At 45.5% G+C, this 72,089-nt stretch overlaps 2 protein-coding genes across 3 annotated transcripts; one reads left to right on the top strand and one right to left on the bottom strand.

Annotated features, from left to right (window-relative positions):
• Positions 1 to 13,501: 13,501 nt before the first annotated feature.
• Positions 13,502 to 51,413, top strand: akap12b (A kinase (PRKA) anchor protein 12b). Of its 2 annotated transcripts, none has more exons than XM_084313816.1 (3): positions 13,502 to 13,573; positions 44,011 to 48,162; positions 50,407 to 51,413. In XM_084313816.1, exon 2 carries the CDS (start codon positions 44,064 to 44,066, stop codon positions 48,156 to 48,158), a length of 4,095 nt encoding a protein of 1,364 aa, XP_084169942.1. In that variant the 5' UTR covers positions 13,502 to 13,573; positions 44,011 to 44,063; the 3' UTR covers positions 48,159 to 48,162; positions 50,407 to 51,413. The 2 variants fall into 2 exon arrangements, with proteins under 2 accessions (XP_084169942.1, XP_084169941.1); XM_084313815.1 differs by lacking the exon at positions 13,502 to 13,573 and adding an exon at positions 37,958 to 38,239.
• A 5,837-nt stretch (positions 51,414 to 57,250) lies between these two features.
• Positions 57,251 to 66,990, bottom strand: zbtb2b (zinc finger and BTB domain containing 2b). The gene is made up of 3 exons (XM_084313967.1): positions 66,861 to 66,990; positions 64,048 to 64,228; positions 57,251 to 61,679 (listed from the first exon to the last, which is right to left on the bottom strand). The coding sequence occupies exons 2-3, from the start codon at positions 64,218 to 64,220 to the stop codon at positions 60,239 to 60,241; spliced, it is 1,614 nt and encodes a 537-aa protein (XP_084170093.1). The 5' UTR covers positions 64,221 to 64,228; positions 66,861 to 66,990; the 3' UTR covers positions 57,251 to 60,238.
• Positions 66,991 to 72,089: the final 5,099 nt, after the last annotated feature.

The raw sequence follows: 72,089 nt of genomic DNA, 5'->3' as shown, positions 1-72,089 counted from the left end.
GACATTTTAGGGTTTAGAGTAGTTTTTGTTTCAGCTCATTAATAATCAAAAAGATTTAACGTGTACTTTTTGGTTTCTAGCTAACCTTAACAACATTGTCACATTCCCCATCTCTTGTTCCATCTTCCTCCTCCTCGTTCTCTCTCTCTCGCCCCCTCTATCTCCCCATCTCTGCTTTCACATCTTCTCCATCCCCCTCCCCTCTCCTATCTCGCCATCTTCTCTCCCTCCATCATTCCTAATCTGTCCCCCTCCTCCTCCTCTCCTCCACTGAGGGACTCTATCCACACGTTGGAGGTCAAAGGGCACGGGGTTAACTGTCACCAACAAGCTACGACCCCACAGGGAGCTTTTAGACCCGTTATCTGTGTGTGTGTGTGTGTGTGTGCGCCAGATTCTCATCTACCATATTTTATGGTCAGGGTTTTCAAACTATAACATTTTAGCAGCATCACTGGACCGTCGTCAATAAATCCGTGATTTAAATGACAGACTTGGCCAGATGAGGCGTCGTCTCCCCTGACTGACGGTTGACTTTTATTGCTTATTTCCTAATGAGTTTGAATATCGAACTCTGACCCAATATCGGACAATCCTTGCCACAGTAGATTAACCCATTTTATTAACTTACAAGTTAACCATACCCATTAATTAAAGGGCAAGTTCCCCCCATTTCCTACTCATCGCTGATGTCAAAGGGTATCTTTTATGTCTACATCTATATATACTTGATAGTATCTACAGATATCTAAAAACAAAAAGGATTATGCAGGTATATGACAGACAGATGTGGATACAAATATATATATATACACATCTGTCTGTCATATACCTGCATAATCCTTTTTGTTTTTAGATATCTGTAGATACTATCTGAACGTATGACTTAAATACCATAGTGTCTTTTTACCTGTATCACTGTACATAATAGGCAAATACTATAACACTTGATTAGCTGATTAGTACTAATTAAATTAGTACTAATTTATATATCTTATATATATTTCTATATACATTAATCACCTGTACATTGTATATTACTGTCGCACTTCACTGTTACATTTGCACTCTGGTTGGATGCCAAACTTATTTTCATTGTACTGTACTAGTGCTGTATAATGACGATACATTTGAATCTAATCTAGAGTCCTCTCTCGGCACAATCCATGCTGTGGATACACAACTCCTCCTTGGTTAGCCACAGAACTAATGTAAAGTTAATGTGACCACTGTAAAAAGCACTTAAACGCACTCGAACACAAAGCTCTTTGCTTTGGGCGCACTGTGGGGTAGGTTTCCACATCGACAACATCATTGGTAAGTAGAAAATAGGGCTAAAATTCTGAACTTATCCTTTTAAGAGCTTGTTTTCCGTGCGCGACCCACTTCGTTAGTGAGTGCTGTTGACGGGCGTGCTGGAATACCCAGGGCTTTCTCACACATTTGCGTTCACTTGTGAGAGACTGACAGTTGAATCGATATCTCTCCCATTCGATTGACGATCACTGGCAACCACTCACGACTCTGTGCCGTCGGCGAGACTAATGCACAGTTTCTTTAGATCCTCCAGAAGGTTCTCGTAGCCAGGTTGGAGTCTCTGCAATCTGCAGATATCCTCGCTCCCACGCAACGCTGCTTTTACATGCAAGTCACACGGGCATAAATCAGCCGCAAGGCATCGCGGCATCGTGATCAATCGGATCATAGACGTTCTGCATGTCTAGATTATCAGTGATTAATAGATTATTAGTGATTATGGTGAGAAAGGTTACCATGGTAACGATGATCAATCTTCTGATATAGATAATTCACTTGTGCCCGTTTTCCTTTGCCGAAACCCAAGCGATAAGGACGGGGCTTCGCAGTGTTATTTTATAAAAAAAATGTCCTCCTGTAGTACAAGATGCTCTGTAAATACTTTATTTAATTTATATAAAACATCATTTCAAACCACAGCGAACCCCATGGTTGACTGCAGGCTTCAGTCAAAAATATATATATTTAGTATAGATTTAAACGTTAATTAATTTGTATCGTTTACTATTATCGAGCAAGATGGAAAAGTGTATTGTGACTACTATTGTGTCCACATCGCCCACCCCTATTCTAGACTGCTGTATCGCAGGAGGAGAGGGGTGTTAAAGGTATTATGGGACAGCTGGTGTTACCCTCCCTCCCTTTTCTCTGGGCGGTTCAGGGCCATAAATCTCCATTGCTGTGCTCCTAGTATATAGGAGACCGAAAACTCCTTGTGTTGAAGCCAGTAACTTCCTCTGGGATCTGAATCGATCCGTACACGTTTTAGTCATTCACTGACACTCTGATGAAGAGCCACTTACAACAAAGTGAGTGATCAGGGAAAAGAAGACTCCAAGAGACTGAAGGGAGGAGGGGGAGAAGATGAGAGGAGCGAATAAAACGAGAGATGAATAGAGGATCAAAGAAACTGGAGACGGGCGAGAGTGAGAATGAGAGAGGAGGTTTTCCCTGTCGGTATAACAAAGCTCTCTCTCCAACGTCTACCTTTTCCACTTCTTTTTTCTTCTTTTTTTTTTTATCTTTTCCCCCCTCCTTTTCCCTCCGTTTTTCTCCCATCCCAATGTTAGTCGTTATGCCAATTCCCAATCCTCTTCCTGGTCGCTGCGCACTTACCCCCCACAGTCGGTCTGGGAGAGTGGAGGCTATCGCAATATCGCATGCTTCCTCCGACACATGTGTAGCCAATCAACCGCTTCTTTTCACCTGGCAAACCAACCCGTTTGTAAATCCGTCAATATTTCAGCGAGTTATGAGTATTTTTGTCTGTGCAGCTCACTCACTCTCACTCGAGGCTAACTGGAGCAAGATGGCGGCGGTTCAGTGACGCTGGTGACTCCGCCTTAAGCTATCTAGTGTTCTATAGATATCTATGCACACTACCCCCCTTAGATCCTTTTCTTGCGGAGCAGGCACCTCCGACCGAACTGTAGGAGTCGCTGTTTACAACGACCAGGGGACCCACCCACCAGCTTTCCCACCCCTAACACTGCCAATGTGTTGGTATGAACGACCAGCCAAGCTGCGGTAGCAACGCCGAGAGCTGGGCTCGAACCCAGCGTCTCCTGTGTTGGTGGCGAGCGCCTTGCCCACTACACCACCTAGCCGCCCTACCTTTTCCACTTCTACACACAAGCTTCCTGCCATGATTCATCAGAATCAAATAATTTCTTTCTTTCCAAAATATCTTTATTGGATTTTTTTCTTTTTTTTTTTGGACACAATTCAATAAAATTTGTTCTGGGTTGTAATCTTGTACAGTGAGTCCGAACCATCTACCAAGTGCATTTATCGAGGAGGGAAAGAAAGACACTGTACAAGTCCGAACAATTGAGTAACTCGGGCGAAGAACCACGTAACTCCGCCCCAAGCTTTCACAGTAACTATTCTCTCCAACTCTGCCGTCCCAAAGATGGTAAGTTAGAGTGCCATGTTCACCCACAGTAAGAGACGATTTAGGCTAAACGGTCTCTTGTTGTCAGTCCCAACAAATTTCAAAACTGACTTATATGGTTCCACAGTGCAAGGGTTCAAGTACATTCATCAAAATAACAAACTGTTCATCAGAATCCTCTTTCTCTTGATATAATTTGTATTAGATTTTAACACGTATACAAACGGAACAGACAAAATCAAGACATCAGATATGCACGACGACAAAAAAAAAATATATATATATATATATATATATATATATATCGGAGTTTACGAGTTGAAGTGTTGGTTGTTCATAGCATAAAACAGCATAGATTGTTAATAGTTAATCGGAATCCTAATCACTTTATTCTGCGACGTAGTTGGGATAGACTGAAATCTACTTTGTGCTCACTGTGTGTGGAGTAGATTCAATTTGACCCTCAGTCAGCTTATTATACAGACGGCTTTGACCCCGTTCACTGCATTCCCTTGTAGCTAAACTAGCCGGAGCTCTTACCAGTAAACGGCATGGATTGTGCAGAGAAAGGACTCCACTGATCAACAACATCATTGGTAATTAAGAAATGGGGCTAGGATTCTAAACACTAGAACTATCCCTTTAAAAGACCCTGACCATATACTCCCTAGAGGTGGGTGTTAGGCGGTGGGGCGGGGGGGGGGTGATCTAAAGTCTCCGGCATCTGTCAGATTTATAGGGTCTTAAACTCCCTACACATGTATTCTCCTATGGCAGGGGTCAACGCCGAAGACTATTCTATTTAATTAACCAGCGTGACCGTGTGTCATCCTCCGATTGGACCAGTCCTGTGGTGAGTCAGCGGTCTGGAGGGCCTTGGTGGTTCACTGTGCAAGCGGAGAAAGATGCCCAGACTCGAATAGAAGTGTCAACACCGAGAGAGAGAGAGAGGGAGACGTTCCAAATGACTTTATTGGTGTGACGTAACGTGTACATGTTGCCAAAGCAAGCAATTAAACATTGAAAAGCTGAACATCAATTAATCGCTTTTCTCTAGCTATTACTGCTCGGAGCCGGAATGAAGAGAAGTATAGAAGGAGAGAGAGAGGGGGGGGGGGGGGGAGAGAGAGAGAGAGAGAGGAGGTTATGTCCATGGAGGTGGGGGGGGGGGGGGGGTTTAAACGTGTAGAAACAGGGCTCTTTATTACAGGTGCTTGTGTCTTGTGCCTCTCTGTGGGCATGGTAAACATAGTCCCCAAGTGTACTCAAGCGCACAATTACACACACGTACGTGTCTGCGCACACACTCCCTGAGATGAACAGTTGCACACACCGCAAGCGAGCCTCATGTCACACTTAGCTGTCAACCTTCTGATCAGACCTCGGAATGCTCCCTCTATCCCCCCCCCCCCCCCCCCCCCCCCCCCCTAGTTTACCCTGTGGTTGGGTGCAGGACACCATAGCCTACTTTCTCATAACTTGGTGCCTGTGTGTGTGGGGAGCGGCGAGGCCAGTTAAATATAGTATAGAGGAATGTTGGAGGGAGGACAATAATTGGCGCACTCCAAATGAAATCATTGTACAACTGCTCTCCAATTAGCCCGCGGTTTAATTGGATCGGATGACAACAACAAGACAAGAAAAGAAAACCCGATGTTTTGTTGCGACTTTTCTTTTGTTTTCGGCTATAGGGGGAAACCGTGGGTTGTTGTAGTTTTGTTTGTGCGTCTGTCTCGGTCTGTCCGTGTGGCTACTAGGTCCGCTCGGACGGTATAATTTTAAGCCGTTTGTTGCAACCGGAGCAGAGTTCAAAAATGCACATTGGCAGGGGAACATGGACGTCCTTTGTCTGGTAGTTTTGCGATGAGGAATTCAAGACACTGCAGACTGGGCTATACCTCTCAGAAATCGTACCAAAACTGAAATGTCCTGTTTTTTTGGTATAAGACAACTTATGAGACATATCTAATGGATGAAACATGTACATCCGTGTTGGGCAATCTAGAGCCTGAGAGTGTCCTTTTGGACCTGTGTGTGTGTGTGTGGTTTCTCTGAAAAATCTGTGCGGGTGTATCGGTGTTGCTGTGCATGCTGGGAGATTTTATGCTGTGAGACGAGACGGCACAACGCTGACCTTTGACCCCTAATCTCATCCAGTAGTGCTCAACCTTTTTAACGCTGCAGGAACACTTGTATGAGACGCAACATTCCAAGGTCCTTCACTTCATAAATTATAATTCGGCTATCGTGCAGAAAGACGAAGACCTCTGGGAGGACCTCTTGACCAGCCGTGGCCATTTTTATTTGAGTAGTCCACCTGTGGGAGGAAGAGGCCTTAGTGTCTCTACTGTAGATGTACTACTAGGGGCGCACGACACACCGATACTAGAAGGGTACCGATACCCGGCTGTTAAAAACGGTCCAATACACTCATTTTATTAGTATCGATTATATATATATTTTTTTTCTATTTTTCTCCCCGTCCCAATTTGGTCGCCGTGCCAATTCCCCCCCTCCCCTACCTGGCTGCTGTATGCATGTTCTCCTACGAGTCGGTACAAGGGCGTCCCGAAGCCGACCGCACGCTTCCTCCGATACGTGCGGCGACTGCCAGTGACGTCTTTTCACTTGGCAGCGAGGACTCTCATTGGTGAAGTGTAACGCGCGGGAGGCCACGCTGCCTTCACCAAGTCCTGCCCCCGCTGAGCAAGCGCCGAGACCTGACCTGTAGGCGTCGCTGTCCACAACGCCAGATTCCCACCCGCCAGCTTCCCACCCCCTAATACTGCCAATTGTATTAGTATGAACGACCAGCCAAGCTGGTAGCAACGCCGAGAGCTGGGCTCGAACCCAGCATCTCCTGCGTTGGTGACGAGCGCAATCTCCGCTACGCCACCTGACCGCCTGGTATCGATACTTTTAGAATAATAGCCTGATGCTGTATTTTCTATGAGTTGAGTGGATGCGTGATTGGAGCAGTGTGTGTGAGGGAGAGCGAGAGTGCACACTTCAAGTGACTGTTGGCAGTGGCACCGTTTATAAACACTTTTCCATTACTTTTCCTGATTTCTTAGGTTTTTGCCATGTTATCATTTTAGAACCGGTATCGTGATACTTAGGCTGGTATCGGTATCAAAGAAAAAAAAATTGTATCGTGACAACACTATGTACTATATATCAGAACTTCTTGGTGTGTGTTGTTACCTTCGTTTGCGACTGGCATAAACCACAGAGTGTTATTCCCCAGGGGCTCTGTAGAAAACGCCTGGGCAGCAACCATTACGGAGGTCTCTGACTTCAGGCCGGCAAAGGATTCCTGACCAAAATATCCGATAAGCTTTTCTGAAATCCTCGAGCCCTTTTTCTGTGGAAAGGAAACATTTTTGTAAATATTTGTAAAGGATCAAATTGTTTGTCCAAGTCGAGAAGAGCTGAGTAGCCGTCGTTTGCTGCCGGCATTGATATGTCTGGGAGAGAGAGGCCACACAAAGGTGAGATTTTATACAGAAAAGGGTTCAAGGATTTCGGAACGAGTATCAGAATCACACGTTCTGGTTGGGAAACCTTGCCCACCTGAGGTCAAAGTGCCATAATAGTCGCTACCACAACATTTTCTACAGAGTATCCACATAGTGGTTTGTGCAAAGCCCTGAATAGTGTGCGTGTGCGTACAAACGTATGGTGGACCGCCTCAGGCCCACTCCTATCCCAGCTCCTGAGGGGTCATCAAAGCGTAGCAGGCTATTCTTGGTCCTCGCTCCACAATGGTGGAACGAACTTCCCACCACAGTCACGCCAGCCGAAAACCCACCCAATTTTCCACCTTCGAACTAAAAACACAATTCTTCAATTGATGTCTTTCACTGTTCTCTACTCTGCTACTAGGGAATCGTCCTTGCCTATATTACTACCTACTATGCTAATATGTCTCTCCTACTAGGCACTCAAGACTAGCAGAGTTGTACCCTTCCTGCTTACTTGTCGTAGAGAACTTGTAAGTCGCTTTGGATAAACGCCGTCGGCTAAATGACTGAATGTAAATGTAATGTATGTGCGAGCTTGCTGGGGGTGGGAGTAATCATGGCCTTGTCTCACTAAAACACACACCCTAGAACAAGGTACACATACAGTGTTGACTGACATGCACTGATCTAACATGGGGAGTCACCCCCAGGACCCCATCACATGTTTTGAGACTAGTGGAATAGTGTTTCCCCATGTATAGATGTATTTCTGATGGGCCACCACAATATCATGTCAATTCAAAAAGACTCGACACTGAATTGCATGGGTAAACCTTTTCGACTCGACACCCAGAAAGGAGATGTGCCCTCATGACTCATGACCACCACAATATCAAAAAGGCCCACCACAATAAAGAAACTCCAAACTAATAACACATTAATAATCCATTCTGCATGCACACACCCTTGGCCACTGTTTGAACTGCATGTATTAATGCCCCGTGCCAGCTTGCCACCCCGTTTGGATACGCAGTTCATGTGCTAATCTCAGGGAGTAAAGTTCTCCCAACGCTAAGACGGATTTCCGTCATTTGGTCTGAGGAGAAGGGGGAAAAGGAGAGTTGTGGGTGTCGAGAGAGGGAGAGAGAACTTCCCATTCATTCTATATCTCGTTTGTAGACTTGGATGACGGTGAGAGCTGCATCCAACCAGATGTTCTTGGCAGATTGTCGCTCTCACTAGCCCAGCGTGCGCATGCTTCACACAGTCCAGCACGGAATACTAACGCAGAGCACCGTTCGGCTTTAACGCAGCGAATAGTTCAGAGAGTGACTGATCAAACATCGGGTTCGACATGACGGTAAGATTCATGTTGTTGTTGTTGTTGTATCGGTTACCGTAAACAATGGATGGAGAGAATTGTTTTCTGGTTAGCTACGGGACGACAGGTGGTGCTCTTGGCAAGTTCACGTTTACCTACCAAATGGAAGTAAATACAGAACCAAATGCAAATAATCATTCAGGGTAATTAGTTAAGTTACAACCACTGACCTGCGAAACCCTAACGCCCCCTCCCTCTCCTCTCCCTTCCGAGCGAACTACCCAAATTGATCTCTGGTCGCACGTTCCGAGTCTGTATCTGTGCGCATTCATCGTGTCGGAAGGATAACATGAAGCTAAAATGGCAAAAATATTTCTCCCTTCCCTCTCTCTGTTTCCCTCCCTATGTTTGTATCTCTCCCTTCCCCCTCCCATTTCTCTGTATCTCCATGTGTTTGTATCTCTCCCTTCCCCCTTCCCTCTCTCTCTGTATCTCCATGTGTGTACCTCTCCCTTCCCCCCTCTCTGTACCTCTCCCTTCCCCCCCCTCTCTGTACCTCTCCCTTCCCCCTCCCCCCTCTCTCTGTACCTCTCCCTTCCCCCTCCCCCCTCTCTCTGTATCTCTCCCTTCCCCCTCCCCCCTCTCTCTGTACCTCTCCCTTCCCCCTCCCCCTCTCTCTGTATCTCTCCCTTCCCCCTTCCCTCTCTCTCTGTATCTCCATGTGTGTATCTCTCCCTTCCCCCTCCCCCCTCTCTGTATCTCTCCCTGTGTGTGTATCTCTCCCTTCCCCCTCCCCTCTCTCTGTATCTCTCCCTTCCCCCTTCCCTCTCTCTCTGTATCTCCATGTGTGTATCTCTCCCTTCCCCCTCCCCCTCTCTGTATCTCTCCCTGTGTGTGTATCTCTCCCTTCCCCCTCCCCTCTCTCTGTATCTCTCCCTTCCCCCTTCCCTCCCCCCTGTCACTCTCGTGGTCTAACACCTGAAGAACTCCCTCTCTTTCTGTGAATGTATGTGTGTCCTCTGCCCTCTCTCTCTCCTCTCTATCCTGCTATCTCTGTTTGTGTGGGTGTGTTGCCTCCCTTCTCGGTCTCCCACCTGGGGGAGAGAGAATCTAAAGCTGTGGACTTGGTGGTAATCAGGCTGTCTGTAGTCTACTACATTATTCTATTTGGTTATGGATGTTACTACATTATTCTATTTGGTTATGGACTTTACTACATTATTCTATTTGGTTATGGATGTTACTACATTATTCTATTTGGTTATGGACTTTACTACATTATTCTATTTGGTTATGGACCTTACTACATTATTCTATTTGGTTATGGATCTTACTACATTATTCTATTTGGTTATGGACTTTACTACATTATTCTATTTGGTTATGGACTTTACTACATTATTCTATTTGGTTATGGATGTTACTACATTATTCTATTTGTTATGGACTTTACTACATTATTCTATTTGGTTATGGATGTTACTACATTATTCCATTTGGTTATGGACTTTACTACATTATTCTATTTGGTTATGGACTTTACCACGTTGTTATATGTGGTTATGGACTTTACTACATTATTTGGTTATGGACTTTACTACATTATTCTATTTGGTTATGGATGTTACTACATTATTCTATTTGGTTATGGACTTTACTACATTATTCTATTTGGTTATGGACTTTACTACATTATTCTATTTGGTTATGGACTTTACTACATTATTCTATTTGGTTATGGACTTTACCACGTTGTTATATTTGGTTATGGACTTTACTACATTATTCTATTTGGTTATGGACTTTATCACGTTGTTCTATTTGGTTATGGACTTTACTACATTATTCTATTTGGTTATGGACTTTACTACATTATTCTATTTGGTTATGGACTTTACTACATTATTCTATTTGGTTATGGACTTTACTACATTATTCTATTTGGTTATGGATGTTACTACATTATTCTATTTGGTTATGGACTTTACTACATTATTCTATTTGGTTATGGACTTTACTACATTATTCTATTTGGTTATGGATGTTACTACATTATTCTATTTGGTTATGGACTTTACTACATTATTCTATTTGGTTATGGACTTTACCACGTTATTATATTTGGTTATGGACTTTACCACGTTATTATATTTGGTTATGGACCGCCTGTGGCCTAGGGTGGCCAACGGAGGGATTGCCAGGGGAAACCATTAATGACTTAAGTATACACTTCTTGTGATTTTGCCATATGGATCAACGAGGTTGCCATGGTAACTAATACATTTCAGTATAGCCTACTTGCAGCACGTAGTACACGATCGCGCTTTTTCACAGCTTGTAAATTGCCTATTAGTATAGTTTTTTGTAATGCGACTCTTTGTCAATGTGGCTCCTGGCTCGAGTCTGAGCCCCACTGGTCTTTAGAGTATTTAAACTTGACGGCTGCATTAGAGAACGGCAGTAATGGTCGTGTGTGGAGTGGTGCTGAAATTTTACATATTAAAAGTATTTTCATGAAATGGACATTTTACTTGGAAACAACCAACCAAAAATGGTCAGACCCTAACCGAAACATTTCAGCCAAAATATGTTTTTTGTTGGTGCTTTAATCCCTGTACTCTTCTTCACGTCTCCCAATGTGTATTCCGGTCCACATGTCTCATTCATGAGCAATCCCCAAGGTCTCTCTGGAATTCCACGCCCCCCTGCCATCTCCATGATGGACTGCATGTCTTTAGACACGTGGTGCCGCTCTCTGTGGGGGGGGGAAATCTGCTGCCGCGGGCCTTGTATCTCACTGGAGTGACAATGGAGCGCCGGCATTCCTCACACCTTTTGGGAAGGTGTGGCATTTTGATGGGGGCAAAGGGGTCGCGAGGGGTAAGGTCGCTTTGGGACGCAGGTGGTTGAGGGGTGAGGAGAGGGCAGGGTGCTGGGGGGGGGCAGTTCGGAGACGGGAGGGTGTCGAGTGTCGGGTGTTGGTGTGGGATACCCCTGATCTGTGGAATTTGGTGCAGAGAGCAGGGAATGTCGGGAATGCCAGTCATGAGGTAGGCCAGAGGGGGGTGGGGTCACTGGGGGTCGAAAGGTCAGCTGCTGGCTCACACCCTGCGCTGATCGCAGTCCCCGAGGGCCTTGGAAGGGACGCAAATGACACTACCATCCCTGTGTGTGTTAAGGGTAGGAATCACCAGACGCCCCACGATACTAGTCAGCATATTGTAATATCACAATATATTATGAGATATGTTATCTATACATGTATACCTTTTTTCACCGGCAAATTATGTCCCCAACGGACACCATTTTCTGCAATAAAAGAATACATAAATCATCCGTTTTTTAAGATGTTTTCAGTCTGTTCACCTCATTCCAATATTTTTTATTGCAGTAAAGTGGGATTGTCGAGCAAAAAGGGAAAAAAAACATATACTTGGCGTCACTGTATATATAATATCGGCACGCAAAATATTGATATATTGCTGTGTTGATCCCCCCACCCCGTTTGTGTGTTTGGAATGGATCCATTCAAACATTCTTATTTCTTATTTCCAGTGCAGCCAGTGCTTTATTGCTTCCCGTGAGTCATTCATCCTTTTAAAACAGGCCTGTCAAGAAGAGAGTTGGCTCGTTTCTTCCTCTCACAGCCTGAAAGAATCTCCCTATTCTGACACTTGACTTTCATCACGGCTGCTGTGAAGTAACGCAATACTTCTGAAATGACTAGTCAGCAAAATGGCTATAATGACCAGACACTGACATGTGAAGAAGACCGTATACCTGCTATATGGACTGTTTATACGTTGGGGAGTTTCTCTCGTTGCCGAATCTCAACTGAAAGCATTTTAAACTGCAAAAGTAAGACGTGTTTCTGAATCGCGTATCATTTTAGGATTAAACTTTGGTCAGGAATTTTGATACCGTGTAGATTTGAGTTTTTTACGCTCCGGTTCCGATGAGGTTCTACAAAAAAAAAAGAGGGCATTATGTTCACAGCTCTCTCTCTCTCTTTCTCACACTATCTCTTTCTTCATCTTCTCATTTGTTCCTCTTCGTTTCGCTCCGACCGGAGTGTCCCATCGGCTCGTAAGAAAGCGTTGATTGTGTTGATCAGTAGCGACCCGGGGGCCCCTCCTCTCCTCTCCCCCTCTTGGCTCTCCACCTCTCCTCTCCCTCCTCCCTCTTTCTCCCCTGTCGTATCGTCTTTCAGGGCTTTCCTGGAGAAGCCTCGGCCGCTGGGAACGGTGCCTCGGTCCGCCCATTAGCTAGATTAGAAGCTCCGTGTGTGGGGGGGTCATGTTTCCCTCTCCTCTATAGCCCAGACGCACAAAGCCTCTGCCTGGCCTGCATTGTCCGGCTGTCAGTGGTTAGCTCGTCGTCTGTGCCCAAGAGCCTCTGTCGGGACTCAGAGAGATCCTGGTGGATAAGGATGCGGGGAGTTGCTTCGTGTCTGCTGAGGCTTGTCGGCAGGCTGTTGGTGTGCTGCTGCTGTAGTGTAAAACGTGACATGATGATGTGAATCTGATGTGTTGTGGGTTTGGCGCGTGGGAGGGTTGGGTCTATATTGATTATGTTTTTTTGTCAATTCTCTGTGAATTTGAAAAGTCGAGGAAAGAGCGACTTGTATTTAGTGGCGGCAGATTTGATGTAATGGTGCTCTTTTTTTTTTTATCGCAAAGGATTATGAGTTAGACGGTGGTGGCAGAAGTACACGGTTCCTTTACTTAAGTAAAAGTAGAAATACCCAGATAAATGAGCACTCTGGTAATAGTGAAAGTCCTCACATTTTAAGTAAAAGTAGAGAATTATTTGCTATTGAATGTACTTGAGTATCTAAAGTAAAGGTATGCATTCCAAGTGTCGTTTGTGTATTCCAGTGCTTGGGAGCATTCAGTCCCCCATCCATTGACCTCTATAGGTTATGTTAAAGTGGTATGTGGTCCAGTTATGCTGCTCTGATTATTACGCCGTCTTGAAGTTGACGGGCTTCAAATGTGAAAGTACATAATCTTGATACATTTTTGCCCCGTTTTTTTCTATGCAAAATCTTTTTCTTCAAAGTAACTTAACTGATCGGTTCAGGTAAATGAGTAAAAAGTACAATATTTCCTTTGAAATGTAGTGGAGTAAAAAAAAAAGTATAAAGTTTCCCTAAAATGAAAACGCTCACAAAAGTACATTTACAGCAATTATACACTATAGGTGGTAAATAAAATAAATATATTATAAAGTAGCCAGAACCACTTGATTAAGAGTGTTCCGTTTCTCTTTTTCTTCCTCAGCTCCCGCAGAAGAACGGACAGATCTCCGGCCTGGGCAGCCTCAATGGTCACTCGGAGGACAACGCACTAGCAGAAGGTGTGTGTGTGTGCACGCCTACGTGTGTGTGTGTGTTCCTCTGTCCATCCATTTGTCTGTCTTTGTGGTTCATTAGCGGTGTGTAACAGTGTTTTCCTGTGTGAGGCAAGTAGTAGGGAGTCTGTGTTTGTATGTGTTCGAGTCTCTCAGTTTGTTTCTACAACGTGTGTTTGTTTGTATGGGTCTCTCTCTCTCTCCCCTCTCTGTGTGTGTGTGTGTGTGTGTGTGTGTGTGTGCACGCTTGCATGTGTGGTTGAATGTGTGTGTATTTGCAATGGTTAGTGCACACACACATACACGTGTTTGTGCGAGCGTACGTACGTGCATGTGTGTGTGTGTGTGTGTTCCTTAAGTCCCTGGTCTGCAGCTCAGGCCCTGTGAGGTCTCTGCTTGATCCTAAACTAATCCCTCTATCAACACATGGAGGACACCTACATGGACCTCTATTGAGACTTGTCAGAAAGGAGCCACACACACACCCAACATACTCTCACTCTCTCTCTCTTACTCACTCACTCACCCACTATCTGTCTTCCTCTCTCTTTGTCTCACTCACTCTGTCTGTCATTCTTTCTAGGCAAAAAAAAAAATAGTGTTATGGTCCTCGATGTCCGATTGATAAGTAAGTGGTAATAGTGTTCTTTTAGGGTGCTCCAGTAGCACACCATGTTACCGCGCTCGCGCGGGACTCCGTGCTGCGTCACGGATCTGGTTGACTCCGAGTTCGATTCCCGCACCCGCCGTCATTTGCCGAATGTCTCCCCCTGCTCTCTCTCCCGTTTCACCCTGCAACTGTCGGTCATGCTTGACCAGGAAAGCGATAAACGCTAAAAAATAAAGTTTAAAAAAAAATAGTGTTCTTTTAGATTAGGTTTTCAAAATGAAATCCAAATGATATTAGCAAATGCCACTGTTGATGGTTAAAGAAGGACACCTTCCACACTGGCTGGTGTTTCCTGGTGTGTCCGGCTGTGAGCCGTAGGGAGATACGATGCTACTTATTAAGAGTTTCTACTTCGAGAGTCGGTCACATGTACTAAAAATATACACATCATCAGTGAGTCACGTTAATGTACAGGTCAGCGTTGAACTTTGGCACAGCGGCCGATGCGGAATACATTCACGAGCGGATGCTAACTTGGGTTTGCATGCTTTCCCACTGACGTGAGTTCAAGGTGAAGAAATCTTCACACTGGTGTGACCGCCTTAAGGAGAAACATGTATGTGTCTAAGGCGAACATGTATAGGTCAACATGTATAACTATATGTATAAGGTGAACATGTATGTGTCTAAGGTCAACATGTATGTGTCTGAGGTCAACGTGTAGGTGTCTATATACTATGCCAATATCAACGCTGTGCTGACATATTTCCAGTTTTCAGGATTCACTACGTCAAAATGTTCATTAATCAGTTAAAACAGCTGGGTGACTTAACTGTTTTCAGTTTTCCCAAAACAATCACAGTAGGTTTTGATGTCTATTCTGACGCTTCAGACTTAAATCCACACAAAGGTTTCCATTTCCAAAATCGAACCCTTAAATCATTAACAAAATCTTAAATCTAGTCGTGAAAATTATGAAGGAGGCGTTGTCTGTGTAGACGGAAGACTATTCTGAATAAAATGTCTTAGATAATCAGTAACCAACCCACTATTTCATTTTTATTTTCACAAACTGGAATCCTGTCACTCGCCCCCGGCATCATGGTGTCACGGTGGTGTAGTGGTTAACACCGTCGCCTCGCAGCTAGAAGGTCCTGGGTTCGATTCCCGCTTGGGTTGCCAGGTTGCCAGTTACCCACGTGGGGTATCTTCCAGGCCTTTCTGTGTGGAGTTTGCATGTTCTCCCTGCGCTCTCAAGGGTTTCCCCTCCCAATAAGATAAACCCAATGGGAAAAACATGCAGATCGCTAACGCTGTCGCGTCCCTGACGAACACTGACGGGAGCACTTGGATTGGTCCCCGGGCGTGGCGCACGCTGAAGCCCTCGTCTTCTCCCGGCTGCCCTTGGGAGGGGTAGGACGACGACGGGAGGACGACGGGATGGGAAGTGCAGAGAACATTTAATCAGTGCGTGTGTGTGTTCTTGTGGGTCACCCATCGCATGTGTGCGTGTTAAAATCTGCATGGCAAATAAAGACTTCTTCTTCTTCTTCTTAATCAACCTGCACCTGTGTCTGGGACGGCCGGCGACCCCCCTCTCTCCCCGCCTGCGTTTTGTTTGTTTTCCTATCGGGGGTTTCTGTGGGGGTCTCTCTCGAACTGGGAGGGCTGCAGGGGCGTGGTCCTCCTCCCTAAATATTTAGCAGGCCGTGACCCGGGCCCCGACACAAAGCGACCCGCGCCGCTTCATGAGACGCCGCGGCCCAGGGGGAAGGAGTAACTCTATACTACTTAAAACACTGCGATATGTCGCATACCGCGCCGTCAAACGGCCCGTTTAATAAGCTATTTAATGAAGCGATTCTGTGCGTTTGTATAGAGTAACCTTATCCCCCTCTTTAGAAGGGTCTCGAGATATGAGCGTGCGTATGAACCGATAGGGTATGTGGACCGACCGGCGGGGAATAATTCGGTTGTTGAAACAGTTGATGCTAAAAGAGATGTACCGGAGGTTAATTAGTTCTGTGTGTGGAGAGATGGGAGAGAGGAAGAGGAGGGAAGCCATGCTTTTACAGCAGTCAGTCGGCCAAGTCAAAGTCTTAACATTATTTGTCACAATACGCGTTATACATCCACGCGGTACAAGTTATACATCCACACAATGCATGTTATACATCAACGCGATACATGTTATACATCCACACAATACATGTTATACATCCACACGATGCATGTTATACATCAACGCGATACATGTTATACATCCACACGGTATGCGGTATACATCCACACGATATGCGTTATACATCCACACGATACGCGTTATACATCCACACAATACATGTTATACATCCACACGATATGCGGTATACATCCACACGATATGCGTTATACATCCACACGATACGCGTTATACATCCACACAATACATGTTATACATCCACACGATACATGTTATACATCCACACAATACATGTTATACATCCACACAATACATGTTATTCATCCACGCGATACACGTTATATATCCACACAATACATGTTATATATCCACACAATACGCGTTATACATCCACACAATACATGTTATACATCCACACGATACATGTTATACATCCACACGATACATGTTATACATCCACACAATACATGTTATTCATCAACGCGATACATGTTATACATCCACGCGATACATGTTATACATCCACGCGATACATGTTATACATCCACACAATACATGTTATACATCCATGCAATACATGTTATACATCCACGCGATACATGTTATACATCCACACAATACATGTTATACATCCACGCAATACGCGTTATACATCCACACATTATACATGTTATACAACCATATGATACAGATTATAAATCTACACGTTATACATCCACATTATACACGTTATACATCCACACATTATACATGTTATACATCCACACAATACATGTTATTCATCCACACATTATACATGTTATACATCCACGCGATACATGTTATACATCCATGCAATACATGTTATACATCCACACAATATACGTTATACATCCACACAATACATGTTATACATCCATGCAATACACATTATACATCCACACAATACATGTTATACATGTTATAAATCCACACAATACACATTATACATCCACACAATACACATTATACATCTACACGATACATGTTATACATCCACACAATACATGTTATACATCCACACAATACACATTATACATCCACACAATACATGTTATACATGTTATAAATCCACACAATACACATTATACATCCACACAATACACATTATACATCTACACGATACATGTTATACATCCACACGATACATGTTATACATCCACACAATACACATTATACATCCACACAATACATGTTATACAACCATATGATACAGATTATAAATCCACACGATACACGTTATACATCCACACAATACATGTTATACATCCACGCAATACACGTTATACATCCACACGATACATGTTATACATCCATACGATACAAGTTATACAGCCACATGTTATACATCCACACGATACATGTTATACATCCATACGATACAAGTTATACATCCATGTAATACACGTTGCACATCCACACAATGTGCATGCATTCAAAGACTCTTAATAAACTCAAACAATAAAACTCTCAATAAAGCCTAGTAAAGAACTTGCTAAATGAGAGTAAGTCATGCTCTGAATAGTATTTTTGTGGTTTATCTGAAGTATAGCAGAATGATGGTTTGATGAAACATCAATGGGTTTCGTATAAAGGAATTATGACACTTTCCTTGGTTACTGTATAAGTCCACAAACCCGGAGCATTCCTGAACCTTCATAAATGTGATGTTAAATGTTTAGAGGGGAATGTATGGTAATGTGTTGCATATTGTTACCAGTCTGAGGGGCTTTGAAGTTTGTTTACCCTGTTGGGAAAGATTTAGAGTGTGTATATAATATATACACAATCGGCCGTCAGCCGCAATGCTATCTCTATACCAAGAGATATAGCCCAGAGCCATATCTCTTTCTATAGACTCTTTCAACGTGACAACAAGAACATTCTAAAAGGACCCAAGTTTATTTCCTGTTGCAATGTTAGCTAATGTTGACAGGAAATGCGTTAGGGTCCTAACTGTGCCTTAGCAACAGAATTCCAGTGAACCCGTCTATAGAGATAGAAAAAGAAAAAGAAATATCATTATATAGCTTTTGTCAGACCGAATCCTCCCAACTCCCAATTTGTATTTCTTAATTTTGTATTTTAATTGAAAATCAATGTGTGTATGTGCCAAGTACATTTCATGACTCGAGGACTAATGAAACCCATTCAAAACCTCATGCTGAACTGAAAGGGTTTGGAAAACAAGGGCGTTTTTCCCCCTAACTGACTCTCTCTTTTGGAGATACAAGGTTGTTCTCTGACGGTAGCGATGTGTATTGTGAATAGGAGCAGCATCGGGAGTGTTCTTAAGAAGCAAGTATACAGTTTCTCTGCTTGTTGTTCCGTCTGAGCCTCTGTATGTTTGTTCTGTTCCATGAGTCTCCCCTGGCTGCCGGCTCTGTTTGTTTCTACACCTGAGGTCAGAGCACTAGTCAACATTAGCCGTAACAGTGTCCCCGCTTGCTAGCACATATCTGGGCCGCAGGAAAGAGTACAATTTCCCTATGCACAACTTGCCCCAGTTTAGTATAGTAAAGTTCCACTTGTAGCTTCATCTGAAGTTGAAACGTTTACTTCATGTAGTGCTGGGCAATTAGTTAAAATTTCAATTACTATTTTGGCTTCCCACGATCATGAAAACAAGTTAATTGAGATAAAAACGATTATTTTGCAGGTTGCTCTCATTTTTGTCTCGTCTTGTAAATGCAGCGCACCCTTCCTTCACAGTGGTAAATAAACGTGATTATGATTTTTGCCATAATCGAGCAGCCTTACTTCCATGTTCTTCTCATGTTCTACTTTTTGTCTGATTGTTTGCTGTAGAGAAGCGGATGTCCATGGTGGCACATTTGATGAAAGATCAGCTGATGATGGCAGAAGTAAATGTTTTAACTACTGGTGGAGCTATAATAATATCTAATAACAGATTTATTTTTACTTTTAAAGCCTTTTAAAGTGTTACAAATACGATAATTATCATACATCTAGCAATGGTGCATGGGCCTGTACTGTTGAGTGAAATTTTGATCAAACTGTCAAACTAGACATTGCAGATCAAATAGGACTCTAGCTCCAGCAATATCATATCAAACTTATCGTTAAGAATGTTGTCCGAAACATATTTTAGGGTAAACCTTTTTGTTTTGTACTGTTTTGTGCTAAATCTATTCACACCCCTGTATACCTTATTAACTATGGGGATTGTGGCTGCAATTCTGAATGGCTTGTTTCAAGGGGGAGGGTTCTTTTCAAGTTTCTTTTAGTTGTCATACAAAAATACAGAATACTTTTATATGAAATGCTTTTTTCCGTGTGTGCTAGATACAAATTAAATAGATAAAGTATAAAATGGAAAGTCAAAAGTATGTAAACAAGTGTTCATCAATATACAATACAGAGTAGGAAAAAAAAGTAACTGAGTTTCAATACTATAGTATAGAGTACAATGTAGAAATGGGATGGGGTACAATTTAGGTCTTAGGGTAAGGTGCAATGAGGTATGACTTGTAGTGCAAATCTCTTTACCAATAAATATAAAGTGTGTTAAAGTGGGTGCTACAGTGAGTTGTTTATTTAAAGTGAGTGTGGATGTGTGTGCTGTGAGTGTATGATTGATGGTTTGTTGTTACATAGTGTTATTGTCGTTGAGCATCCTGATGGCCTGGGGATAGAAGCTCCTTCTGAGTCTCTCTTGTCACAGCTTAACTGTAGAAACGGCACTATGTACAGTACATCATTTCATAATTTGTCAGTGTTGATACAACGCCTCATTGTGTAAACAATGCAAACACTTACAGGTGTGTTAAGAAAATTCTGTTGCGATTAACACGTTTTGCTGTTTTTTCAACATATCCACCCATACAGTGTATGTTTGGTAATTTACGAGTGTGGGACCTTATTCTGGAGAGGGAGCGTGGAATATCAAATGTATGTTGTGAAAGGCATTCAAGGCTATAGACTTATCATGTGGAAGGGGGGGGGGTGGAGTATATGAAAGGGACACAGTGATGCACAGGGATACAGTGGGAGAGAAGGAAGATAGGAGGGAGGGAGGAATGGAAGGATGTGGATAAGTCCTGGCATCCCAAGGCTGCTTTGCCTCCACCTGATAAAGACGAGACAAGGCAGTGCATTGTGGGGGATGGGACCAGAAGAATTCCTCTGATAATGGAACTCAACGAAAAGCAGACCACGCATCAAAGACACAAGCGCACACCTACACACAAAACACTCCCTATCAGGTATTGTATAGGGGAGTGCTTAGAGCCGTGACGTGTATCTCCTTGCAACACTATACAGGCGACGATTTGATTCCCTCTAGTACTTTTTGATAAATCACCAGTAAAAGGTCACAGCGACGTGCCCCACCTGACCTAGAGGAGGCGACCGGAGTGTGTAGTACGTTGTGCATCTGTCGTAGAGAAATTAACCCTCCGTACCAAGAGAAAACATAAAGAAAACGGGAAAAGATCCACCTATATCGTTTGTTTGGTCTAATTATTTCACTGCTACGAGTACGACATGACTGGAAGTAAGAACGCATGCCTACTAGTTGTGAGGGAGAATCCTCGCTCGATGCAAGATGGGAGTCATTTGTTTTATTCAGGCGGCTCTATCTGCCATTTGAGCTACTCTCGGTCCATATAGGCATACATCTGCATTGTGACATCAAGGTATTTCCTCAAAGTATTGGTGCCACAATTGGTGCATAATGGGGAACACCTCGATGTCAATCCAATCCACTTTATTTATAAAGCGCATTTTAAAAACAACAAAGTTGACAAGTGCTGTACAAGTCACACAACAAATATTTACACGGAGATGAAAAGCACACAATAAAGCATTATGTAATATGTCACATAAAAAGGCAGACTTGTCTCTCAAACTGTGTCGAAACCAAAAGCCAAAGGAAATAAATGTGTTTTCAGGCGTGATTTAAACACCTGCAGAGTGGGGGGCCTGCCTTACATGCAGAGGCAGCTTGTTCCAGAGCTTTGGGGCTGCCACTGCAAAAGCAAGGTCCCCGCTAAGCTTCAGCCTGGACTTAGGAACAGCCATGAGGAGCTGATCGGAGAACCTGAGGGACCTTGAAGGAACATAGGTTCCAGCAGGTCCGAGAGGTAGACCAGTGCCAAGCTGTTCAAACACTTTAAAGCAAACGGTAAAATCTTAAAATCAATCCTAAAATGCACAGGAAGCCAGTGGAGGGAAGCCAGTACAGGGGAAATGTGCTCTCACTTACATGTTCCAGTTAGCAGACTAGCAGCAGCGTTCTAGACTAACTGCAAGTGAGAGAGGGAGGCCTGACTGACACCAACATATAAGGCATTACAATAATCAAGACGAGAGGTCATAAAAGCATGTATAACATTTTCTAAAACTCTACGAGATAAAAAGGTTTGACCTTGGACATCCTCCTAAGCTGGAAAAAGCTCTTTCCCACTACAACATTTATCGTTTGTCCATCTTAAGGTCAGTCTATCTTCACCCCTAGATTCATAGATTGGTGACACAAGAAGTCCAAGGGGGCTCAAATCACCAGGGGGAGACACATAAGCATTGCTGGGACCAAACACCATAACTTTGGTTTTACTGTCATTCAAATGTTAAGGTTTAAAGCCAACTATGTCCCAATGCAGATTTCTGCCAAGAGTGCTCTCTCTCCCAAACGTCTGACTACCACAGACTGCCACTATTGGTGCGAAACACGTTGCTTTTGAGGAAACAACAGTTGTGATTGGAGGATCAAGAAAAGAGGGTGGGGTTTGAGACGGGTCAATGTACCACAGTTTAGTACAGTTGGTCATATTACCACCTGTCCCGTGATCCTGGATGGATTGTCCCGTTCTTATATCCCTTGTGAATACAGCCACAAAGCTGGCTGGGTCATAGCTTTCTCCTGAACAAAGGGGTGTGGATATGATTGCGTTCGTGTTTGGCTTATTGGATAAATCCTTAAAAATCAGGTCATTAAGAAACTGAATTAACATAAATGAGTCTTGTGGAAGTAGATTAACTAGTAAAAAATAAACGGCTGTTTGGTGAATTAAAAGGTATGACCACCAATCAGTTTATCAATTGATTGGCTAAAACTGAAATGAAGAGAAATATTAGTGATCCGCAATATAATAATTACCTAGTGACATCATAATAAAAATATTAGCCCCCAGAAAGCTTGTATTTGCTGCATAGCTGGTGTTTGATCAGCTTATCGGTCCTCTGTGCCACTCGGTCCCAGCGGAAACACACAGAGAGAGAGAGAGAGAGAGAGAAGGGGAAGGAGGAAGTGTGTAAGGGGCCCAGATACTTCCTTCCGGTGTACAGGTTGACCTCACTGGACTGCAGGGGTTTGGGGGAGTTTGACCGTTACTGATCATCACCTAGTCTCTCCTAGTACTCCATATTGAATGTATCATAAAAGTATGCATTCAACATGATGTTTGTGTATTCCAGTGCTTGGGAGCGTTCAAACCTGGATCCATTGACCTCTAAAAGGTTATCTTAAAGTGGTATGTCCTCCAGTCATACTGGCTCTGATTATGTCGTCTCAAAGTTGGCAGGCTTCAAATTTGAAAGTACAAAATCGAATCAAATGTTGCTTTTCTTCAAAGTAACCAGTAACAGATTTATTTTAATATTTAAAATATACAAAAAACTTGTAGAGAATATATAATGCAATATAAACATACAAAACAACAGATTAAATTAAGAAAAATAAATAACAAAATAAAGTCATCTTTAAACACTCTTGGCAGTCTGCTGACATAAAAAAAAAAAAAAAAAAAAGGTCTACATTAAACGAATGACGGTCACCGTTTCAAAGGGAGTTTATTTACTTTGTGACACAATAGCTAAACAAATGCACTAGCCATCAATATCTTATGCCAAATGATTAGGGCATATTACAAAAAACTAAAAAAAAACTATCAATTAACAAGTCCTCGTCTGCACCTTCACGAATCCTGGACTCTAGTACTAAAACACTGCCTACTAGTTATACCACTGGCCAGTATGGCTACTACCATATTGTCTTTATACCTGTCAATAATACTGTAACACTGTACAGATTAGCATTAGATGGCATCAGATTAGCATTATTACTCAGTAGGCTAGTACTCATTTATATATACTCCAGTTTAATAACCTGTATATTGCTATTGCACTTTACTGTTAGATTTGCACTCTGGTTAGATGCCAACTTCATTTTGTTGCACTGTACTTGTGCTGTATGGTGACGATACATTTTAATCTAATCTAAAACGGACTAAACACAAATACAGTGGTCCTGTAGCTCAGTGGCAACAGCATGCATGGTACTGACTAACACTGTCGGGGAGTTCGATTCCCACTGGAGCCACCCATGCAAAAAAAGAATATAGAAACGGGTACAATAAGGGGCATTGAATAAAAGTGTCCATCAAATGGCACACTGTATTTTTTTTCCCCCGTATTTTCTTATTTAACCAGGAAATTCCCATTTGAGATTAATAATCTATTTTCCGAGGACACGCTGTATGTTGTTTTAAAAATGGAAGTGCTCTTCTGCGTAGAGAGGGAGAGGGAGCTGGTCCAGAGCCGACAGACCGCACGCTGTACACTAACACCACATTTACCTCGAGAGGGTTAGACAAAAAACAGAACTGAGTAAATATTACATGGAGCAAGAGCTGTGAGGGGGGGAGCACTCCAAAATACAAGGCTGCAAGGGAGAAATGGAAGGAGAGCGATGGGGGTGGGGGGTGGGGGGGGGGGGGGTGGATAGATAGATAAGAGTACAAGGGGAAAAAAGAGATATGTGATACCCTATTATGAAAACGTAACATCTTGATCTCATAACATTAATCCCATTAATAACTGTGTGCATCAGTGTGTGTGTGCTGGGGGAGCAGTGGGGGCCTAGAGGATGACATCATAGCTGATGTAATTCTCTGGCCAGCGACCCGCCTGTCCCTCCCTCCCTCCCTCCCAGATGGCTGGCAGTCTGCTCAGCAGCACCGATACAGATAGTCTTGTGCAAGACTGGAGAATGCCGCTTGGAAACTGGGTTCAGCACAGTTGATGTCCATTTGTATAATATGAACAGGAGCATGCGTTTCTCCGTCTTATTTTGTTTGCGGTCAAGCATTTAGCATTTTTGGTGTGTGTGTGTGTGTAGGTGTAGGTTTGTTTATGTGAAAAAGTCAAGACTCCATACCCGCAAAATCAGGACGCGCTACCGAATGAGGACATTTTCGACGTCCTGATTTTAGTTACTGTAGTGTAGAGTGATGGTTAGGGTTAGTTACAGAATGCATGCAAGTCTATGAAATATCCACATATTTCATAATATGAACAAATCTGTGTGCCAGCGTGCACGTGTACATGTGCACTGTAGATCTCCTTCCAGGCTGGGTTCACTAAGGGTCTGTTGCCAGAGTGTTCCATCACGACCGTGGAAGGGGACCTCTCCCTTCACTTCGGTCATCGTGTCTCATCTCATGCCCGCCAACATGGCTCCACTCTGAGCACATAACGCAGTCCAGTCACTGGCTCTCTCCTGTTGTTATTCTGCCCACTTTCTGTTATCACATTCTGTTATCGCAGTCGACGGTTCCAGGTCTTTGTCCCTGTACCATCTTTTTGTGTTTATAATGCTGGTAGGAATTCTGTTGTTGTTGGTTAGTGTGTGTGTGTGTGTGTGTGTGTATTTAACCAGACCAATTCATTATTAATAAGAACACATTCTTATTTACAATGGCGACCTGGCAAAAGGCACAGCCTGTTGAGGGATAGGGGGCAGGGGGTAAAAGAAATACAATGTTAAAACGGAACAAGATTAAAACGAGTTAAAACATGGTAAGACAAACGGAGATGAACAGCCACAGCAGGCAGGCAAATACAGGTGCTATAGTTTAGTATCAGTTGCAAGTGTCAGCATACGTGTGTGTGTGTGTGTGTGTATACAAACACTGTATCCGCTGACCATGTACCAGCTGCGTTCCTACCAAAGGTAGCCGCATTTCTGGCAGACGTTTCTGGTCATGTGACATGTGCGCCCAATAGCGCGACGAGCTGCGTCTTTGCCCATTTCCACGTCAAACAGCCTGCAAACTACCTGGCGTTCTATCGCCATGCTCTAAGACGAACTAACCTTAACCAACTTCGAAAGAGTGCCTAAGCTTAACCAGTGTAGAAACTGACGTCGGCCAATCGGAGAGCGTCTGCCAGAAATGCGGCTACCTTTGGTAATCACGCGTACCAGCTATGGCAATGAGAACGACCTTGGATGTTGCCAGTTTGCTGTTTTTGTAATTCCACTTCCCATGTCTGTATGACACGGTATCTAGAAAGGGATGCGTTAGCCAATCGAGGCCTGTCAATTTTGAGTGACAAACGGCAAGCCACTTGTAACTTCTTTTGTTACCAGGAGAATGGGGCAGTTAAGTTTATTTTTTGTCCATATAGATGTTCAACCTATTCGGTTTGGGAATATCTAAATAATTAAATATAATATATAAGTGGGCGGGACAAGAGTAAGGTGAATGGACCTCTCGCACGTTTTTCTCATTTTCACCCCAGTTCCTTTTTGAACTGCGTTTCAAAGTACATTTGTCATTGATGCTGCATGTGGGGAATTGTGTTTTGCTAAAGGATTTTATGTTTAACGTTCCAACTTTTAAAAGCCAAATTGCTAACACTAAATTCTTCAAAAACACACTTCAATCAATATCTGAAAGAAAAAAACAGTATGCACTCTTCTACTACATAATCTTCCTTGCCTATTTTACAACCTACTATGCCTAACCTATATGTCTATACTACTACCTACTATGCTAACATGTCTCTACTACTATGCACTCAAGTTCAACACTGTTTGATGAACAATCTTACTGACCCTTAGCTGCCAGAGTTGTACCCTTCCTGGTGACTTCTTATACAGAACTTGTACTAAATGACCGGATGTTGCAGAGAATGCACTGACGTCGGGTGACCCGCTCTTAAAGAGCACCTACGGGAGGCTGCAATTCGAAACTGGCCACCGTAAATGCCCAAACCCCCCACCACCTCCTAATAGACAGTCTCCTCCCCACCGCATGTATATATTCTCTCCCCGCCGTAGTATATTTCTCTCCCACCCACCCACCCCCTCCAAATGTACAGTCTCCTCCCCATCATATGTATATACTCTGTCAGGATCTATGGGTAACGGTGCTGTATATTTGAATACCGTTTATGTCACAAATGTATCGGTACTAAATACCTGTATGTCCCTATGCCATAAATGTCATGTATGTTGTGTATGTCATAAATGTCACTATGAATTGAAAATGGGGGACCCTGATGTAAACAAGACAAACGTCTTTCTCAGGTCTGCATCCCCTTAACAATTGTGTGTATTGAGCCGTACTGTATTGTACCCATTCTGCAATCTGTTAAATAAAGTTTTCATTCATTCATTCATTCATCTGCTAAGCTAGTTTTGGCTAGTTTTAAGTAACCGCCTCTTCGGAATTCAGAATCCCCTGCCTTATCGGAGAGAGATGAATGTATATTAGAAGGCCTTGTTCGCGCAGCCCGCATGAACCACAGATAAAGCTATGCCTATGAGCAATCTACTTATGGTCTATTTATTTTCATATAGCCGCAGGAGATTGTGGTGAGACGGGAGCAGTCAGATATACGTCCCAGAGAGAGAGGACTATAAGAGAAGTCATCTCCACAGTTCCTGCCCTCAGAGGCTTCGTGAAAATTCAGATTAGCCACAATAGCTTTCCTATGCAAACTTCTAAACCCACGGGTCTCTAGAGAACATAAAACGGTTGCATAGATTTGTTTGGCGCTTGTTGAAACCAGGAGACTGTTATTCAAATTGGCGATATTAGGTTGAACAACCAATGGTTACTTAAGTTAATTCTAAATGGAATGTAATTCTACAACCTCCGAGACTTGCCGAGTTTCAATGTTACGTCTTAATTTTTGCCTTCTTGAGGGAAGGAGGGGTGGGAACTGCAGAGCTCTAAAGCCCCTGCGATCCATCATCCGCATTGCCAGATGTATGATAATTATCGTATTTGTATAATAATTTAGCCTTTGTACGATTTGGCCCTCTGTACAATAATTTTGCCCTCTGTACGCCCATTTGTTTTCTTGGTTATGACTTGCAATCGATATAATTTCCCCTAACACAATCATTTTAAACCACTGGGGCAATAATTTAACATTCCCCATCTGGAAAGACCATCATTCCGCTGCTAGTATTATTCATAGTATTCACTGACACTTTTTCACTGACGGGACATTTGTACTTCAGCCGGGTCCTTTAGGGAGCGAGGCTACTTTGTGCTCGAGTGAAGACGGAAGATGTGTCCATGTCATTTCGATGCGACGGACCGTCGTAAGTCCTTACAGTCGTGATGGGGGTCAGTCCCGAGGGAGCGTCCCGCCAGGCTTCTTGGACCTCCACCGACCTCCGCGTCTACCCCCCAGGCCCTCCCCTCATCTTTCTCGGCATCATGGAACCTAATCTTCCTCCCCTAGCCCCTCACCTCCCCTAGGCACAAGGAGGATGGAGGGAGAGAATGGATCAGGAATGTGCCGGCCGGCACCCCCTTCTCCTCCTCCTTTAATGGTATTACGGCCTCCTTTACGCCACTGTATTACAATTATAATGGACCGTCGTTACATTCTGAGGTAGCACGGCTCTACTCCACATACCGTGGCCTGCACTGAGGCGGCAGCCAGATTGATGGGCCAGCAGGGAAGGCCATAGAAGGATAAGAGGACATGGGAGGACGTTTCTGGCAAGATGGAGCGGGGGGGGTCATCTGAGTAGAGTTTGGGAGGGGGGCCTGTGTGTGCATGGATAGGCTCCTGGGTGGGGTGGGGAGGGAGGGTGGCCTCCTCTGGCAGGCAGAGCGTAGTCGGGGTGTGGAATAGAGATTTGCCTTCAACCCCCCCGGTCCTCAGAGTGACGACAGCTTTTCACCAGTCAGCGGTGTTTGCGTAAAAACGTTGGGCTTGTCGGGCGTGTTTAGAAAAATTGGCAAACAACCGCCGTTTGATTTCTCTTTTCTCCAGTGTGCGTCTCGGCGTTGCTTCCAAAAACCCTTCAGAGAAACGACGCTTGTTTTCCACCCATTCTCCGGTTTCACGACGCGATCCGGATGAATTGCAGATGGTGTGTATAACAATAAAAAAGGAATACTGACTCCGACGCTGCCAAGGATAGACGGGATCGTTAACGGTTGCAAATAATTTGGGGAACGCAGGGGGGGAAAGACGACGGACGGACGGGCGTGCGCCGGGCAGTTGTTTGGAACTCTTATGTCGGAGGATATTGTACACGGGAAGAAACCCAACCCTGGTTCAGTCCACTCGGTTCCATGGAACCCACTTCCTCTCCGTCTTGACAGTTGGGTCATATATCGTATATACCGTAATTCCTCTAATAGTAACCCCGGCTTGTATTTGTTTCAACTGTAGCTGATACCAGGCTTGTATTAGGAGGAGGCATGTATAAGAGAGAGGCCTATATTTCTAATTTTCAAACGGATCATAATGAATAAATCAACATTTTGTGTCAGTTTGAACCCAGTAAAATGTACTGGGTTCATTGACTGAAACCAAGTACTGTATGAAATACGGTAGTAAACAGTGCAATTACAGGTGGTCAAAAAAAGTTAAATAAAGTAAAATAGTGCAATCACAATACTGGTATAATAATAATAATAATAATAACTTCGTTTTATACAATTCTGAGGTAGGCTTACTCTCTTGGTAAACATTAACACCATACCATTATATGGTATTTACTGCACAGCCAGGCCAGCATATACATGAAACCCGGCTTGTATTAGGAGGCCGGGTTATAATTGCTTAGCTCAACAGCGCACCCGGTCATTAATAGAGAGTAGAGACCCGGTTTTTAATTGAATACCGGTTACTATTAGAGGAATTACGGTATCCCACGACTGTTTACCGCGGAGCGAGGCGTGCGATGGTCATGATGCCGCGCGGCCGGGAAACCGCGGCGTCACTCGACTGTCGACTGTCTGCTAATGACGCTCGACGCATCATGCCGCCGCACGCAACGCTGATGACTTACCGTAAAACACGGCCATACGCACTCCCTCTCGATTGTCATCTAAAGGAGGGGAAAGGGTTGTAGGACTTTGTGTGTCAGGGTACGTAATGGACCTCTAGGAAACGGAGGAACAAGAGGAACAGGAAACAGTGATGTCAAGGTTTGACTGGACTTCCTGTCCGACATTCTTCCCTCTGGCCCACACACACACACACACAGGACGGAGGGATGGGCGAGGGGAGTAGAGAAAAGGGCGAGAACGACGTGGGAGAGGGGGATTAAAGAGAACTGAGTGTAGATCGGAGAGATAAAGACGAGCGAACGTAAAAGGTGCGGAGAGAGGGAACGAGGAAAGGAGAGGCGCTGAGTGAGATTCTCTGATCTCTCTTTCGCACACACTCACTCACACACACATAATACTCACACACAATACTCACACACACAAACACACAGCTGTCGTTTCCTTTTCCTCCCATTATTTCGACATCATCCTCCCAGCTCTTGGAATGCTCGGAGAGGGGGGCGGGTCCGTCCGCGGCGTCCAATGATGTCATACACTTCTTCTTAACCGACTACAAAAGCAACCCCCCCCCCCCAACTCCCACCCTTGTGTTGGCGACCCCTCCTTAAACATTCCTCCATGGAAGCACGTTTGCAGATCCTGGAGATACGTGGGGGGGGGGGGGGGGTCGCCGCCAGAATATGCCTGGTCTCCGTGTGATCATAACTTAACATAATGACAATTTAATTACACAGTACATTCCTACAGACCCAACTGTTGGAAAAGACGGTCTGTTTTAATTTAGAAAAATGGTGGTTTTGCATACATAGTACCAGGCTGAGATGACATACTTCAACCAGATGGACAAGTACAATACCTAAATGAAGCCCATCCCTCCCACCCTCCCATGAAAGATGAACGCTTTAGGGCAACACAACATTTTGCTATTATGTAAAATGTGCATCTTCTGGCTGCCTCAGACCCAGTCCTATCCGAGCTCCTGGGGGGGTCATCAAAGAGAAGCAGCCTATTCTCTGTCCTCGCTCCACAATGGTGGAACGAACTCCCCACTACAGTCGGGACAGCCGAAACCCGCCGTTGACTAAAAACACACCTCTTCAAACAATATCTGAAATTCTATTTATTTTTATGAATAACTTACGGTATTTTTTTTTTACTATCATGTACCTTACTTAGGGGTTGGGCATCGTTTGGATTTGAACGATTCCGATTCTCCATTTCGATTCCTGTTCTAAACGATTCTCGATTCCGATTCTTTGAGGTGCAGGTCAAAAAGGGTCACAGCTTATTTCGCAGGAGAATACATTTTTTTTTTAAAAATCTTAAATTTTTTTCATACTATTCACATTGTCAGTTGACTTGATAGTTTAATTTGGTTGCTGTACTGTAACTAGGGTATTAATTAACAAAGTAAAATTTAAGAATCGAAATGCAAATATGTTACTTCCGGTTCCAGAACCGGAAGTTAGGAACCGGTTTCTATTAGAACCGGTTTTCGGTGCCCCACCGTCCTTACTACTATGCTATTATACTTACACTACTACCTATCGTGCTAATTATGTCTATACTACTATGCACTTGTTCTACACTATTTGATGAACAATGCCACTGACCCCTAGCTGCCAGAGATGTACCCCTCCCGCTGACTTGTTCACAATTTGTAAGTCGCTTTGGATAAAAGCATCAAATGACTAAATGTACTATTACCACTGCTCTTCTAGAAAAGGGTACATGGTCATGTTAGACAAAGAGAGGAGAGGTTCTATTGGTCCATGACGTGTTGTAACCCTGGGTTACATATCCTGAAAAACCTTTTTGCAGAGACCGTTCGTATCGAGTCTTTCTATGTGCGAAATGTCCGCCAATCCCCTTAACTTTGTCTCAAACCCGAGGGGGATGAGTCGGGAGCTCCACAGTTGCATTGATTGATTGATTTTATTAACAGATCGCAGAATGGGTACTACAATACGGCTCAATACAAAACGACTGCTAAGGGGATGCAGACCAGAAAAAGACTTTTGTCTTGTTTACATCGGGGTCCCCCATTTTCAATTCATCAGGACATTTATGACATACAAGATATACAGGACTGTGTAGTAAAAAGAGATCATAAAAATATATACATCCGGAGGGGAAGAAACTGTACATTGGTGGGGGGGGGGGGACGACATTTACATGCAACCTTGGATGTATTGCATAAAGGCAAGAGATCGAAAAAAAAGTCTTCAGTTTGGCCGTAGAGTAATGTTGTCTACAGCCCCATTCAAATTATTCAGAGTCTTAAGTCTGTGTAATAATGACACTGTGCTCATGTCCGACAAGAAGATGGTCGTTCACAGAGAACGAGTGAGCGTATTGTGAACGATGGCTGTGGCTCAAAAGACGGAAGAATATTTTACTCGACGTCGTTTCTTAATTGTAAATGGCTGAAGAATTGTGTTTTATGTGGTAAGAAGAACGATTTGTAATTGTTCAAGCGAGGTAAAGTGTCAAGTTCATGTAGAGATATTTTATAGTGACCTTTCCGACTGCACTCTCTCAAAAGGCAGTGTCTGCAGAAGCGTGTATCCATGTGTTAGGAAGTGCGCGAGATTGTCTTCCATTTGGTTCCAGATTCTCTGGCCGCTGGGACCGTATGAAGCCAACATTGTGTGAAATGCGCTTACAGTCTTCTCCCGAGTCTGACAAGAAGATGGATACCAATTTCCTGCGTTCAGTAGAAGGCTATCCAGCTGCCAGCTAGCCTAGCTTAGCACAAATGAATGGAAGCGGATACGGACCAGCTAGCCTAGCTTTTTCAATGGCTAGCAGGTCGGACATACTTGCCAGTACTGTATGTCATGACTCTTACATTAGCTACCCAGTATGAATGTAAAAAAAAAAAATGGTAACTCCAGGCCTCCCTTGGCTTCTGAATGGGGGGGGGGGGGGGGGGGGGTGTTTTGAAAAGGAGAAGGGACAGAGGGAGAGAGAGGGCGAACCCAGATCTCAAAGTGGTGAGTAATGCATGTAAACCATGCATAATAAAAATGGCTATAAAGCTGTATGGATTCCTCGAGGCAACATTTTCAATACTTCAACAATGTCACCCTTGGCCGTGCGTGCGTGCGGGCCCAGATGAATACACCTACCAGTAAGTACGTACGGAAGTCTAGGAATGTGACCGTGCTTGATGACTCGCGAGACGGAAGCAATAGGGGTGGAAAGGGAAGAGACTCTGCGTTCCGACTGGGGTACATCTACGGTCACATTCCACTGCATCTGACTCACGGTCCACTCGGCATACTGTACTGTAGTAGTAATAGTACTACATGGTATTTTTCTTATAGTTGATGAAAGAAATACCCACCGTCCCAGTCATCGCGGCAGCAAGCGAGGAAGGCCTAACCGATGTGTCATCGGCAGATTCTTTTAGTGAATGGATCTCCCACAAACCCCTCCACAATCCATCACTGTATCCGTTTCAATGGGAACTGTGCTAAAGGCCTACTGATGCCCATTCATAAGATGACATCAGTGAAAACATTGCGCCATAGATGTGAACTTTTAAATTAAAAAAAAAAAATTGTATTATTCAGACTAGAGAATAGAGTCCCGTTTTAACCCTTCAAACACCAGTCACATTTGAACACTCAACAGTATTAGTAGGTTAGTGTCTAGTGCTAGTCCATTTATCATTTAGAGTCTAGATCCCATTGGCTTGTCTCTTACCATGGTGATGTAATGATTGTGTCTTGTCTCTTACCATGGTGATGTGATGATGGTGTCTCTTACCATGGTGATGTGATGGTGTCTTGTCTTTCATGCCACAATGAATTCCTTGCGCTGTGATTACATGAATGTACAGGAGAAAGACAATCCCTCCATTTACTGTTATCTGTGTTACCAAGGAAACCATGGCTGTCGGTGTGCAATCAGACAGAGGTTTACATATTGAAGTTTAGAATAGCCTTCATGCCTGGTTGGCTGCTGTGTAGAGAGTGGCATGAAATGATCTTTTTCCAATACTTTAATGTGACTACGGCACCATGAACGTTCCCCAGCATGAGAGACGAGACAGACACATCACCACGGCGAGTCAAATTGACTTGATCGATGACCGCTTTTTCCGGAAAGCAATTTGTTTATTTCTCAATGCGGCCGTTTTCAGACCCTATGGAGCTACGCCCACCCGTAGGTGCTCTTTGAGAGCGGTTTTGAAGGAGGGTAGGGATTCACATTATTTTACGGCTGTGGGTAGGGCGTTCCACATTACTGTGGTGGACTTGTGGCATAGTTGCGAAACGTGTTTAGTCCCTTGTTTGTGCCGAATCTGGGTTGAACATGATTTGTGGAGCTCCCACTGGTGTTGTGGTCGTGGTATTCACTGACCTTTGGGAAGTATTTTGACATGTACATGGGTATCTTAGTGGTGTAGTGTATCTTGTAGACCAGGCCCATTGCAAGTTGCTGTACTCTGACTACCTAGGATGGCTCAGAGTAGACGACAAAGTGGGCAGGGGTGAGGTGGGTTCTAGGAGTAAGGTCAAGCAGTAGTCTGACCAGTTTGTTTTGTGATGTTTGTAATCTTGTTTTTAGGGCCTTTGAGGTGCTTTGGTACCATGAGGTGCAAGCATAGTCGTAGTAACCTTGAATGAGTGCTCCTGCCAGAGTCTTCAGGGTATTCTTGTTTACCAGAGAGGAGATTCGGTACAAGAATCTTCTTCTTTGGTTGACTTTTTTTTATTACATTGGTTGCCATTTTGTCACAGGAAAGATTTGCCTCTAGGATGGAACCCAGGTAGGTAATTTAATCTTTCCTTGTGACAATATTGTCACCCACTGACTGTAACCGAGAAGCCGTTGACCTGTAACTTGCGCGCACAGTACCATTTACCTTACGTTTACGGAGACCTCACACTCCACCACAACCTCAACTAGAGAGGAGGATTTCATCCAGAATGGCCCTGTCGACTCTCCCCCTTTTTTCGGTGCAGACAGTGTCACCCCCCCCCCCCCCCCCCCCCCCCAATTCTCCTTTTCTCGCTCCTTTCAGCGCAGCCCTGATAAGAACCATGAAGTCCTCCATTCATGGCTGTAGATCAGTGGTGCCCAACCAGTCGATCGCGGGCTGATTTCAAGTAGATCTCGATTAATAAAATTAGATTTAAAGATTTTTGCTAAATCAACTCTGCCTCTCCTTGTTAACTACAACAAGCAATGCTGTTTGTTATTTAAGGTGAGGTCGGACTCGGCACTGACAGATTTGTGTTCATTATGCTGCTTTTATAAAGCCTCAAATGATATACAATTTTGGCTGGTAGCTCTCGGCTAGGTGGTAAATTAAAAAGTAGATCTTGGTTCAAAAAAGGTTTGGGACCCCTGCTGTAGATCTTCACATTCATCACTCCCTCAAGTCAGTCCGTGTGAATCTCCTTCTCAAAGACGCAACAAACACAAAACAGGAAGTGAGTCAGAAGGAGAAAAAAGAGAATTTGTTTTAAAATTAAATGTCCACGTTTCCACTAACGTTTGCCCCCCGACTGCTCTTAATACAGTAAACTTCTAAAGTCGGCTGTCACTTTCATTTACGACTCTCACAGTAACCTGATTTTTGTGTGTCTTGGGGGTGAAGAAATGAATGACACCGCCAAGTTTCAGAGATCAAAGTCTTGGCCCCCTGCCCTCTGTGGTAAGGAAGGAAGAAATGAATCACATGAAATAGACGAGCCATGATTCTTTTTATCTGTTGTCGTATCTGTGTGTAACGGTGGCATCTGGAAGAACGCCTTTTTGACAGATTAGGAGATTGACGGCGTTCTTCTCACAAGAGGAGACTTTTACACTCATCTGAATACTATGGCTCCATCACAGAACACGCACAGACAGACAGACTGAGAGTGGGGGGGGGGGGGGGGGGGGGCGGACGGACGGAACATGTCAGACGCCACTTGATTAGCACTGTTATCAGATATTTTTGGAGCATCCCAGGTGGAATTCACACATTCCACTGGGGACAATACAGAAGTGATCTGATTGTGCTGGTATTTACCTGAGGAATTATCTACACCCCCCCCCCCCCCCCCCCTTCCTTCCCCTCGCCTTAATTTATAATGGCCTATTAACATTCAGAGAGGGCAGGCGGTAACTCGTGGGCGTCCTGACTCCCGGCCGGTCAGTGGTTCAGACCCGCTGAACAAACTTTTGCTCAGACAACACCGGGGGCTAGATCCACAAAGAATGGATTGCACGGTGCTAGTTGCACCCTTACTTACAATTCATTATGAATTGAAAATGGGGGGGACCCTGATGTAAACAAGACGAAAGTCTTTCTCTGGTCTGTATCCCCTTAACAATTGTGTATTGAGCCGTACTGTATTGTACCCATTCTGCAATCTGTTAATAAAGTTTTCAATCAATCTGCACGGTGATTGATTGAATGAAAAATTGTATTAACAGATTGCAGAATGGGTACTACTACAATACAGTACGGCTCAATACACACAATTGTTAAAGGGATACAGACCAGATAAAGACTTTCGTCTTGTTTACATCAGGGTCCGCCCATTTTCAATTCATAATGAATTGTAAGTAAGGGTGCAACTAGCACCGTGCAATCCATTCTTTGTGGATCTAGCCCCCGGTGTTCTCTCAGCGTTTGGTGTTGTAATAATCAACACGTGTTGAATGACTTGCCAGCATCGTTAAACTTATCATGTTCATACTGCTGTTCTCTGAAGCAGTGTTTCTTAAACTATGGCTACGTGATGATGAGGGTAATAATATGGTTTATTGTTCTTTATAACCCTGGTTTCTGTGGTGAGGCTGGGGCTCTCAAGATGCAGGTCCCTGGCTGATTAAATTAAAGAGTCGCCCTCCCTAAAGCGTCCTCTTCCTCCTCCTCTGCCGCCTCCTCCTCTTCGTCTTCCTCTCCAAAGAAACCACGGGGCTGTCTGCGCTGCATTCCCTCTGTGGCCTGCCGCCTGCCTCTGTCAACATTCCATCACGACTGGTGACATGAGACTAGAGGGAGGGAGGGGGGGAGGGGGCTCTGTCTCCTCTCTCCTGAGAGAGGGAGTGGGAGAAGAGGGAAGGGGCCCTCAAGACTGTCTCACCATTTACTTTCCCATTTGCAATGGAATGTTTTGCAATGCACTTTATAAAAGCTGAATTCATTAGTTCATCTATTGGGTCAGTTTACATCTTTAATGGTAAACAAACCACTTCACCACAGTCTTCAGTTTTTAATTACTCTACATATTTACTTTCCGTTTGTGTGTGTATAATATATTCTATGATCAATGATCCTTTGAGATTTAATAAACATTGAAGCAATGACCAAGTGAATTGAGATTTCTCTAATTTACAACGCTGTCGCGATCACGGGCGTATTAAAAACGTATGAAAAAAAAAATACAACTCAAAATAAAGATACGGAAAAGAGAAATCGGCTTTGACAAATGAGACAAAAGCACAAATGCAAAAATAAAAAAAACCAAGGACATCAAAATGGGACTGACTGAAGCAGGGAGATTTCTAATCGTGTTTTTAAACTCTAAGATAGTTGGGGGTATTGAATTTTTGCGAGATTCTGAAGATCATTCCAAGAAGCCGGGACATTAAAAACAAAAGGCTGACTTCACAAGCTCACGTCTGCACTCTGGGGACCATAAACATAAGACACGGTCCATATTTCCAATATAGCAACATTGTGATATAAGGTGGTAATTCCTCAGCAATGGCCTTAAAGATAAACGGATATACCAATGTTTATTTTGCCCCCTCTGCCAGAGAATTGAGACAACACTTTATCATACAGTGGTGGATATACCATTTATGTATCGCCAGCGATTAATCTGAAAGCAGAATGCTGGACTGTCTAGAGGTTCCAGAGTGGTTCCACACTTCTATAAATCACATCTCCAATCATTCAAGACGGATAGACAAACTGCTTCAACGACAGTCTCTCTGCTAATCATCGGGAAGCTGGTTCTGTTCCTAATACAAGAAACGAATTGCATGGGGGGGCGAGTGAGTGAGGGGAGAAGAGGGGGACTGAGGACCACCACCACCCCAGAGATCTGGCTTTAATAAGGCATTAATCCTGAAACCCCCATCACCCATACACCCCCGCGCCTGTGTGTGTTAGGGGGGCTTCCAGCTTGCATGGGGTACTCTGAACACAATGACGGGGAAGGTTGGGGGTGGGCTGGGGGGGGGGGGGGGGACGCTTCCGCCAAACAGATCACATGACGAGGTCCGGTCAGCCTGGACAGGCGCTGAAGGAAAGTAGCCAGAGGGAAAAGAGAGAGACAGGAGAGGGAGGAGGAGGAGGAGGAGGAGGGATGGTTGAGAAGACGAGGGGAGGGGAGGGGAGGGGGAGAGAGGGGGGGGTACTCATTCAGAACAGCTGAAGAATAGAGTAGAAGGGGGAGGGAGGCGGGGGTGGTCCTTACATGACATGTGTCTGTTGAAATGTGTGTGTAAGCTCACTTTTCTCCCCATACTGACTCGAGACGTGCTGTAGAGAGGAGAGAGAGAGACACGCACTGCTGCCTCCGCATTTTGGACGGAGTTCACGAGTTGGGAGGGAAGCGACCTAGATGAGCACATCCCGCTGAAGTCACCTCGTTCGCAGGCAGAGGAACGCACTTTTTTTTAAGTGACTGAAGACAAAAAAAATCTTATTTTTTTTACGCATACAAATTTCTTCTTTTAGAATATATTTTTTATACTTTATTTTTGTATATTTTTCTTTTTCGAGGGGAGACACAAGTATTTTTTACCAATGCTCGGAACAATTACTCTCACGGGTAAGCCTGGTGATTCCTTTTACTTTTATATGCATGAATGGGTTTAAAATTCACTACTTAAGAGTCAAAGTTGGATTCAACTTCTGTTGTTGTGGTGACAACCTACATCAACATGACATGTTTATAAGAGAATATACGTTACTGAATCAATGAGATTTTATTTGATTAATCTGTCATGTTTAATAGCTTTTTGATGGTGACTTAAAAAGTTCTTCACTCAGCATAACTTGGCACATCAAAGCAATAGTCTCTCTCCAGGCGATGGATAGCCCAGGGCATTGTTGCTTTCAGGGTGTGGCTACTATTGTGGTTGTGGTTGGAAGCTGTCCTTGGCTTGGATTGGGACAGAGAGCTGTCTTAACACAGGGACCACTTTCTCACATCTTCATAATAACCATATTAAACATTTAGAATATATTTATTTGTAATCTTGTATTTTCCAGCTCCATTACTTTCTCACACATTAGATACAACTTTATTTTTTTAAATGGACACATTAATCAATATAATTCCTTATCTCACCTGATAATTAATCAATTTAATGAATCACCTTCTTTAAAAGTCATTGTTTTCATCCGTTAAGTGCTACACACCAGTGGCATGTTGTTAAGTCAGTACTGGTTAGTATCTCATTCCTAGAGAGCATCCTCCTCCCAGTGAGTAGAAAGACGTTCCGCTCCGCGATCAAAACCAATTCGTGGTGAAACGACTTCTGCATCCTCTTCTTACCCCAACCAACGGGCCCCGAGCCATGTCATGTATACATTCCATACCGCAGCAGCAAAACGGGAGCCCCGGATTCCTCGGGAGAAAAGAATGTCACACAGGGACAACTGTGAGATAAATATACATGGAAAGGGACTTGGGAAAGAAGGAAAATAGTAGTTCAAACTTTAAAGCCCCGCTTTTAGCTCACATCCCCACGTCCGAGGTCCGCTATCCTCTGCGCACACCCTTTCGTCATGTGAAGTATTTCAATTAGATGGGGGGGGGGGGCTCTGTAGTCCCAAGCGGGGTTATCCAGCTTAGCCCAGGAGGATGGGGAGGGAGAGAATGGGGCGTATGGAATTAATTACATGCCAAGACTGATTCCTCTGTAGGCCATATAACTTAAGAGCGACGGTCAACGGGGGGGTGGGGGGGCTTGGGTTGGAATGTTTTCCTTGCACCAGTGACCTCACCAGAGGTTCTCTGGAGTGTTGCGTTTAATGTGGCGTGCTATTGCTAAAAGCGGCGATATTAATAGATAACATTTATGTTTGCTACGTTGTGTTGTGCGACTGATGCAGTATGTAGACGCAGGCTTTTTTGTGGCTGGATGTTGATCCGATAAGAGGAAATGGTGGGATGGTTGGTGTTAGTCTGTGTGATTGTGACGTCTGGGGGCCCCTGTGAGACATTGGGGCCACACCTATAATGGGTGGGGGTGGGGGGGGGTGTCTCAATCTAGTCTTCACGGGGGGTGCGCTTGTTTCCCGAGCCTGCTCTTAACTGACTCCTTTTGTTCTGCGAGGCTCTGCTGCAGACTATAGTAATTAGAGCGAGGATTTGCATACATTTGAGTGGTAAAGTTTATAAATCCTGTCTAGGCAGAGTGGCTGACATTTAATCTCCCAGAGACTGGCGTGACCCTGCCCCCGCCTCAACCCAAAACAACACCACTCTCTCAAATACAAGCGCACATGCGTTTTGGGGCGTGCACACACACACACACAAACAAACAGCCAGCCAGTAGGATCCATGCTGCATCCCTGTAACAGTCACAACAGCATGTGTATCAGATTCCCCATCTTACTGGAGACACTGGGGAATAATCATAGATTTACAACAAGTGGTCTGTAGCCGAGGAGTTGGAATTCAATATATACACACACACACAAGCAGTTTCCAGCCGAGAAAAGTATTTCAACTATGAATGTGTGTCAGAGATCTGTGACACCCTCTAACTGGGTTAGACGTTCGCCCCCGGGGCAGGCATCAGCCCCCCCCCCCCCCCCCACTACCCCTCTGTTTCTCCCTACTGTGCCCTCTTCACCCCCTGAAGCCTCACCCCTCACATTCCTCCTGGTACAGTCATTACTCAAAACACCCCCCCTCGACCATTTACACTCAACCTTTGAACCCCCCCCCCCCCCCCCCCCCCTCTGAGTCTTCTCCCCCCCCCCCCCCCAACAGTCTAGAAGAGTTAACAGTTGTGTGCCTGTTTTTTAAAGGACTACTCGGTCCGGAAAACCGAGATCAAATAGGTGGGGAGACGCCGGTACTCTTGTTAAATCAACATGGGTCCCCGCTTTTATTATCCGCATATATACACTTGGCCTAGTTGGATCCAGTCACAACTTACACACGACTGCCTACTTATACAGTCTCAATGAGCTGAGGGAGAGAGAGAGAGAAAGAGAGAGGGTGGGGGCGGTGTTGTTTATCCATATGGGGAGCTAGTATAATCACATACATTTCCAGTGGTCTGCTGTCGTAGTTGTAGTCGAAGTGTGTTCTGTGCCAAACAGATTTAGAGCTTAGGTTTCATTATGAAATGGCCCGAGGGCTCGCTCTGCTGGTTTCTGTCGTGTCCCTGTGGTTCTCCTGTCTTCACTTGTTTGCTTAACAATAGCCTGGCTTTACAATAACAACCATGTGAGAGGTGCCCACCCCCCCCCCCCCCCCTGCCGTCACCCCTCCCCCTGCTGCTACAACCCCATTATTTTACCAATACTGACTGCCCCCTTCCCCCAAAGTCCAAGGCCATAGTGAATCACAGACCTCTTGCCTGCCAGTGCTCTTTAGTTCCTCAGTGAATCACAGACTTGTTGCCTGCCAGTGCTCTTTAGTTCCTCAGTGAATCACAGACTTGTTGCCTGCCAGTGCTCTTTAGTTCCTCAGTGAATCACAGACTTGTTGCCTGCCAGTGCTCTTTAGTTCCTCAGTGAATCACAGACTTGTTGCCTGCCAGTGCTCTTTAGTTCTTCAGTGAATCAGAGACTTGTTGCCTGCCAGTGCTCTTTTCAGTTTCCTCAGTAGTCTTCATAGTCTTGTTGCCTGCTAGTACTCTTTAGTTTCCTCAGTGAATCATAGTCTTATTGCCTGCTAGTACTCTTTAGTTTCCTCAGTGAATCATAGTCTTATTGCCTGCTAGTACTCTTTAGTTTCCTCAGTGAATCATAGTCTTATTGCCTGCTAGTACTCTTTAGTTTCCTCAGTGAATCGGTCTTGTTGCCTGCTAGTACTCTTTAGTTTCCTCAGTGAATCGGTCTTGTTGCCTGCTAGTACTCTTTAGTTTCCTCAGTGAATCATAGTCTTGTTGCCTGCCAGTACTCTTTAGTTTCCTCAGTGAATCACATAGTATTGTTGCCTGCTAGTACTCTTTTTGGTTTCGTCAGAGTGAATCACATAGTCTTGTTGCCTGCCAATACGGTTTAGAGAGGTTTTGGAGATTTACAAAGTTTTGTTTCTCGCTAATGTTGACCCCCCCCCTCATTTTCTGAAGCTAGAGCGGTTTAGAGGCCTATTGTTGTGTTTGCATACTATGTGTGTGTGCCTGGGGAGGGGGGGGGGGGTCGGGTCCTTTATCTGTCCCGCTGTGTTGGAATTTGGGTCAAGGGGATTGGAAGTAGAACTTGTGTGTTGAGGAGTCGTAGAGGCCCACACACTAACAGCAAATACCATCCCGCTGCCACCGAGACACGGCTGGGAGAAAAAAGAAAACAACTAAATACTTTCTAGAAATTCCACTGCCGTTTCCATCCATGTTTAGACCATCCTAAATATAAGTCGCCCAAGCTCGGGGTGAGCGGCATAGCGGACATTCCTTGTGTCGAATGCATACATAAGAAATGGATGCCTTGAGCCTCACTGACAATAGAAATGCGTTTAAGCCTAAGTGCTGATTTAAGAGCGAGGTGGTGCCGGGGTTTGGTGAATGGCGCTAGTTGTTGTTTTCCCATTGGTCAGGCTTGTTGTTTTAACCCGTGAAAGGGGCGGGGCTTTGTCTTACTACGTTCCAAACCGTGAGATTCCAGGAATGCCAGTCTGCTGTGTGAAGCTCCCGACATCTGTAATTTAGCAGAAGGAAGTGGGACAAGATTTTGAGGATGAACCCAAAAATGTGTCTAGTGTGAGACGAAAAACACTGCCGTCTTTCAGACATAGGGGGGGAACTATTTATGAATGGAATGCAAATTTCGCCAGACAACTTAAGCGGACACCACCGTCCATGAATGACTTTCCCTTTTTTCTTTTGGAAATGTGCCAGTCATAATGAATTCTTACAGAAATTGTACACCACAGTGGTTCGTTACTTAGTCTTAAGGCTTATTTTGATATATTACCTTGTTTTTCACATTCTTTCCCTGTCATAGAGAAATGTGTTAATTATTTTTTCACGACTTAGAGATATTATTCTCTGTGATGGAAATAATACAATATCCTGATTGTACCGTGGCTATAATTTACTAAATATTTGAGTAGTGTATAGTTCATATTGTGCTTTTGATTGATGGGGAGTAGGGTCCTCAGTGTATTGAGGGTATGAGCATGTGTGTATGGTTAAGTGTGTGTGTGTGTGTCCCTGCTCGGGTGTGTATCTAGGTAAGCTGATATCCACGCATTAAAAATGCTGGGAATTTGTTTTGAGAGTCCAAGGGCAGGTTGAGGAGCCCCAGAGAAAAGGTTCCCAGCAACCAGATGTGAGCTGAAGAAGAGAGGGATGTGAGAGGGATGTGTTGGAGGAAGGAGGGGGAGAGAGAGAGAGAGAGAGAGAGATGGAGGAAGAAAGAGATAGGGAGAGACACGCACGCAATACTGAGAATGGGAGAGATAGAAATTGGAGGGGGGGGTGGAAGAAGAAAGAGATGGGGGGGGGGGGGGTGGAGGGTAGGGGGCAGAGGGAAAGAGAGAGAGAGAGGTTGAATCCACTGGCCCCGACCTCCTCACTCCTGTCAAAACACAGATAGACATGGCAGGAATTTCAGGCGTTGTGTGTGTGTGCCTGTATGTGTGCATGCGTTTTTTTCTTTACCTCAGCTGTCACTACTCATCCCATTATAACTTTGTAACGACTCAGGAATTACTCTCAATCACAGATGAAGTGATGCAGCTTCATTATGGAACAGTTTCACTACTGTACTAAGTGGCTCACAATGCAACATTGTTGTGAGCTTTATTTGTTCTGGTCTCGGTCACATTGTGTTTTTGGAAGAGGGTCCTAGTTTTCAAATTGGCAGCAGAAGTGCTTTCATTGTAAACCCCACTGTAAAGCCTCCTTCGAGGCTCGCCGTTCGGTCGCGTCGAAGGCCAAGCTTTTATTTCTTTGGCCCTTTTACACAGGAAAAGGATTATCTGAAGCAAATATCAATGTGATTGTAATTATGTATGTCGTATGCTTGATTGAATCAACAGCAGGGGATGGGGATCTCCCAGCTTTTCATTTAGCTACAGCTCTGATTATGTACAGATGGAGATGAGGCCATCATCGATGATAAAAGCTCCCCCCTCCTCCTCTTTTTTCCGATGGAGATTTGACCCGGATCGTACAATAACAAGCATTTTATTCATTGTTTTATCCGTCCGAGTAATTTATTATAAAAAACCTTGTTTTTTATAACTGTGGCCACATGTCAAATACATGCAAGACTTGATTTGCAAATGCTGTTGCTACGCCTCTGTTTACATAATTATGGGTATTTGTTTACTTTAGTGATTTGACAGTTTACGAGAGAAAAAGTCTGAAACGCTTATCTAACTGAAAAATCCTTCTTTTACTCTCATTCCAGTTGGCCAGACCGACGGCGTGTCCGTGTCTCAAAAAGAAGAAGCTCCCGGGACCATGGACATCGTTCAGGATGAGGTGGCCCCTCAGGTGAACGGAGAGAAGGAGGAGAAAGAGTCTCCTGGCGCCAACGAGATCTCCGTCGCCGAGGAGAAAGCAGCCGAGGAGAAACCCGACGAGACCAACGAAGTGGGCTTCAAGAAGATCTTCCGCTTCGTGGGCTTCAAGTTCACGTTGAAGAAGGACAAGAGTGAGGAGAAGGAGCCCGTGAAGCTGCTGACTGTCAAGGATAAGGAAGAGGACATCAAGGCAGACGTAACTGAAGACGCTTCTGTGAAGTCTGAGGAGAAGGAAGCCGAGACCGCCACCACCAAGGCTGATGCCCCAGAGGCTATTGAAGAGTGCACAGCCTCCGAGAGCCCAGAGGACGCTGCAGCTGTAGCAGCGGAAGCAGTGGAGGGAGAGGAGGCACCCAAGGAGGAAGAAGCAGAGTCCAGCCCACCATCCCAGGAGGTCACGGTGTCGCCCTTCAAGAAGTTCTTCGGGGGTGGTCTATTCTCTAACCTGCGAAAGAAGGCCAGCATCAAGAAGTCCAAAGAGGAGGAGGAAGAGAAGGCTGCCGGGGAGGAGACAAAAGAGGCAGACGAGACTGGTGAGGTCGCTGGAGAGGAGGTAGAGAAGGCTGAGGCGGAGGAAGAGGCTAAGGAGGCAAAGTCAACAGCAACTCCCGAGGAGGTAAAACCAGAATCCACCCCAGAGCCTGAGGCTGCAGCCCCAGAGGAGTCCAAAGAGGAGGTCGCTGTTGAAACCCCTGCATCAGATGGTACCGATGAGTCGGCACCAGTGGTGGAGAAAGCGGAAGAAGTCTTAGAGGGAGAGAAGGCTCCAGCGGAGGTGACCAATGAGGCTGAGCTGCTGTCGTCTCAGGAGAAGGTCAAGGCCCATGGAAGCCCCCTGAAAAAGCTCTTCACTGGAGCCGGCCTGAAGAAGCTCTCTGCCAGGAAACACAAGAGCAAGAAGGCAGAGGCCAAGGTTACGGAGTCTGGCGAGCAGGTAACTGAGCAACTCCAGTCATCCAGTGAGTCAGCAGAGAGCCAAAAACCAGACAGTGCGGCCACCTCTCCAGAGGAATCAGGGGAGCATGCGATTGTGGTGGAGGCTGGCCAGGCTGAGCCCAGCCAAGAGGCAGAGGGTGAAGTCACCTCTGATGGGGAGAAGAAGAAGGAAGGCATCATGCCCTGGTCCTCTTTCAAGAAACTAGTGACACCCAAGAAACGTGTGAAGAGACCCTCCGAGAGTGAAGATGAGGCCACAGGAGAGAAACCAGTGAAGTCAGCCACCTTGTCCTCTACAGAGAGTGCTGCATCTGTGGACAAATGTAGTGATGAGGAGGTGAAGGAGGATAAAGCCACTGAGGAAGAGCCAAAGACTGAAAATGCGGAGAAACTGGAGAGCAGCTCGGAGGAACCGAAAAAGAAAATGGACACCTCTGTCTCCTGGGAGGCTCTGATGTGCATGGGCGGAGCCAAAAAGAGAACCAGGAGGACCTCGGACTCTGACGATGAGGAGACTAAGATCGAGGAAGAAGCTGTGGCGGCAACGGAAGCAGGAGAGGAGCAAGAAGCCGTTGAGGCGCCCATCGTCGCCTCCCAAGAGGCTGACGCCGAAGTTGAAGTCGAGGCTTCCCCCGAGGCGGGAACCAGCCCTCCGGAAAAAGAGTCTACCTGGGATACACTGAAACGATTCATGAGGAGTAAGCCCAAAGCTGAGGAGAAGGTAGAAGAGGCTGCCGAACAAGTCGTCTCGGACAGTGAAGTGGCCAAAGAGGAGTCCTCCTCGTTCTCCCTGAGGAAACTCCTCCCTGGCCGTAGGAAGAAGAAGGCAGAGAAGCCCTCCGCCGAAGTGGGCTCTGGGGAGGACGACTCCGACACCCCGGCTGTGGTTCCCCTGTCGGAGTATGACGCTGAGGCTAAAGAAGAGGCTGCCGTCGAGGTTCTGCAGATCTCCGTGGAGGTGCCGACAGTTAACCAGGCTAAAGTGTCCGCCGAAGACCGAGCCCCCTCTTGGATCCCAGCCATATCCGTGACGGAAGACGAGGACGATAAACAGCTGAGTGACATCCCAGAGGAGGCTGAAAACGTGGCCACACCCAAGTCTGCCGATACCACTATTGCAGATGACATTGAGGGGCACGGAGAGCAAATACTGTCCACGGCCGAGGTAGTGCTAGTGGTCCCGGCCCCACCGGCTGAGACCTCCCCTGTGCCCGAGGCGCCAGAGTCGGAGACCACAGCGGTGGTCCTGGAGACCGCGGTGGTGCAAGTGAGTGACATCCCCTGTCAGACTACCGTGACTGTAGAAGATGCACCGCTAGAAGTGGCCAGCGCCGAGACGGAGCACGAACCACCACTTAAGCAAGCGGAGTCCGAGATGAAGGTTATCCTTGAGCCACATGTTCCGGAAGAGGCCACGGTGATGTGCACTGGCCTGGAGACCACGGAGATCGCCCCGGTGGCTCTGGAGGAGCCCGTGACCGCCACTCTAGAGTGTGTAGCTGTGATCAACGAAGTTCTGCCTACAGAGATTCTAGTGGAGGAGAAGGCATTGCTTCCGGAGGATGCCGTTGCCTCAGAAGACGCCGTGTTTGGGGCCCAAGTGCAACAAGTGGAAACCACCGAGCTCGAGCCTGCCCTGGGAGACATAGCGTGTGAAGTATTGCCCGAATTTCAAGCCGCCAGCGAAGGGCAGGAGCCTGAAATTGAGCTGGTCGCCGCAGTTAATGCTCTTCATGATGCGTCTGAATTTGTGCAGCCCGCAGAGTTGAGCGACAACAGTCCCAAAACTGTACTGGTGGAACCCATCGCGCCGACCATTGAAGCGGCTGTCGTCACCGCCAGCGTAGAAGTCACCGAAGCACATGTGGAGACGAAGGAGAAGGAAATGGATTTGGAGCAGTCGACGGCCACCGAGGAGATCGCCTCGCTGGGGGAGATGGTTCAGGTTACCGCTCAAGAGATGGCCACAACCCTATCCGGCACCGCAAAGGACACCGTCACCGAGGGGGTGGAGCCGGCCGTGACTGCCGATGTGGACGGTGTCGTCGCGAAGGAGACTGAGGTTCTATCTTCCCCACTTACCCAAGAAGAGCCACGTGTTTTGCCACTCGACGTGCAGGAAAGCAACACGGTCAGCGTGGAAGTGGCCGAGGCAGTGGTGGACGTTGGCATGGGAGTAGCTGAGTCCGAGGTCACTGTTGTCCTCGAGCAGGTCAGCGAGAAGGCGCAGGATGAGGTCACGGCGGAGAATGCCGACGCCATCGAAGAGCAGGGCATGGTCATTGCTAAGGCTGTCATCCAGGACGCTATGGACACGGTCTCAGAGGCCCAGGCTGAACCCGAAGAGCCCACTACCCTGTCACCAGTCCAGGCAGTGGCAACGATAGAAAAAGAGATTGACGTAGAAACGGAGATGCCCGTGGTCACTGACACTGTCGCGATCGAGGCCCCCGAGGAGCCGGAATCACCCGAAATACTCCATGCCACCGTTGAGGTCACGTCCTCGGTTCTCGTGGAAGTTGTGGAGAGCCTTGACGCTCCGACAGAGGAGGAGAAAGAGGAGGAGAAGGAACCAGCGGAGGCGATTAAGCAAGCTGTGGAGGAAACTATAAGTGAGGCGATTGTTATTGAGGAAGTAGAGGTGGTAGAAATTAACACAGAAGTGGTAGAAATTAACACAGAGAGTCAGACAAATGGAATGGAAGAGGAAGTGGTGAATGAGGAAGTGAAACCAGCTGAGGAAAAGGAAGTAGCTGAGGAAGTCGAGGCTGAAGTTGCCCCGGTAGTGGAGGAGAAGGAGCCAATGCCCAAGCTTCATGTTCCGACCCAGATTGTCTTGCAAGTGGCCCAGGTGGTTGAGGCCACGCTGGAGGAAGAGTCTGTGGTGGAATTCGGCAATGGCCCCGTGAATGACCTTCAGACACAAGTGGAGGAGCCTCAGACGGACGTTTCGACAGAGGAGGCCGCTCCGGTCACCGAGACGGAGAAGAAGGCGACGGCAAAGTGTGCGGAGGTGATGGCGCAGGTGATCGAGGTGATCGAGGAGGCGGTGAAGGAGATCGAGCCCATCTCCACAGAGATCACGGCAGCGTCATGAGCAGGTGAGACCATATGTTCTTATGATACCGATGACACTGAACTGGCCACGTAACGTGGTTTCAGAGGCAGCGGTCTTAACCCTTTCACCGCCGCACTACCAAACGGTTAACCCTTTCACCGCGACAATACACCGAAGGTTAACCCTTTCACTGTCGCACAACAGCCGATTAACCCTTTCACTGCCACACAACAGAAGGTTTAAAAAAAGCCACCATGAGCAGATTGTGTGATTGGCCGACAAAGGAATTCTGAAAACGACAACCTTTTTCTTAACTTTTCTATTACTCTTTCCATTACGCTAGCTGAAAAGCCTTTCGATTTGTCATCTCTTAAACGGGCAAATTAGAACACGAAGATGTCAGCTGTGCTTGCTTTAAAACTATACACAGCCCCACCAGTACAGATAAAAACAATTTTAATTTATTTAACTTTTGAACATTCAAAGTTGTTTTAACAACGTCAATGTGCACAGAGACGGTGTCGTAGTGGTTAACCCTTTCACTGCCACACGACAGAAGGTTAACCCTTTACTATCACACTGTGATAGTACTGTGATAGTAAAGGGTTAACCTTCTGTCGTGTGGCAGTGAAAGGGTTTAACCACTACGACACCGTCTCTGTGCACATTGACGTTGTTAAAACAACTTTGAATGTTCAAAAGTTAAATAAATTAAAATTTGTTTTTATCTGTACTGGTGGGGCTGTGTATAGTTTTAAAGCAAGCACAGCTGACATCTTCGTGTTCTAATTTGCCCGTTTAAGAGATGACAAATCGAAAGGCTTTTCAGCTAGCGTAATGGAAAGAGTAATAGAAAAGTTAAGAAAAAGGTTGTCGTTTTCAGAATTCCTTTGTCGGCCTATCACACAGCCGACAAATCTGCTCATGGTGGCTTTTTTAAAACATCAATGGGCCCTACTTTTATTAGGGGGGGGGGGGGATTTTTTTGCCCACTGGCCAGATGAAAACGCTTTTGTTCGGGCTACGACTAACCAGGGGACCTTTGATATCAAAGCAGGAATGCCGCCATTGACCCCTGCTTTGTAGGCCGGGGTCTTAAAGGGAAGCGGTGTGTGAGGAGCAGATGAACTTGTGTTGACAGACTGATTATGATTCCTCCTCGCCCTCCACCTCCTCCTCCTCTCTTCCTTCCATCAGGAGACTCTGTATAGTAGAGTCGAGGAAGCATGTCGGTGTGTGTGTACACACATTTGTTAGATCTAATCAAAACGCACCGACGGGCTCAGGGTTTTTACACGTCTCTCTAGGCTGAATTATGTTATGTATTCATTGTTATTATTATTATTATGTACAGATAAGTCCTATACTCGTGCGACTATATTACTCTTTTAAATAGCTGCTGTTGTTTTTCCCATTCATTGTTAAATATTTTAGTTCTAGTGCCCCAATGATGTTATTGTATTCGACCATATGTGACCTAACTGAGGAGGAGAGGAGATGAGGTGATGACCAGAGGGGGGCGTGGTGCGTTTTAATGTTTAAACAGTAACTGCAGCTCTGCAGCAGAGGAGAGAGAGAACGGGAGGGAGGGAGGGAGGGAGGGAGGGAGGGAGGGAAGGGGGGGGGGGCGAGAGACTACAGCAGAGCACTGGTGCAGCAGCAGTACTTCTCTCCCACACTGGGCTCATGCTGAGTCATAAAAACAAAACCTGAAGAAATGTTAGATGGAGGAATAATGAAGCGAAGAGGTGGGGGAGGGGTGGGGAGGAGGGGGGGGGGTTGTGGGTGGAGAGGAATGGGAGAACGGCTAAGTTAAAAGGTGGGATTAGAAAATAAAACATTAGATACAGGAGTTTAAATGCAAGGGGGGGAAATGAAGGCTGAGAGCGGGTGTGTATGTAGACGTCCCGGTGTATATTGATTCTAAGAGGCTGTGGTTATTATCCACGTTGGCAGGAGAACGAGGCAAAGTCAGCGCGGCGAGAGAAGACGGCTCGGCCTAATTTGTTTTCCCCCCCCACTCAAGTGGGGTTCCATCGTCTCGTGTTTTAAACTGCACTCTCGGTGCAAGGAGAGCCCTCCTCCTGACGTCATCACGTAACGTAGATGGGATATCCACAAAAGATATAGCTATGATCAAAATAAAACGAGTTGTTCTTCATGTCTCTCCGTGTTAATGTGTAGAGAATCTTCTGAATGTGGTGTGTGATTGTCTTGTCTTCAGAGGTGACGGATTTCAGTCACGTCCCCTTCCTAATACTTTCTCTCTTGTCTCTCTCTTCCCCAGATGGAACGCGGCGAGATTGACGCCTGGGAGACAGAATGTCTGGACCAGGAAGCAAGTGACAGAAGGAGAGAGAGAGAGAGAGAGAGAGAGAGAGAGGCTGCTCTGTGGATACACACTGAGACTGAGCTCCGCCCCATGCTACCAGGAGAGACTGAGTGACCCCCCCCCCCCCCCACCCTCCCCCAGTCCTGCAACAACAGCCCTGTCACAGAAAAAGTGAACCCCCCCCCCGAACCAGGGGCAAAGCTTGACCCCCCCCCCACCCATCCCATCACAGCCCTGGGCCTCAGAAACACCCCATCTGGCTTGTAATCAATGTGATGTACGTTCGCTGTCTTATTGACCTTCCATCGTCCTTGTTATAGTGTGGCAGGAGTCTGCATTCTGGTGGAGAGAGAGTGTGTAAGAGAGAATGTGTGTGTGTGTGTGTGTGTGTGTTGGTAGGCGCGTGCGTGTTGAGTACAAATGTGCGTTTGAGTACTGTACGTCTGTGAAAGTGCAACGATGTATGTGTGGTCCGAGAGTAGGAGGATTATTATCTTGTATATTGTATTTATATTCTAAGTCTTCTCTCATCCACCCCGTATCTGTTTTTTTTTTGTATTTCCGGTTTCATGGAAAATGTGCCCATCGTTTTTTTTTTTTTTACGTCTATGTAAGAGCCGGATTCAAGTTGATATGTTGTCAGGATTATTCTGCAAGAGATTCTGAACTGCTCCACGGTACAAATATGATTTCAGTGACTTGAATTAGGAGGAAAGGCATAAAGTCATATCTAGTAGAAGTTACAACTCATGTTTCACGTTTTTGACAAGTTCTATTTTATTTTATTTTTGTCACCCCCTGCTTTTCCTCCTGCCAATTATATGTTCAGCTCATGTAGATAAAAAGAAAAGAAAAGAAAAAGAACTCACTGCCTGGTTGACTGTGAAAATGTGTTGTTACTATAACTATGTCTCTGAGTTTCATGTAAAGATATAATAAAAAACCCTGTTATTTCACCCTGATTTTGATCATGTGGGAGAGATGTTTGGTTTAAAAGAAAAAGGTGCAAAAACACAATGTTCTGATGAGCGAGGCATGGCCGTGCATGGGAGAGAACCCAGTCATTGCTCACGATGTTTGAAGGTCATGGGAGTTAATGTATATGACTTGATAGTTGACTGTGTACAGCACTAAAGCTCGGTCACGCCACAGTATAATTGTATGCTATGACCATAGATTGGGAAAGGAGCGTAGTCTGTTGCTGCCCTCTGCTGGCTTCAACGAGTAGTGCATCCTGCAGTTTACATCGTTTCTGCCGTTTTTGTTTTAACGTGTGCATGTAAATTCAAAGCACTGTTTTAATAATGGGAGGGTTGTTGGAATTGTTTTCATTTCACACACTATTGAAGTTATAACTGTTCATAATTATATACACAGTTTAAATCTTACATTTGATGTTAGGTCTGCATTATGGTGTGTTTTCTTTTGGTTTTGTGTCACTCAGCCAGGTAGCTCAGGCTCACTTTTTAAAGGGCCCCAGAGAGGGTGTAGAATGATGGACCACACCACCCCGACGTCTCATAACAGCAGACGGAAACACACAGGCCCCTTTTTTATTCTCTATTATAAAAGCCAAATTGAGTTAGGATAAAGCCAGGGCGGCCGTGTCTCTGTCGCTCACAGGATGAGACGTCACTCGGTTCCAATTAAAACGACTATAATGAAATTATTAAACGCTTAACGACTCTCCTCCATTGACTCCCAGTTGGTTAGGTTCACTCATCTCATAGCGTTTACCAGCTTGTGGGTTAGATTTGGGATTAGTTATATAATCGTGAACCATGGCCATTTTACATGTCTTACTGGGACAATGGTAGGCAGTTTGGATGGATGGGGGGGGGGGGAACACCTTGTGGGGGGGACCCCATTTCAAATGACTTAACCAAATATTTCACAAGATGATGCAAGTTTATTTTTCTTGTTGTTCCTGTCCATTAGCAAACCCACGCTGTTATTATCATTCTGGCATCTTGTGACGCAACTTGACCACTCCCATGACTGTTTACGATGTCAAAATGGTGGCTTTGACACCAGCACCTCTACAGGCTTTCATCACACAAGAGAGTGACCAAACGAGAAACTACATCTAGAAGTCTAGACCACTATGTCAGGTTACTACTACTTCACTTTACTTTCGACTGTATTATGGGGGTGTGTCACATCCATAATATTTGCTTTATGTGAAATAAAACAAGGTAAAGACAGAAGAAGAAAAAACAATAAAAAAAAAAGAAGAAATAAGACTATTGCTCTCACTGCTTAATGTGCTGCATTTGGTTGGGGTTCTGCCCACCTTCTGTTCAGTTCTCCCACGCTTTTTGTAACACTTTAACTGTGAACCTGGTAACATTTGTACAAATTGTATACCTATGTACTTTAAAAAAAAATCATAATGTTGTAATAACAAATAACCTATTAAGCATAATACACTTGTAGCACGGTCTTAATTCTGTCTTTTATATTTTCCAAGCTGTTAATAGTATGGATACAGAAACCTGTCTATATTTCATTAAAAATAAAGCTAGCATTACAAAGATGTGTGTTTGTTCATTGTATATGAATCCTTGAGTTTATTTAGAATAATAAAGTATGTCACCTAGCCATAATGTAAAAAAATATACATTCTTTGTTTTATAAGCTTTTCATTATATTCCTTTGGTTTTAAAGAAACATTTAGCTAAGAAATGAAAAGATTTAATCAAGATAAGCATTTTAAGTAGTATTCTAAAAATGTTTGCTAATTTTCCTGCTCAGTATTCAAAAGATAAGATTAGATGAGCCTAATGCACTGTAAACAAGCTCATTAGTATAATCACAGATAAGTGCCTTTCTCTAAATAGGGATGGGTATCAGATAAATGAGACATTATATCTTCACTAAACTGTTATGTAACAGCACTGTTTCAGTGTAAGATGTCTACATTAGGCCTATATTGTGCAAAACAAAAGCACCAGACAATTTGCAGGGGCTACTATACCATATCTACTCACAAAGCTGTAGTTTCTGCAATATAATCTCTTCATCTGTATGTACAGTATTACAATGTATACATTAACACTATGTATACATGCACCTTGCTACTAATCTACCTTGCCTATATTACTACCTACTGTGCTAATATGTCTTTACTACTATGCACTCAAGACTAGCACCCAAGTTCAACACTGTTTGATGAACAGTGCCAGAGTTGTATCCTTCCTGCTGACCTGTTGTACAGAACTTGTAAGTCGCTTTGGATAAGAACAAAATAAGCTAAATGACTAAATGTAAATGTGAAAACATTAACAGTGACCGAGGCAAAGGGGCGGTACAGGGATGAGGTGGAGCTTCAGTTTGAACAGGCTGATTCCAGGGGTATGTGGCAGGGCCGCGTGTAGTCTTTTACCAACAGAGTTGCAGTTCAGCGTTCGGGTTCCGCAATCTGATTGGTCACTGACGTTTCTCTCTGCGCCAATCGCGTTACGCCTATTTCTGCCTCTAAACAGCCTGCTAGCTAGCTAACGCCTAGTTCTATCACTGGTTAAGCTTGGCGACTCTTTCGAAGTTGGTTACGGTTCGTTTGGAATCAGGGCTGGTGGTCTATCGCCCTGCTCTAAGACAAACTCTAACCTTAACCAACTTCGAAAGAGTCGCCAAGCTTAACCAGTGATAGAACTAGGCGTCACGCGATTGGCGCTGAGAGAAACGTCGGTGGCCAATCAGATCGCGGAAAAGTGCAACTCCGTTGGTAAAAGACTACACGCGGCAGGGCCTCAGAACGATGACAGACTACAAAAGGCACCCCCCCCCCCCCAGTTGAACACTGATGTATTGTCTCCCTGGCAAATTAGCTAAATAATTTCTGCACGGTTTTAGGCTATAAATTCCAACAACAGCCTACAGGCCACTGCAATACAGAGTAGAGCCACTGCCGATGGAGACAGTGTTCAGGTTAACAGAGCATGAGGTGAGGAGGACCTTTAAGAAAGTGAATACGAAAGTCGCGTCCTAAAGGTCTGTGCCGACAACTGGCCCCGGCATTCACTGACTATTCAACCTGTCCTTAGAACAGTCTGTCATCCCCACCTCTTTGAAAAAGTCCACTATTGTCCCTGTACCCAAAAAATCCACGCCCGTTTGCCTCAATGACTATCGCCCTGTAGCTCTCACCTCCAGAGCCATGGAGTGCTTTGAGAAGCTAGTGAAGGGCTACATCTGCTCCTCCCTCCCCAACACCCTGGACCCACTGCAATTTGCATATCGCCCCAACAGGTCCACGGAAGACGCAATAGCCCATGTGCTGCACACAGCAGCATCACACCTGGACAAGAGGCAGGGGAACTATGTGAGAATGCTATTTATTGACTACAGCTCAGCATTCAATACCATAGTCCCCTGCAACCTTGGCGTCAAGCTCAGAGACCTGGGCTTGAACTAAAACCTCTGCCAGTGGGTCTTACTTCCTGACAGGAAGGCCCCAAGTGGTGAGAGCAGGTAACTGCACCTCATCATCCATCACTCTCAAGACAGGTGCCCCCCAGGGCTGTGTTCTGAGCCCCCTCATCTACTCGCTTTACACACATGACTGTGTGGCAAAGCACAACAGCAACACAATCATTACGTTTGCTGACGACACAGCTGTGGTGGGCCTGATCTCTGCAAACGACGAGAGGGCCTATAGGGAGAGGTGCCACTAAGAACAGCCTTTCCCTAAATGTCAGCAAAACCAAAGAAATTATGATGGATTTTAGGAGGTCGGGGGACAGGGACTACAGCCCCCTCAACATCTAGGGGGCACCGGTCGAGAGAGAACAGTTTCAACTTTCAAGTACCACATAGCCGAGGACTTGACATGGACCACACACATTGTAGTGAAGAAGTTCTACTCGTGCACAATAGAGCATCCTGACTGGTAACATCACCTCCTGGTTTGGGAATAGCACCGCACACGACCGCAGCACACACCACTGATGATTAACGGGGCTACCGTGGACAGGGTGAGCAGCTTTAAGTACCTGGGGGTCCACATCTCAGAGGACCTGACATGGTCAACACACATAGACACAGTAGTAAAGAAGGCGAAACAGCGCCTCTACCACCTGAGACAGTTAAGGAAGTTCAGAGTATCGGGGAAGATACTCCAGTCCTTCTACTCAGGAGCTGTAGAGAGCATCCTGACCGGAAACATCACTGCCTGGTATGGAAACAGCACGGCACAGGACAAGAAGGCCCTACAGAGAGTGGTGCGCTCAGCCGAGCGTACCACGGGTATTGCACTACCCCCCCTGCAGGTTCTATACAACAAGAGGTGCAAATCCAGAGCCTGCAGGATAATGAAAGACCCTCACCACCCCAATAACAGCCTGTTTCAGCTGCTGAGGTCAGGCAGACGCCTGCGAACCCCAGCTACTAGGACAGAGCGGCTTAGGCTCAGCTTCTTCCCCCAGGCCATCAGAGCCATGAACAATGAACATTGAGTGCTCAGAACATTGAACTATCCACACACAAGCACACATGAACACACACACGACACGCACGCTGTGCACGCTCACACACTAGCAGCCACTTAACACTTTAACATGAGCGGGCACACACTCATGTCGCACACACGCACACTTATGGCCAAAGGAAAGGACACTTTAAATTAGAATAACAGGAACAGTGTATTGCACTACCAAAGCTAACTAGCATGTCCCATATGCTCTGTAAATAACCATGTACAGATACCGAGATGTCACTCCATGTTACCTGTTACCTGTACAATGTTGTTTTTTCATTTTTTGATTCTATTATATGTTGTACCACTGTATTGCACATCGTTGCGGGCAAGACCACCCGCATTTCATTGTATACCTGTATGCCGTGACAATTAAAACTCTTGACTTGACTTGAGAGAGTGGCTCGATCAGCCGAACGCACAATTGGAGGTGGGCTTCCCACTCTCCAGGACATTTACACCAAGCGTTGCATGGGTAAGGCTAAGAGAATAATCAAAAAAGACTCTAGCCACCAAAACAACTGCCTCTTTGCACTGCTGCGGTCAGGCAACCGCTACCGGAGTCTCATGGCCAGTACAGAGAGACTCAGAAGGGGCTTCTATCCCCAGGGCCCAGGAGTTCAAAACATTGAATCCCTATTGATTGATTGATTGACAGTTTTAATTAACAGATTGCAGAATGGGTACAGCACAGTACAGCTCAATACACACAATTGTTAACGGGATGCAGACCAGAGAAATACTTGTCTTGTTTACATCAGGGTCCCCCATTTTCAATTCATAATGAGTTGAAATGAATGAATACAAATCTGATCCAATCAGATAGGGATTACAAGTTTTGAACTCCTGGGCCCAGGCCATCAGGATTCTCAATGACTATGTATCAACACATACATCTACACTCATTGCACACTCACCTTAGACTTTAACACTACACCATATTTAATCTATTTATTAAAGAGATTTGCACTACATCCATACCTCATTTTTGCATTTAAAACGTTTTTGTACCTCATTGTACTTTAGTTTGTATATTTGTTACCTTTTTTTACTGTATGAAGCATTCTCAGGGGCTCATACAGAACCAAGCATTTCACTATAATCAACATGTACTTTATACGTGACAAATAAAAGCAAACTTGAAACTTGAACATTAACAAGTAATGTCAGGTTTTACATGTAGGATGACCCTTCATTTTTGTGATCATAAAGGCTAACTAGTGGACGACGACAAAACAAGACAAACGGATCCGTAACTATGCAAAACATTTGTTTTTATTGTTCATTCTTCATTGTGAAAATGTAAAAGAAACGTATCTTTTTTTAAATTATTTACACATCAGACTACTCACGTTCCTGAGAACACAGAATATCACAGTAACTGTTCGACTCAGCTTTGAGTGTTGGGTGTATCGGGTGGGTATTGTGCGCTCTCACTCAAGTATCGAGGGTTCGGGTTTTCAGTCCTTCTCCACAAGACCCAACACTGATTCAATAAACACCAGGCAACAGGATGGAGAATAGAGAAAAAAAAACTTGGTTATACAGAAGACTGGTATGGTTGAAGAACACTTAAAATAATTCAGACCTAACTATACAGTTGCGTGTGTTCAGAGACTAGTGAGCTCTGAGAAAGACGTCAGTAGTAAATGATTTCACAAGGCCACAACAGAACAAGCTTGAGGCAAGATACAAATAAGACAAAAAAATCAAATAAAAAGTTGTTAAAAGTTTATATAATCGTCACTTTTTTTTGTCAATTTAAATGTGATGGGAATTTTTGTTTTATGGACGAAGCTGGTCATAAAACTGGCAAAAAAAATATCCCATTTAATAAAATCACCGGGAGGACCGGACAGAGTCCCCCCTTCCCCCTCTTTGACAGACCTCGGTATACAAGACCGGAGGGCGCATGATGAAAATAGCTCCATCTAGCCCACCCATTGGCTAATAACCAGGAACCAACTGCTACATTGCATTCTCCACTTCAGTCCTCGTAGGTCTTTTGAGCACCAGCGGGATTAGGATTTAGGAGAGATTCACTAAAAGCCAAAACTTGGGATCTGGAACCCATGCTCAGCGTCACTAACCTGTACTCCATATTATACAGGGGAAAAAAATATCTTCTCTGCAAATTCATATATTTTTTTCCTTTTTTTTGTTTTTGTTTTACAGCAGACTATCTGAAAATAAGGTGTTCAGTAATATCATGGCCCAACAACAAAAACACATACTAGGGAAAGGCATTTACATTACTTTCACAGATCAAGTAATTGAATTGTTCAAACGGAATAATCCAACAGAATCGTCTCATTTTAAATCTATTTCATACAACATTCACACAGATTAAAAGGCTGGACAAACCATGCATACACTTGCAAAATGATACAAAGGAAAGGAAGTGCCCCAGAGCAACTTGGAAGAAAATGAAACAAAAAAGGTCTGGAAAATAGCCAAAATAATCCAACACATTATTGTACAGTAGTAAGCTAGGCTATTAACATGATTCAAACGATCGACGAGATTAAGGCTGGCTCGACTTCCATTTCTACCGTGAAATAATGACTCATGCCCGTCCCTAATACGTACACCTTTCACTAGACTAAATAAATGATTGTTTACAATGAAAACAAAATTACGCTCGTAATATACAACCTTTGCAATATAAAATATTCTTTGTAAATATAGCACTGTGTATAAAATTAGAAAGGTATTATATAGACCAAAATTAAGGGCTTTTAAGAACAGATTCAAGCTAAAAATCAGTCTCGGCAACGGCCGACAGTCGCCAAAAGCCACAGAGAGACGGACGTCACCTTATGTCTGGTTTCTCCCAAGTGGGCACCTGTTGACCAACGTTAGCACAGAATGTTGCTCTTCTAGCCACTACTGTCTTGACCAACTTCAGCACAGCTTAGCTAACTAGAAACACCCGGGCGATGCAGCGGTCCTTAGATCAGTATTTTCCCTCAGGGTTGTGTGGCACGAATATGAGTGATCCAAAGCGCAACACAAGAAGACACGCCAGGGGGGCAGTGGCATGGTTTAGCCAAAACACAGGAGGGTCGTGGCTAGAAGGCATCCGCGTTACACCAGGCTGACCTCCGACCTCAGACTCTCGGCGCGTTTGCACAACGTCGCACTCTTGGCAGAAAACAACGCTAAAACGACATCTCTGTGGCTTTTAAACGAACGCCTGCCGTTGGCAAGGTGCCCAATATTGTACAGGATGGAACACTCCCTTCAAGGTATAGAAATGCATCAACGTGTCGTCTCTTTAAAACAGTAACAAGAGCGTCACGAATGCACACAGTAGCCATGTAACGAGGAGAAGGATCAAAAGTGGCACAAAAGTAAACTCGACTAAAGCAACGGGCGTTCACTCTTCGCCCACGTGAGGTTTATGTTACGACAACCTGTCAACTCAATGGACAAACACTTGTTTCAATATGGCAATTGTGCTTTAAAGAAGGAACCCACATCGGTAGCTGACCACACTCTCACAGTTGGCACACTCAACATAATGTAGCAGAGGTCAAAGAAAAAGGAAAAGAGGCTGCTAAGCGAGAACGCACAGATGAACAAGGGAGTTACCACATTACCGATTCCACGAAGACACGGCTCTACACGCAAATGGAAGACGGGTACTTTCCTCATATACGACCCACTCGCTCAAAACAGTGGAGACATCATGGACTCTGGTCACGGTGAAAGGTTAGGTTTGGGTATGTACTAATGCCCCGTAGCTGGATGGCTGCTCTAGCACAAGCTACTGGTACTCCCATCCGACCGTAGAAACTGTACTGAGCACACACACAAATCAAAAACAAGTCGTATACTTCTGATGGCGACTGAAACAGTCACAAATACTTGGAGCAGCACCTTTCAGAGTCCCACTAGAACATTTTTCTCTGCTTCCTCTCGAGTTGAACGCCTGGCCAGCTCAACCGCTCGACGGTAACTTTAAATAGCTTAACAGAACCGATGTGCACCGGCCTTGCGTGAGAGCATAATACCATAGGACACCAAAAGGGAAGTGATGAGATGAAACTAAGGCCCCTGCCGTTTCAACGATAAACCCCCGGCGTATTCATCTGGGTTTTCAGGCCACACACACACACTTCGACAGCCTCGTGACTTCCTAAATTTGTACCGAAGAATCCTTTTAAGTAGATATAGAAAACCTCCAACATATATATATATATATATATATATATACCCCGGCTAACTATGTCTTTAGCTTACCTACAAACCATAATTTAGAAAATAAACATGTAGTCAAAAAAAGGACAAAAATATAGGATCTTGATGCTACTCTACGAGGATCTCTTCAGTCTTAATGGGCGTCAGTATGGTGCCGGCACTGGACAAATCAGTGCCTTCATCTTTGGGAAACTCCTCCCCCCGAAGTAGCCCCGCCCCCAGCCCCACCTGCCCCTGGAGCCCCGCCAGGGCCCCCTGGCTGAAGCAGAGGTGTTTGATCACCTCGTTGGGGCTGGAGAAGGTGGTCTCGCAAATGTTACACTTGTAGGGCCTCGTCGAGCCCAGGAACAGCGCCTCCATCTGGCTGCTGTCCTCCCCCGCCGCGCACAGCTCCATGCTCTGGCGGTCCACCATGGTGTACGCGTCGGTGCCCTGGTTGAGGCACACGTGCCGGGCGGCCTGGTTGGCGCGGCAGAAGCTCTTGCCGCAGGCACTGCACTTGAAGGGCTTGCCCGTGTGGATGTACATGTGCTCGCGCCAGTGGCTCTTCTGGATGAACTTGCGGCCGCAGGTGGAGCACTCGTACTTCCGCCGCTTCACCTCGCGGTCCAGGTCGGCGCTCTCCAGGTTGTCGATGTCCGCGATGTCCGATGGGGGAGGCGTGTCCGCCTGGGACAGCGAGCCGCCGCCGCCGCCCACCCCCCAGCTGGAGGTGGTCACCTCCGCCCGGGGGGAGGAGTCCATGTTGGCGCCCGAGACGGGCGTCTGCTCGCTGTCGCTGATCACCTCCACCGACATGGCGGTCACGTGGTTGGAGCCGCCGCCCCCGCTCCCCCTGAGCACCTCCTCGACCTCCACGGCGAGGTGTCCCCCCGGGACGAGCGGGGAGAGGGCGCCGCCGGTCTCGGACAGAGTCTGCTGGAGGGCCTGGGTGTGCTGGAGGAGGTGCTCCCTCAGCAGGCTCCTCTGGTTGAACCGGGTCCTGCACAGGTGACAGGAGTAGTGCTTCCGGAAGGAGGCGGTCCTCTTCATGATGCTGGGCTTCACGTGGAGGATGGCGTTGACGGAGGGACTCTCCGTGGCCATCGAGTCCATCCTCCGCTCCTCGATCGCGGCCTGAATGCAGCTGGTCGAGGCCTCCACCTGCGGCGGCGAGGGGGGCAGCTTGGCTCTCGACAGGCTCGCACAGACCGCCGTGATGGCCGACATGGACGGATACTTCATCTCCGAGCTGAACTGCTCCAGGTCAAAGGGCGAGGAGAGCTGGCGCCGGGCGGGCACCCTGGCCGACGCCACCCCCTGCTGGTCGGAGATCTGGATGCCGTAGAGGGAGGTGGAGAGGTTGAGGGTGGGCTCCGGGTGAGCGTAGGACGACTGGCTGGCCACACTGGCCTCCTGCAGGAGGGGGTAAGCATGCAGGAATTTGACCCCCTGCTCCAGCCGCGCGGGGTCTATCAACTGGGGCGCCAGTTTGCCCGTGTACATCAGGTTGAGGAGGTAGCTGAAGATGTCTGGCTGGATGTCGGCAGCCTTCAGTCGGACACAGTCGCTGAGGAAAGGAAAGAAAGTACAATTAACATCAGATGTATACGGATGACAAATGGGCCAGACAGGCTTCCACAGTGATATAGGGGCGACAGCGGCTCAGGAGGTAGAGCGATTGTCTGGTAATCGGAAGGTTCCCGGTTCGATTCCCGCTCCACCCAGGCAGCGTGTCGACGTGTCCCGATGAGTAGGTTGGCACCTTACATGGTCGCCTGCACCGTCGGTGGGAGGCATAAATTGTAAAGTGCTTTGGATAAAAGCTGCTATATAAATGCAGTCCATTTACCATGATGTTGATGTCTGTGATCATCAATAATATCCAATGGTAAACAGAATTACACCATTCCCGCCTTAAATGGTCACCAAACAGGTAGAACTAGGCCTGTAAAGTATTTGCTTGCATGAAGTAGAGTGCGCTCACTTACACTTAGTTGTAATAAGTCGAATCGTGATTGTTATGCAGGTATTTAACTATGCCGAATGATTTATGGTGAGCAGTAGTTATGAGATACATCATAATGTTCTTCCAAGTGCATTCTAGGGTTGCCACGGTGATATGGAATTTCCCATGACTAATAAACTCGTGAAAATGACACTCAATATCGGTAGAGCGCTTACCTTGATCTTTAACGTCATATGGCTACATTGATCTGCTGTGTCTGTCCGTCTACGTTTTTAATAGATTTTTCAATCATTAGTATCCAATTGTTGGACAGAGAGTTGACGTTAGGTTAAACCAACGGACGCTGACCGATGGAGCAATGTAGCTGCAGCCTTATTTAACCTCCTTTAGGAGCTTCTTTCTCTCCTTCACGTGAAGTTAAAACTAAGTGAAAGTGAAACCTAAAAAAAATGTGCGGTCCACGCGTTCAGGTTATAATGTTGTCCGATTTACACGCTTGACAACACGTTTAGCAGCCTTGGTTGCGCTCAGGGTTTCAGTTAGAAACAATTGTTGCCGGTCTCAGTGTCCGGTAGATTTCAATCTACCGGACAAATGGGATCAATTCCGGTCAGAGTTTATTGAGCTTAAAAACAATTGATAGGCAGGCTATATAAAGAATGACATCCTCAAGGCATGTAGATTTATAATATTTTAACTTAAAACTAGGCTACTTTTGCGTATATACGGTCATTAATATATTCCAAATAAAATAAGTCCCTCGAGACTTCGTGCTGCTGCCGACTTGAGGTGTCTGTGGGCAGTCTGCCCGACATTAATAAACAGCAGTCTGTTATAATCACATTTTTATGAGCTAACGAATTCCGTTATATTGGACATTTGTATTAATTATATCAAGCGAAGAACTGAGAAATTTGGCAGAGAGAGACGGCAACATTATCGTGGGTTTGCGTGATGACTATCTCCACCTCCCAACGACTTGGTGCTGGATTTGCGAGAGCATGCAGCTGCAGAGCCGCAGAGCCAGCTGTGTTTTCAGGTCCGGTCTGGGGACCGCTCAGCAGCGCCCCCCACCCAACAGCTGAATTGCCAATGGCTGAATTGGAGTATTGCACTGTGCGGGCACAGCTCTGTGGGCTCTGCAGCTCTGCAGCTGCATGCTCTCGCAAATCCAGCACCAAGCTCCCGCTGACACATCGTTGTCATTATTGGTGAAGCAACAATGAAACAAATGTAATGATTGTTTCGTTCATCGCATAGGCTATTTAATTTTTGCCTATTTTAATACAATTCAAATAATCAAATTGTGCTTAGAGGGAATTATTTTCACCGGACATTATGATCAGAGAGATTAAATATGTCGGATTTCAACAGATTGTCGGACTTCAACAGATTTTGCCGGTCAAAAACCGGTAATTACCGGACAACGGAAACCCTGATTGCGCTACTGAAACGGTAAAGGAAAGAGGGACAATAGTGAGGTTTATGAAGTACTTAGAAAGAACAGAAGGGAGTGGGGAATGTGTGGTGTGTGTGTATGTGTGTGTGCACTGCCAGCACTCTGTGTCGGAGCCGCTCCGTCACAGTATTTTACAAATGAGCTTTTTTCTTTATTTGAATGTGGGCACTGAAATGTGAAAATTAACTAAATTATTTAAAAATAAAAATAAAATAATAAAATTAAATTAAAAAAAAAAGCATATACCGGTACCACAGACTACCGCGGCAATCCTACTGCGAAGGGAACCGATTCTTATTGATCGTCTCTGTTCCTCGTTTCATTACAGAGATCCGTTTGAGAAGAACAGGTTTGAAGTTATGCTCACGGTGGTTGGTTCAAAATTGCACTTGTGTCTCACGTTCATAAATCTCTCTGGGTCCACACACACACACACACACACACACACACACACGCACAGACACAGCCTACAGGGAAAGAGAGGACCTTGCCATAACACGCCAACTATACCTGTCCTGGTGGATGAAGAGCATTCTGAAGTAGTTGGAGAAGGAGGCCAGCACGGCCTTGTGAGCTTTAAAGAAGACGTCTCCGATGGCCACGGTGCAGTCGCACAGGAAACCAAACTCCCTCTGGGAGTTAAGCTGCTGCAGGAGGATAAGACCATGGTTGGCCAACTCCATTCTTCAACCTGCACAAAAGGCACACGGGCACGCACACACACACACATGGGTAACAGTCAGCTTCCTGTCTGGAAAGAGACCACAGTACATTCGCTACCACATTTAGAGGCGAGAGAGAGAGAGAGAGAGAGAGAGAGGGCCTGGGGGTTGAGCTAACGACCTGCTTTAGCCTACCACTGTGGTGGAAGAGTCCGCTTATACATACTTGAGACAAATTGTTAAGCATGAATGGAATAAAAAAAAATTGATATTATAATACATTTACATTTGGTCATTTAGCTGACGCTTTTATCTAAAGCGACTTACAAGTTCTGTACGACAAGTCATCAGGAAGGGCACAACTCTATCAGCTGAGTAACAATGTTCATCAAAGTGTTGAGTGCTACAGTGTAGGTTAGTATATTAGGACACGTGCATGACAGTAAGGTTAGTTAGGGTTAGATTTTTTTTAAATTTCAGATCATGGTTGAAGAAGTGTGTCTTTAGTCCACGCGAAATATTGGACGGGTTTCGGCTGTCCTAACTGTGGTGGGAAGTTCGTGCCACCATTGTGGGGCAAGGACTGAGAATAGGCGGCTTCTCCTTGACGACCCTCCCGGATAATAAGGAAAAATTATATGGCTTAATCTGAAGTCAACGACAAGGCTGGACATAGCACGCTACACAGTACACACACTCAAAAGACCAAGCGTAATAACAACAATATTATCCAGGTCTATTCTATGCCTAAACCCCTACATTTAGAGTCAGACCTCTGTGTTTTGCCATTGCAAGAGAGATATTATAGGCCTAAATATAATAAACCAAAATGTTTGCAAAAACCCAACTATAGAAGCTTCCTCCTTAGTTCAGGAAGAGAGGGCCTCTGCTTCTGTCGCCGCGGCTGCATGCGGTCTCTGAGCAACAAACTTCATAATCTGAGACGACCAGAGCCACACAGCCAGGGGGATTTCCTGTAGAGGCCGTTTGTAGCTGGCCTACGTATTCCGCTAGCCAGCATTTGATGGGAAGAGAGACAGAGTGGCTGGCTTACTTATTGACCTCTCATGACGGCTTCCGGAAGTCCGTTCTCACACAACCCCTGTGGCTCATCTCTAGGGACGGGGCTAAGTAGAAGAAGGGGAGGGTCGGGACTACTGTGGCCTACAGCCTATTTAGAGAGCCATTTCTGGGAGGGTTACAGCGCTAACGCTAGACGTTTGTTTCCTTGTTGTTAAGTCGACGAGTGTAACAGACCACCGGGCCTAACGCGCAGACTAAACAAAATCGATACAGCCGCAATGTAGCTAAATCTATTCCAGACGCCCGCTCTCCTGCGGACGTAGAAAACACCTTTGACCCTCACTATCTTAACAGTGGAGCTACTAAGGGCTCCTGACCAATCAAATGTCAAATAGATTGACCCCCAGGAACAGAGGTGTACTGGGGTTGGTTTCTATATATACCTGTCCTGTTTGCTTTCAGAACTCCGAGGGGACTCCACCTCACATGACCTGGTTTGCGACGGAACCCGTGTGAACTGTGAACCCTAACGCCAGGGGGAGATTCAGAAGCTCTACTCGCTCTCTCTCTCTCTCTCCCTCCCCACAGAGGTGCCTGCTGCTGACCCCAAAAGGTCACCATGCGGACCGGGGGCTTCAGGCCATCACATGATCAGGTTTGCGAGTGTCGACACACATTCCTGAGGTAGGACCGGTTCCACCCCCACCGACAAGAGGAGAACTGGGAACACAGCCTGTGGGCAGAGTGAATCTCTGTCACACGCCTTGCAGAACACTTTCTCCCCCTCCTCTCTCACATCCAACCAAACACACAGGCTCGACTACACAGAGAAATTAAACCAAACAGTAGTACTCCAACATGCCTTTTGGTACATTTACAAGTGTCGTTTTTATCTAAAAGCGTCCCTTGTTAAACCCTTTCATCCACACTGATGAAATTACACCCCTGTACATTATGCTATACTAAATAAGATGCCTACAAGATATTCACTAATTGAATGTAATTTCTGTTGCGTTTGCTAGGCCAAACACATACTATATTAGGTTATAAACACATAATGTTCGTCTGTCAGGCTTTCAGCCAAACTACAATTATTCTATATCTACATTTCAGAACATGATATAATAATATCTACAATAATACCATGTGTTCATCATAGTAACTTGTTTGTAAAGCTTAAAGCACCGCCCCTAATGTAGACACGTGGAACAGTCAGTTATATCCCACAGACTGAGCGGCCACTTCCGTAGTGCAGCGCTTTTCTCTCCAAAACTGAAAATACACCACACACGGGGGAGGGGGAATCGATAGGTGAAGAAACCTTTAAGCGTTGTCACGTCGATTTCGTAAATATTCTCAAAAGAACTAACTTAAAACTCGCCGTTTATTCGACACAAAACAGGCGCGCCGCCACGAAAGAAGAAGGACCCCCGCATCTGCTGCCCCCTCTCCTCGAACCGTGTAGCGCGAGCCTCGACATGGACACACACACACACACACACACAAGGGGGATGGGGGTGGTCACCGAATACATTTTCTTTTAACTTCAAAGTGACACAATGTTATCGAGTGGAAACCGCGCGTAAATAATAACGCCGCTCCACCGGTAACCGAAAGATAACCTAACGGCTCTCCTACCTTTCTCCTCCGGCCGCTCCGTCGTGGAGTTTGTCGACGTGTTGTTGTTTGTTACCGGGGGGGACTTGTGTCCGTTGCTCTCGCGGCTGCTGCTCTGTTCCTCGCACGCGCAGCAGCATTACTGGCAAAAGCGGCGATGGTCGTCGTCGTCGTCGGTTGTTTTCCGGTCGGGGTTACGTTACAATCACATGACTGCAAAAAAAGCAAGTGAAAAACAGCAGTTGTAAAAAAAAAAAAAAAATCGTTGAGGCGGGGGTGGGCCGGGCCGGTGGGGGGGGGTAATTATTTCCCGGGAGCGTAACCGCCGTGACTACTGTCACTACGTTATGAAATCGACCGTTGACGTTGGCGGCGCGAGTCTATACGTTGTGTGAAGAAAAAAAAACGTGCGCTCGCGCTACTGTGATATAATACTATTCACTCCCACGGTTTGTGGCACATAACGTTTATACAGAAACCGATTTGAGGACGACGGGGGGAATCGCCGTGGGTCGCTCCTCACCCTGCCCCCACCCACCACCACATTGACAAATAACGTCGCCGCCTCCTTGCCGCCCCACAGAGTCGCCTGCATTTGCATTTTCGGTTGTTGCATCGTGCTTCCTGTGTATAAATCAGTGTTTCTCAACTAGTGGGGGTCGTGACTCGTCGTGACCCAAAAAGGGGTCGTCTACTGGACACACTCCTGACAGGGTCGTGGAGTGGACATGTGCCCGTGGTAGACGTTTGTAGCTTATTTATATCTCATTTATTAAACCCTTGGATTTTCAATATTTACAATGTAGGTAGGCTAGTCCTAACAATATAAAACTGATTATTAGTGTGTTGACCACTAGCCACTCACCAGTCACCACCAGGACAATTTAGCCAATTTAAACACCACAGTAGCCTATTTTAGACATTTGGTTTGATTGATTGAAAACTTTATTAACAGATTGCAGAATGGGTACAGTACAGCTCAAGGGGATGCGGACCAGAGAAAGACTTTCATCTTGTTTACATCAGGGTCCCCCATTTTCAATTCATCATATTGAATATGCTTGGTATGCTTTGTTTTTTAATTAAAACGACTAATTAACGTCAAAACAATATTTCCCTATCCCTATGCTATGCTGTGTTTTCCTCTAGGGGAGAGGGGGTTATGGCAAGCCAGTGGGTAAATTGACGAAATTAGAAACATTTTGTAATTTGACCAGAAGTTTAGGAAGAATCCCTCCTTTCACTCTGGCTTTGATGGAGGGAAGCACATTGTTGTAATCATAATTAATCATACTGTAACTACCTAACTCATACTATAGTCTACCCATTATAACTCGGTATGATAGCATGTACAATAGTGATGTATACCATATATTCACTGCATACCGGTATATGTATATACATATTTGTCTGAATATATCTGCATATAATCCTTTTTACATATCTAGATACTATATCTGCACATATATCTTACCTACTCTTACTAGTTATGCTGCTAGTGCCAGCCAGTATGACTACTACCATAGTGTCTTTATTAGGGATGCTCGATATTGGCTTTTTTACCTATACCGATATTGTCCAACTCTTAATTTCCGATACCGATATCAACCGATACCGATATATGCAGGGTTCCCCCCCCAAAAAAATGGAATAATTTCAGGTCATTAACATTACATATCTATTACAACATTATGCATACTTTTGACAATAAATAAATAAAATCTGAATTTGTTCTTACTTGCTTGCCTGGGTAAATAAAGGTTATAGAAATGTAATAATTTTTTTTTTTTTTTTTTTTGAAAACCGATACCGATATTTTCCGATATCACATTTTAATGCCGATAATATCGGTAGGCCGATAATATCGGACATCCCTAGTCTTTATACCTGTATCACTGTACATTAAAGGTGCTGTAAGTGGTATTTTTTGTTAGCAAGTTGTCTACATGTTAAAATAATAGCTCTACACTTCAATCTGCAGTAAACAGAAAATACATTTTCTGGTATCCCGTTCCCACTTTAATGGGAATCCCACTTTCCAATCAGGAAAGAGAACTCCACACTGCAAAAATGGTCTGACAAAAATAGTTTTAAACAAATGTGTCCTCGAAACAAGTAAACTACCAGTGCAAGTAAGCAAATTTGGCTTGGCAAAAGTTCTTGAAATAAGTAAACATATCTATGGTTATCTTGGATAAAGTTGGAACGGGATACCAGAAAATGTATTTTGTGTTTACTGTAGAGCGGAGGGACAGGGAGACCCATGTTACTGACCAAACACTATATCAGTGATCAATGTTTGTAATGTAGAGCTTTTTAACAATGAAACATCACTTACAGCACCTTTAATACTACAACTCTGTACATACATGTGATTAGCACTATACTCAGTAGTACTAATTTATATATTTTATACCCAGTTTAATCACCTGTACATTCTATATTACTATTGCACTTTACTGTTACATTTGCACTCTGGTTGGATGCCAAAACGTCTTTTTGGTGTACTGTACTTTATGTATAATGACAATACATTTGAATCTAATCTACAAAACAAAACAAAAAAAACTATTGCACTGACAAGTTAATTTTTTTTTACATATCAGATGTAATGACTCTTGTGTCAATGCAAATTTAGCAAGGTTTGAAAAGATATAGGATACATGTTGATGAATTACACCAAGGTATAACGAAGGTTATCCTATAACCCTAGTTATATGAGTAATAGCGAGCGCTTTGCTCTATTGGAACTATCCCTTTAATCATATTCTAAAATGAAAATGTTCACCACGTGTACGCACCTGCCCACCTGCCTGACCACTCCCACATCCGCTCCTATATAAGCGGGGTCATGGCCACACCACAGCTCCTTCCCCAGTCTTTCACCGCCAAAACGGAAGACCGTGGGGTCCTCAGTGAGTCAGAGCAAAGCGCTCGCTATTACTCATATAACGGGTTATAGGATAACCTTCGTTATATTTCGTTAATAGCTTACGCTTTGCTCTATTGGAACACAAGAGCTGAGCAGAGCGTAAGCCCGACAGATGCACCCGCTGAGGTCCCCTACAACCATCAGAACCGGGGAGGATCCGGGCCCCCCCGCCCCCCCTAGCGAGGGACGGGAGGGAGATCGGACCGACTGTGCGAAGAGGGTTTAGCGCCTCAAACGCACAGGGTGAGCAGACCGTGGGACTTACCTTTGTTTACTACTCAGACGCGCATCCCACACGCCACCAGGGAACGGACGTGAGCAAAACCCTGTCACAGCCCCCAATATCGCGGGGTCGGGGTAAAAAAAAAAAAAAAAAAAAAACCCCGTGGCAAGGCCGTAGCAGCGGAGCACGGAGGAGGTCCCAGCCTCAGGCCACCCCGGGGCTAGGACCCCCTGAAAAAAGGGGCTTGGTGAGGTCCATGAGGCCGTGGCATCGAGACCCCACCAGACGATCACTGGTGACACCACCCTCCACATCGCCAGCGTATCGGACAGGGCCTAAACCAGGTGAAGGCCCTTCTCCCCTTGGCACGCCGCTCCGAAGCGCTCCCAAGGAGGCTTCCCGTCCACAATAACGTGGGGCCAGCCTGCGCGCCAGGGAGACAACCCTCCAAGGAGGTTGATCCCTCAATCCAGGCCGACAGGTCCCAAGAGTAGAACTCGACCTGCGCCCGGAGCACTGCGGACTAGACAGGCGCCTAAGGGGCTTACTGTAAGAACAGTACCCCGGCGGAAAGGGCGTTTCGGTATGCTGTGCACCATGTCACAATCTCCACGAACCCTAACACCGCCAATTTAATAATCCCGCGGGGTCGAGGTTCAGAGAAAGAGTTTGACACAATTGGCAGATGTCATTAAAGACGCGGGGGCATACTCTCGGGCAGACAGGTTCAAGCCCGGCCTCAACCCGCGAGTAGACTCTGCTACCAACACACCGGGGAGACAACCACCCCCTATGTTTATTATAACAGGAGGTGGTTGCTCCCTTAACCCACTAAGAAACCCCAGAAACACAACTGCGTGCATACACAGGCTATACAATGCAGTTTAAGCGTTTCAGGTTTAAAAAGGGTTATCCCCAGGCCAACAGGTTATTGAGGGCAAGGCCCGACCTGGGCCTGGCGGACCGGGACCTACACAGGGATGCATAGAGGAGTTGACAGAAGCAGCCTCCCCGACAGCCCCCTCCCATCCCCCAATGCATGCCACTGTTAAGGGCAACTCAAGGTGACATGTATATGACACACACATTCATGACATCAACCCCTGTGACGTCCGGCCCGACCTGGCATTTTCCCCCCGGAAAAGCACAGAGTCCCTCTGGGAACCAGAACCTGTCTGCGCCCCGGCGGACAACGGGTTAAACTGATCTGGTCCGGCGCGACCAGGACCAGTCCCGTGCCCTAGTCACGCCGCCGCCCCCAGTCCTAAGAGGGGTATAGGTACGCCTGTCGATCCAAAACATCACAGAGGGCGCCACCAAGACGGTCAGTACGCGAACGCATTGCTCTTGGTGGCCCACCCAAAGACGTGAACCCCCCTGCCAATGTTTGATCTACTCCGTCATCTCCCCCCGGAGATGTACGTGAGCTGTCGAGTCTAACCTAGTGCACTGGCGCTCGGTAGAGACAAAAATCTCCTTCCCAGCCGACCGCATAAAACACGCTGTTTTTATGATGTTGGGCCACCAAGGCGCGCCGGACCCACAAAGCATATTCAATCATTGAAAAAACACCCTGGGCCAGCGCTGATCGGTCTCGTTAGACCATACGCTGATTCATAAAACAGCGAATATGCTTGCAAAGAACCAGAGAACAGTGACGGTGAATTTCTAACAAGAAAGAGCCTCACAACGTTTCCCCTTGCTGTCTGGGACGAGCAGCAGGGAGCCGGTCTACAAAAGACACAGACACGGGTCCTCACATGACGAGCCTGGGAATAACAACCGCGTCAATTCAGCTCTTTATGTAAGAGGGGAAGACAGCGGTTTTCCCAGAGAGACCTCAACATGAGTAAACAATTGAAAACGGTTCATGTAACACATTGGACTAAGACTCTCTGAGGAGGAGGCTCTGAAACTCTGAGGAGGCTCCCTCACTGAGAGCGAGGTTCTGAAACTGAGGCTCTGAAACTCCCTGAGGAGGAGGCTCTGGTCCAATATACCCTACTGGTAGGGAGCAGAGTAGAAGACAAATAGTCTCTACTGCATTGCATCACCTATCCTTTACAATGACAGCGGTCTGCAGCACAGGCCCTGT

The sequence above is a fragment of the Notolepis coatsorum genome (genome assembly GCF_963971535.1).
Source record: "Notolepis coatsorum genome assembly, chromosome: 5".
Taxonomy (NCBI): Eukaryota; Metazoa; Chordata; class Actinopteri; order Aulopiformes; family Paralepididae; genus Notolepis; species Notolepis coatsorum.
The sequence above is the reverse complement of the archived record's forward strand: the minus strand, read 5'-3'. Positions and strand labels throughout refer to the sequence as shown.

Bases quoted from the DNA above. Each gene is read 5' to 3' on its own strand.
- zbtb2b (XM_084313967.1), bottom strand. From the start codon at position 64,220: ATGGAGTTGGCCAACCATGGTCTTATCCTCCTGCAGCAGCTTAACTCC. The intron at 61,680-64,047 runs GTATAGTTGGCG...TCCTTTCCTCAG, and splicing joins CTCTTCATCCACCAGGACAG to CGACTGTGTCCGACTGAAGG.
- akap12b (XM_084313815.1), top strand. From the start codon at position 38,215: ATGCTCGGAACAATTACTCTCACGG. The intron at 38,240-44,010 runs GTAAGCCTGGTG...CTCTCATTCCAG, and splicing joins CGGAACAATTACTCTCACGG to TTGGCCAGACCGACGGCGTG.